The sequence below is a fragment of the Musca domestica genome, unplaced genomic scaffold (genome assembly GCF_030504385.1).
Source record: "Musca domestica strain aabys unplaced genomic scaffold, Musca_domestica.polishedcontigs.V.1.1 17, whole genome shotgun sequence".
In the NCBI taxonomy this organism is placed as follows: domain Eukaryota; kingdom Metazoa; phylum Arthropoda; class Insecta; order Diptera; family Muscidae; genus Musca; species Musca domestica.
Window position 1 is genome coordinate 9,805,355 of NW_026712230.1, and position 60,948 is coordinate 9,866,302.

General features: G+C 34.6%; 1 protein-coding gene across 1 annotated transcript; it reads left to right on the top strand.

Annotated features, from left to right (window-relative positions):
• The first annotated feature begins 7,705 nt into the window (after positions 1-7,705).
• Positions 7,706-58,257, top strand: LOC101901751 (putative phosphatidate phosphatase). The gene is made up of 7 exons (XM_005183295.4): positions 7,706-8,544; positions 23,794-24,944; positions 42,097-42,248; positions 53,836-54,054; positions 54,148-54,327; positions 54,804-54,980; positions 57,488-58,257. Exons 2-7 carry the CDS (start codon positions 24,344-24,346, stop codon positions 57,503-57,505), a joined length of 1,347 nt encoding a protein of 448 aa, XP_005183352.2. The 5' UTR covers positions 7,706-8,544; positions 23,794-24,343; the 3' UTR covers positions 57,506-58,257.
• The last annotated feature ends 2,691 nt before the right edge of the window (positions 58,258-60,948 follow it).

Below are 60,948 nucleotides of genomic sequence, written 5' to 3' on the forward strand. Positions count from 1 at the left end.
AATATTGGGAGGTATCGTTATATGGGGGCTATACCAAATCGTGGACCTACTCATGCAATGTTTCGCCAACGGAGCTAGATCCCATTATGACCTACAAATACCAATTTATAGACCAATCCGCGAAAATATGTGGCAAAAATTATCAAAATACCGAATATCGGGAGGTACCGTTATATGGGGCTATACCAAAACGTGGACCTATAATTACAATGACTCGCCACACGAACTGGGAATTCGTGCAAAAATGTGTCAAAAATCATCAAAATACCGAATATTGGGAGGTACTGTTATATGGGGACTATACCAAAACGTGGACCTATACATACAATGTTTCGCACACGAACTAGAACTAGACCCACAAATACCAATTTTTAGACAAATCAGTGCAAAAATGTGGCAAAAACCAGCAAAATACCGAATATCGGGAGGTACCGTTATATGGGAGCAATAACAAATTGTGGACCCATACATGCAATGTTTCGCTACCCGAGCTGGAACCCATTATGACCACTAAATACCAATTTTTAGACAAATCCCTGAAAAAATGTGGCAAAAATAATCAAAATACCGAATATCGGGAGGTACCGTTATATGGGAGCTATAACAAATCGTGGACCCATACATGCAATGTTTCGCTACCGGAGCTGTAACCCATTATGACCACTAAATACCAATTTTTAGACAAATCCCTGAAAAAATGTGGCAAAAATAATCAAAATACCGAATATCGGGAGGTACCTTTATATGGGAGCTAAACCAAAACGTGGACCGATATATCTCATTTTCAATACCAACCATCCACAATACAAATTGCTCTGCTAAATTTTGGCGCTCTACGTCAAATAATGTGGGCTGTATTGTGATTTCAACAGACAGACAGACGGACAGACAGACGGACACCGTTAAATCGACTTAGAATTTTATGCTGATTATGAATATATATAATTTATGGGGTCTACGACGAATATTTAAGGATGTTACAAACGGAATGACAAAGTTAATATACCCTGCTTTCCAAGGTGGAGGGTATAAAAATATCCCGTCTCTTATTCTACTTTTTTTCGAAATCTGCTAAAATTTTTTTCTGGAAATTATTTTTTGTGTTGTTGTTTTTATGTTTGTATTAACGAACATTCGAGTTTTTAACTAACAATTTATCCCGCTTTGGCCCACTGTACTTGACATTTTTGTTTTGCATTATTTTAACAAAGAGGTGTTACATTTAGTCACATCTAATGAAGCGTAAAATGCTATCAGTTTTTCTTGCGGAGTTAGCCATAACTCTACATTGGCGATATTGAAGGCTGTAATGCAAGAACAACAACAATGCATCATAGAAAAAAAATCTCTTGCAACCATAAACGTGACCATGATCAAAAGTCCATCAGCATTAAAGATTAATATGGATATGGACATGGACATGTGTTTGGTATAATGTTGGCTAGCTGGATGACCGACGGGTGGGTTGGTTGCTTGGTTGTTTGAAGCTGATAGCAAAGACAGCAAAGCGATGTTGCAGAGCTGATAGTAAAGCGTGATATGCGATATTAATGCGACAAGCGGCATTTGTGAGATTTTAGCCATAAATCTCAGAAAGGATACAAGGATCGTAAAGTTTTCTTTGCCAATACGAAGTGGTTGGTTGTGTTCTTTTTCTTCCTCTGGATTTGGAATTTTGTTTACAACACCTCAATGCCATGTAGTGTTTAAGTGCGACATTAAAACTTGTTTTGTCAAACGATTTTTTATTCCTTTCAACATTTTGTCTTAAGGGCTGACAAGAGATTTATATGGTTATTAAGTGTGGGCTCACGGGAGGGTAGATAGGACTAGGGATATCTTTGCAATGTCAAGGCAACGCCTCTTTTTTTCTCATTTTTTTTTACATTGAGATTTAACACAGATAAAGGCTCGTTGTAAGCAAATTCAATAAAACCCACCACAGCCAACATTGCTCATCACTTGGTGATATTGACATCCTGGGAAAGGTTCTATGAGGGTTGATGTTGTAATTCGTAGAACATCGTTTAGTGCCGTTAACTGTCATTCTATTTTGGCTGTCATAAATTATAGGCGATCATCATGTCAAACATGTTCGCATTAATTTGCAATAATTAAGATTTGATGTAGTTTCGGAATTGTTTTTTAGAGGAATATTTCAAATCCAATGCAAACCTGGGAAAAACCCTGTGATAAATATGCAAGGAATGAGAAAAATCTGTTAAGAACAAATCTACCAAGGGAAAATTTAGCATTACTTGTAATTACAAGAGCATATTCTTTACGTTACCAGTATCTTAATAGCAAGCTTATAAATAACGACAACCAATCTCAAGATCACCAATTAAAACAAACAAACAAAACAATAAGTAAACCGTTAATTTCGGCCGGGCCAATCTTTTAAACATTTGTATATAAAAGTTAAAGTATCTGGATATAGGAAATCGTAGACCAATACAGTCATTGTTCTGCCACCGGAGATAGAACTCATTACGAACTACAAGTACATAATCGATTATTGAAATAAATACGTTAAGAAATGAGGTTAGGTTACGAAGAATCATTGGAGGTAGAACTAGTTACAAAATCTAAATACGGGATTCGGAAAGTAATCGTTACACGGAGTCTATAGAAAAAGTGGGCCGATGTTTTTTTTTTTTCAATGCCAATCATCCTCTACGAAATGCTGTATCTTGACTTCAACGTACACATAGACGGATATCGTTCAATCGACTTGGAATTGCCCTATGGTGGCAGTATTGAAAGTAGTTGCTTCCTATGACAGGTCCATGCTAAAACCAGTAAGGAAAAGTCAAAATTCGGGCGGGAGTCTACTATATGATACCCTACATCGCTCTGCATATTTAGAAGAGCTCCCGTAATAAAATAATTTATTTGAAGTAGATCATACCACCTATCAACATTTGGCTTTAGAGCAGTTATAATTTGCTTTCAGAGGGAACTAATATATGGAAGGCATATCCAATTCTGAATCGATTTTAATCTTTTATACCAAATAACATTGCTATAGAGTGCATAACATCACTTCGAAAAGGATCTTATTAAAAAACAAGTAAGCAAAGGCTATAGATGTACGGGGCCGACCATGTGATACCCTACAACACTACAATTTGTTCGAAGTCCCCTTATGTCCAAATCCATTTTGGAAGATTTCGTTTTTGAAATAATGTCAAAGAGCCCTGCCCAGAGGTTACCCTTAGGTTTTTGACCCGGAAAATTTGGCCAATATATACGCAATCCGTAGTGTTGTTAAGTATTCAAAACAATTGCACACGAAAGTTGTGGTCCATTTTACAGCTAAATATAATCCAATGGTCATCCAAATTCCTAGACTTGTTCTCTGTCCTCAACTCTCTTTCGATGCAAAATTCCGTGTCGATTAGAAAAATTTAAATTTTTTTAGCAATTTAAACCCCTTAATGTACATCCTTAGAACAATAAGCTTCAATTCCCACCCTATCCCCATGCAAAATTTCGCGAGGATTAGACGATAATTGCGACATGCATATAATACCCTCAAAACGTAGTGTTGGCGGGTGTAAAAATGTATAAAATGTACAATTCAAAATTGTAAGTCAAATTGAAAAAAATAGCATGCGATAAAAAAATATGACAGAAATGAAAAATAATTAAACCAATGATATAATTTTTTATTGTTATTTTTATAGATTTTATCCTTTTCGGGCAAGAGACCATTCCGAATTGATGGGAATTGTGAAAATCGGCCCAGCGGTTCTTGATTTATAAGCAGAATAAATAAGATCAATTCTTTTACATATGTATTGTACCTATTTTGCTATATATCAGATTTCTTGGCTATTAGCATCACTGTAATGGTCAGAAGTGATCTTTTAATGTATTTGTGATTTGGCTGAGATTAAAAATATTCGCAGTTTAGTGGAAATTTTCCTATTTTCTAACATAAAAGTTAGGGCCTATTTTACCCACTAATTATTGTCCGATGGCCGCTTAAATTGGTAGGTTTCTGCCCAGCCCCAAACTCTAACTCCATGTAAATTTTGGTTCATAATTGTGGCCTATAGAGCAACTGCAAAATCAGGAAAATTTTCAAATTTTTTTTTGGTCCATTTCAACCCCTAAATATTGTGCGATCATCTCCAAAAACAATAGGGTTCTATTCTGACCCTAACCCCACCTCCATTTTCAATTTCGTGAGGATCGGTTCATAATTGCGACCTGTAACTTGATTACAAATTAACATGGACAGACGGATAGACGGACGGACGGACATATATAGCTGGATCGACTCAGCTCGGCGAGTTAGGAAGACCCATATATACTTTCTTATATGGGAAACCAATATTTCGAGGTGTTACATAATTTTTGGTCCAATCACACTTATAATACCCCCAACACATAGTGTTGTAGGGTATAAAAACAGAATTTAAAAAAATCGGTGTAATGGATTTAAAAATGCAAATATCGAGAGCTGAGTTGTGCTCTCCTAGTGCAATTCTTCTACTACCTTTACTCGTTATTCGTAAAAAATGGAAAAATCGACCATAACTCAGCGCAACTTTTATTTGGTGTAGAGTACCACAAGGTGGTCAGGGCATTATGTCTTTGTGCGTATGTTTTTTATAGGCAACTAGCTGAACCCGGTGCGCTTCGCTACCCCTTTTGATTTTATATGCATTCAAAATTTTATTTACGAATATATGTTGGATAAAGAAAAACAAATTTAAAAATTAAAAAAAATATTGCACTAATTTAATGCGTTAATAAACAAAATCATTACAAAAGCAGTAACATGACATGCATACACGAAGGGTTTGTCCTTTGGATTTATTTATTTCATAGCAAATACCAAGCGTGCAGGAAACTGCAATTTTTTTAAGTAGAGTGGCATTTCTATTGCAAGCAGTGAATTCGAGATAGCAACATACTTCGCCGTAATAAGCGTATTTCAAATAAATTGTTGTGTTGTTTTTTAGTGTTAGCCTAAGGCGTTGTGGGTCAATGGTTCTTATTAAAATCATATCCCAATCTGATCCGATTTAAATATAATTTAAAAAAAAATTACTTTTACACCAAACTCCGCTACACCTTTCATATTTAATTGAAATTGGTGCGTCAAATATGTGAAATCGGCCGAGAATATATATATGGGAGCTATATCCAAATCTTAACTAATTTCCATTTAATTTATCACATTTATTATTATAACAGAATTCCGCCACACATTCTGAATTTCATTGGAATCGGTCATATATATCGTATTTGGTGATTTCAATATAATTGTGCAATTTTTGCTGGTGCCAGATTTTGTCTCTCTCGCTTTGGGTGCATCAAATATGTGAAATCGGCTGAGTATATATATGGAGCTATAATCACATCTGAGCGTATTTGAATATAATTTGTCAAATGTGCATCAAATATGTGAAATCGGCGGATAATATATATGGGAGCTATATCCAAATCTGAACCGATTTTAATATAATTTGACTAATTTATTTTCTAATCAAAATCCCGTTACATATTCCAAAATTCTTGGAAATCGAACATACATATCGTGTATGGTGCATAAAATACTTGAAATCGGTCGAAAATATATATAAGAGCTATATCCAAATCTGAACCGATTTTAATATAATTTGACAAATGTATATTTGTTTTAATTTCCGCTACACATTTCAAATTTCATTGAAATTAGAGATACATAGCGTGTTTGGTGCATCAAATACATGAAATCGGTCGAAAATATATATGGGAGCTATATCCAAATCTGAACCGATTTCAATATAATTTGAAAAATTCATTTTTGCTCCCGATTCCGTTACTTATTTTAAATTTCATTAAATTTGGACATACATATCTTGTTTGGTCCACCAATCACATGAAATCGGCCGAAAATGTATATGGGAGCTATATCCAAATCTGAACCGATTTCAATATAATTTGGGAAATAAATTTTTTTAGATAAAATCTATCACACGTTTCAAATTTCATTGAAATTGGGGATACATAGCGTGTTTGGTGCATCAAATGCTTGAAATCGGCCGAAAATATATATGGGAGCTATATCCAAATCTGAACCGATTTCAATATAATTTGACAAATTTATTTTCGGATCAAATCCCGTCACATATTCCAAATTTCATTTGAATCGAACATTCATATTGTGTTTGAGGCATCAAATGAACGAAATCGGTCGAAAATATATATGGGAGCTATATCCAAATCTGAACCGATTACAATATAATTTAGCAAACTTATTTTTGTTCCAAATTCCGTTACACATTCCAAATTTGGAGACTGTATCTTTAACCGATCAATAGATATGTGCATATAAAATCTAAATTTTTGGGAGGTACCTCCGATTCTGATGCTATATCTCCAGTTCCAAGTGGAAATTCAAAAATTTATATAGCCTATGTTACTTTCAGGCGATGTTGCAGTATATATGAAAATTTTCAGAAAAATCTATTCAGCAGTTTTCGAGTCCATAAATTACAAACAAACAAACAAACAAACAAACAAACGTACAAACATTTTCCTCTTTTATAGATATAGATAGGATGAATATCTGCATAGAATCACATTCTGTGTCAAATAATGCATGTCCGTCTGTCCATGTACATGTCACATTTATTGCCCGATCAAGATGAAATTGTGCATAAGCCATTTGTTTGACCCAAGGACGAACCCTATTGAAATTGGAGATAATCGGTCAAAATTTAGATATAGCTATCATATATCTTCGTTCAATTTGGTTTGTATTGTGTGCAATATTGATCCAAATTGGATAGAATTTGGTACATACGACCAACTTAAGCCTGGAAATAGGTATGTCCAATTTGATAGAAATCGGTTCTGATATAACTATAGCTCCCATATAAATTGTTCATCTGATTTGACATTTTTGTCTTCTGCAGCCGTAATATGCACACTGTAACAACGATATTTGGGGAAATATATCAAATACAGCTCAGAAATACCTTTTCCAAATTTTAGCGAGATCGGTTCAGATTTGGATATAACTTCCACATATATCTTCGTCCGATTTGCCTTTTATTGTGCACCAAAAGTATAATATTAGCCCAAATGGAATGAAATTTTGGAATTTGCCACTTACGACAACTTGAGCCTAGAAACAAGTATTTTAATTTTGGTGAAATTAGGTTCAGATATGGCTGTGGCTCCCATATATATTGTTCATCCGATTTGTTAAATTTTTAATTTTTTTATTTGTTATATGAAGCTCTGCTAAATATGCAAAGGGATGTAGGGTATCATAAAGTCGCCCCTGCCCGACTTTTAGATATTCTTTACTGGTTTCGAAATTATAAAATTGCAATTTCAGCGGACACCAAATGTTGTTTTATACATATTTAATGTATTCTCAACAATGTATATAAACATGCTGCAGTGGTTTCAACAAAGCATTCAACAATGTTGCAATACTTGTGAACCACAATTCACTCAAGCCGAGTAGCAACCAAATGTTGTGTGCTGTTGTAACATCACCAATCAAAACAAACAACACTTTCAACAATGAGGGAGGAAAACAAGAAATTCAAAACAAAACAATACAACACCCAACCAACCAACCAGCCAACCGAACGAGCAACCATACAACATAAACAACACGATCGTTGTCGTTGTTGGATTGCTTGTGCCTGACTGCCACCCATGCGAGCAGAAATCCAATGTAAACAAAACTTCAGAAATTAGTTGTTTGGATACATTTGTTTGGAATGCATGGCGGTTTGCGCAGTACCGGCAGATACGAACGAACGACATGACACCTTGACGCATGAATCTGGTGGATTATTTTCGAAAGAAAGCAAAAGAAAAAATTACGGCGGAAAATTGAAAAATTCAAAATAATAAACAAAACGAAAAGAAACTTGTATTTTTGTTGTCTTCAAAACAGACAAGTAGTGATCACAACAAAAGGATTACCACTGTGACCACATTGTGGAGAAGAGAAAAACCCTGGATTAAAGTAACCATCGACTTATCAAACGGGCCTCCAAGTGAAAAAGTGTGGCATTAAGTCGTGTAAACAAAACACCAAGTGGAAAAGTGTGCAAAAAATAATGTGGAAAATGAAAAATGTTGATTGAGCTACTCTGCTCCAAAGAGTCTTGCTATGAAGTCGTGGTGTAAATTTCATTTTTTGTGTTTATGACGACACTTATGACGATGATACCGTTGCAATATTAAGCGCAAAAATTAAAATATTAAAGTTTTTTTTTGTTCGGAATTCTCATAAAAAAGTTATTAAATTTTTTCTCAAAGCACACACATTTTCAATTAAACCGCAAACGATTTAGTGGATTTTAAGTGAAAAACAAACACCTTGTGAAAATCTAAAAATTTTTTATTGCTACAAAAATAATAATTGTTACTAAGGAGAAGCGGAGGATTGGTGAAAATATTTTGTTAATTAAAGAAACGATTTGGAATTTTATTGGTGTCGTTTGCATAAAAAGCAATATTTATTTTGGCTATGATCATCAATTGGATTGGATATTATTTTTTGTTCGCTAAGCGTGGGTAAGTGAAGTTGGAAAAGCACCAATGTGGGGAGGGGGTGTCCAAATAAAGTTAGTCACTTCGTCTACAACTATTTGAATTTTTTGCCTGGGATTCCATAAAGTGAGTGCATTAATGATCAGAGTCCCTTTTCCAATATGAATTAGAAAGAACTTGTATTATTTAAGATATTAGAATTTTCAGTTACGAGAGACTATCCGTGCAGGAAATGTCGGATGTAAGGTCATCTTTTGATATATTGATTAAAAATACATAATATTTTAAACCAGTTAAAACAAAATCAATGGAATTTGTCGATAGATTTATACCCTCAGCTGTTGTACTGGAACATTACATTTTCATACTTACACGATGTTGGAGAAAATGAACTTCAACTCATTTTAAATTCAATAATGAGGCTCATAAATATTTCAAATGTTGGATGTTTTTGGGAGAGAAGTTAGAAAAAGTGGACCGATGAGTCCATATTCACACCAGATGTAATGTAGGTAAAGGTATTCTATTAAAAAAAATATATATATATATATATATATATATATATATATATATATATATATATATATATATATATATATATATATATATATATATATATATATATATATATATATATATATATATATATATATATATATATATATATATATATATATATATATATATATATATATATATATATATATATATATCTATATATATAAAAATCATTTGTTGTTTGTTGGTAACGGAATCAGTTGAAAACGGCTGGACCGATTTGCATAATTTTTTTGTACGAACCTTCGTCATACCCCGAGTTAGGTTTTTAAAGAAAAAAATATTGACCACGCCTACTTTTACGCCCACTATATTGATTTATCTAAAATCTTTATATTTGCCAGATAATGAAGATATCGGTTTGAAAATTATTACACGAGATACTGTTGAATTTCCCTCCAAACTCAGGAATTTATTTGGGCGCTAGGAAGCTGACCACGCATACTTCTAATCTATATATATAAATGAAAGTTGTGTTAGTTACTACGCTTATAACTTAAGAACCGCTGAACTGATTTTAATGATTCATACAAATTCGGAATTGTCTCCTATCCGAAAAGGATAATATACAAAAAAAATCACGTAAAAATGTGATATATTAACATTTTCATTTTGACTTTTGAAATGTACAATAGTAATGTTTTATTTTGCATGATTTTTTTCCATTTTGACTTACTTTTTTCTAATGTACATTTGTAGTGTTTTTTATATTTTATTTTTGAATTCGAATATTAATATTAATTTATTTAATTGACTTGATTTCTTGGGAACTGAAATTGATGACGGGTTACATGGAAGTATAGTACCGAATTATGTGGTGGCGAAACGGAATAGATGATACCGAAATAATTTAACGCGGTCACACCAAAGTTAAAAGATAATTACTTTTTCAAAATCGCTAGAAAAAATCATGAAAAAGAATTCTCAAAAATTCTCAAGTCGGGAAAAGATCGAAAAAAATTACAATGGAATCGAATTACAAAATAATAGTACATTCTATTGACAAACTTTGTAAGGATCTTTAAAATGAAATAAGTGTTAAATAGGATGTTAACTGACATCTACCCTTCAACTCGAGGGCCTACATCGTGGTTCAGCTGGAAAATGCGCAGACATTTAAACAAACAAAAATGACCGAAAAAGACTAATGGGGCTCATTTCAAAGCATGGACCTTCTTCTTTCATGTGACAATAATCCGTCCAATGAGAGCTCAAAATACAAAATTCTTTGAGAGTACAATCAGTAAAATACCAAATTTAAAGTGTGCAAAATAGTAGAGCGAATGGGACTTTTAGTATGAAAAGGATTTATATCCTTCCAGAAATTCTTTCAAAACATTCAAGATAACTTAAATCGCTTTTGCAGGTCTTGATATCGATCATAACTCACGGATAAGGGTACAACCCGATTTCATATTTATATAACCATCTATGATTTAAGCTATTTTTGGGGTCTTGGCCACTTTTTCATTTTTTTGGCCCTTATTTGAAATTTTCAAAGTTGGTCTTGACCACCTTCATCAATTGATTTGGCTAAAAATTTTTATTTATACTACCCTGTGGTAGGTCACCATCATACAGATAATTATCACACAGGAAAGTTTGGAGTATCCCCAAGTCCACTTTCACATCTAATGTGTGGTCAGAAAAGAAAATTTTGTATTCTATTGAATTTTTAACCCCCAAGAGAATATTGGTTGGGTATAACCCTCATATGAATGTATCCCTGATTCCAGTTATGACTGTGGCAACGTTTTTCAACTGATTTGGCTATTATTTGGCATCTTGGCTTTTCTGTTTCGAGGGTCTTGACCACATTTTCCAATCGATTTTGCTGTATTTAGGCTACTTTGTGAGTAGAGAACCATTGTACAGAAAAATGTCAACATACGTAAATATTTGGTACAGTCCCCAGGGCCGCCGATCTATTGTGATTTTTACCGATTGGCGGACGACAACACGGGAATTGTTTAATCGACATTGAATTTTACTATGAACAAGAACATAGACTTTTTGGGGACGCTAATGCGCAATTTGAGGTGCTATGGTAATGGGTGTAAAAGCGTTATTAACTTTGACTATTCAGAAATTATTTTGCCCTCCTTCCATAGGTATTTATTTCTTTTTAGTCGGATCAATATTTATATTAAAATTTGTTCACCTTTAAAATTTGCATTACAGACTAGAACTTCGGGCCGGCAACGCGGACCGGGCCAGCTAGTATATATATATATATATATATATATATATATATATATATATATATATATATATATATATATATATTTATATATATATATATCTATATCTATAAAAGAGGAAAATGTTTGTATGTTTGTTTGTTTGTTTGTTGGTTTGTTTGTTTGTTTGTAAATTATGGACTCGAAAACCGCTGAATAGATTTTCCTGAAAATTTCCATATATACTGCAACATCGCCTGAAAGTAACATAGGCTATATACATTTTTGAATTTCCACTTGGAACTGGAGATATAGCATCAGAATCGGAGGTACCTCCCAAAAATTTTGATTTTATATGCACATATCTATTGATTGGTTGAAGATACAGTTTCCAAATTTGGAATACGTAACGGAATTTGGAACAAAAATAAGTTTGCCAAATTATATTGTAATCGGTTCAGATTTGGATATAGCTCCCATATATATTTTCGACCGATTTCGTTCATTTGATGCCTCAAATACAATATGAATGTTCGATTCCAATGAAATTTGGAATGTGTGACGGGATTTAATCCGAAAATAAATTTGTCAAATTATATTGAAATCGGTTCAGATTTGGATATAGCTCCCATATATATTATCGGCCGATTTCAAGCATTTGATGCACCAAACACGCTATGTATCCCCAATTTCAATGACATTTGAAACGTGTGATAGATTTTATCTAAAAAATTGATTTCCCAAATTATATTGAAATCGGTTCAGATTTGGATATAGCTCCCATATACATTTTCGGCCGATTTCATGTATTTCGTAGACCAAACACGATATGTATTTCCAATTGTAATGAAATTTAAAATAAGTAACGGAATTGGGAGCCAAAATGAATTTGTCAAATTAAATTGAAATCGGTTCAGATTTGGATATAGCTCCCATATATATATTTTCGACCGATTTCATGTATTTGATGCACCAAACACGCTATGTATCTCTATTTTCAATGAAATTTGGAATGTGTAGCGGAAATTAAAACAAATATTCATTCGTCAAATTATATTAAAATCGGTTCAGATTTGAATATAGGTCTCATATATATTTTCGACCGATTTCATGTATTTTATGCACCATACACGATATGTATGTTCGATTCCAAAGAAATTTGGAATATGTAACGGGATTTTGATTAGAAAATAAATTAGTCAAATTATATTAAAATCGGTTCAGATTTCGATATAGCTCCCATATATATTTTCCGCCGATTTCACATATTTGATGCACAAAACACGATACGTATTTTTGATTCCAACGAAATTCGGCATGAGTGGCTAAATTTGGTATAAAAATAAATTTGACAAATTATATTCAAATACGCTCAGATTTGATTATAGCTCCCATATATATACTTAGCCGATTTCAAATATTTGATGCACCCAGAGAGAGAGACAAAATCTGGCACCAGCAAAAATTTGCCAAATTATATTGAAATCAGTTGAGGTTTGGATATAGCTAACATATATATTTCGGCCGATTTCATACATATTATGCACCAAACACTATATATATGACCGATTCCAATGAAATTCAGAATGTGTGGCGGAATTTGGTTATAATAATAAATGTGATAAATTAATTGGAAATTAGTTAAGATTTAAATTTGGCTCCCATATATATATTCTCGGCCGATTTCACATATTTGACGCACCAATTTCAATGAAATATGAAAGGTGTAGCGGAGTTTGGTGTAAAAGTAATTTTTTTTAAATTATATTTAAATGGGATCAGATTGGGATATGATTTTAATAAGAACCATTGACCCACAACGCCTTAGGCTAACACTGAAAGACAACACAACAACTTATTTGAAATTCGCTTATTACGGCGAAGTATGTTACTATCCCGAATTCACTAATTGCAATAGAAATGCCACTCAACTTGAAAAAATTGCAGTTTACTGCACGCTTGGTATTTGCTATGAAATAAATAAATCCGAAGAACAAACACTTCGTGTATGTATGTCATGTTACTGCTTTTCTAATGGTTTTGGTTATTTACGCATTAAAGTAGTGCAATAGTTTTTTTTTTAAATTTTTAAATTTGTTTTTTTTTTTTAACCAACATATATTCGTAAATAAAATTTTGAATGCATATAAAATCAAAAGGGGTAGCGAAGCGCACCGGGTTCAGCTAGTATATATATATATACACCCAAAGTATATATATTCTTAATCAGCATAAAATTCTATGTCGATTAAGCGATGTCCGTCTAGCTTCCCAACGAAATGAAATGTGTATTATGTTTGCAGGACTTCTGGTATTGAACATGGACCATCTACGTCCACGTTTTGATATTGCCCCCATATAATGGTACCTCTCTTTTTTCGGTATTTTGCTGATTTAAACGACATTATTCGCCGGAGATGTTTCAAATTTGGTATTTGAAGTTCGTAATGGGTATTACAGCCTTTGACGGAAAATTGTCTGTGCAGGTTCACGTCTTCGTATAGCCCCCGATATTCGGTAATTTGTTGATTTTAGCGACAATATTCACCGGAATTGTTTAAAATTTGGTATTTGAAGTTCGCAATGGATACTTCAGGATATGACAGACTATTGTGTGTGCAGTTCCACGTCCCATATAACGGTACCTCCCGATATTCGGTATTTTTATGATTTTAGCGGCATTATACGCAAATTTTTTTTTTCAAGTTTTGCATTTGATTATTGTAATGGCTTTTGACAAAAGTGGCCTATACTGATCCACGTCGTCGTGTAGACCCTAATATAACGGCTACATTCGTTATTTTTATTATTCTAACAGAATTTTAACGGATTTCCCCTCTCAATTTTTATGAAGCACATTTTGACCTATCCAATTGAAAAATTAAGGTTGAAGTTTTAGAAAAATATTTTTTTTTTTATCATTAGGTGGCTTCGAAATAATATTTCTTACTAAAAGTACGAAATATGGCCTTAAGGCACCTTGAAAAACTAATCTTTAAAAAATCTATATTATAGCTCTGATAGTCTTCAAAAAAATATTCTTTGAAAAATCCACGATTAAAATCAAAAAACAAAAATATTTTTTAAAAAATATGACAATATTCTTTGAAAAATATATCCAACATTTCAAAAATTACAGCACCACGAGTCTTTCAAAAATATTCCCAAAAAAAGTCCACCTAAATATTTTTCTAATAATCCACGAAAATGCTACCCAAAAAATTTCTCGAAATACCTGAGAGACTTTGTAAACATTTCTTTAAAAATCCACCATTATAGCTCTGAAAGTTTTTAAATATTTTTTTTTTACAATATTCAAAATTTAAGCCCGGAGAGTCTTAATATATTTTTAAAAGAATAGCCGAATTTAGCCATGTCAGGCGTAGAAATATATTAATTAAGCTCTGTTTTTTATTCGCGATTTGAAAATATCCTTCAAAAAATTCTCCATCATAGCTCCAGGAGTCTTTCAAAAAATAATCTTTTAAGATTTCACGAAAATATTCTTCAAAAAATCCGCCATTGTAGCTCAGAGTGTGTTTAAAAATATTGATTAAAATTAGTCTTTAAAAATCCACGAATTTAGCTCTGATTGACTTTGAAAAATAATCTTTCAAAAGCCCAAGATTACAGCTCTGAGAGCCATTAAAAATATTCTTTAAAAATCCAACCGAATTTTTCTTAAAAAAATCCAGGAATATAGCTGTAATAGCCTTTGAAAAAACTTTTAAAAATACACGAACTTAGCTCTGACAGTCTTGGGAAAATAATCTTCAAATATCAACGAGAATTTTCTTGAAATCTGGTAGTATTTACTTTTTTTTTTAAATAAAAAAAAAAAATAGAAAATTCAAGAATACTTGAAAAATCCACAATTACAGCTCCAAGAGTTTTTCAAAAATATTCTTTAAAAAAAAAAACACCCGAATTATTTTTTAAAAATTCACGGACCTAGCTCAGATAGTAATTGATAAATATTTTGAGTGTTTATGAAAAATATTCTTTGAAAATTGATACAAATGTTCATTAAAAATTAATAGATTACTGCACTGAAAATTTTTAAAAATTACTAGCTGGCCCGGTCCGCGTTGCCGGCCCGAAGTTCTAGTCTGTAATGCAAATTTTAAAGGTGAACAAATTTTAATATAAATATTGATCCGACTAAAAAGAAATAAATACCTATGGAAGGAGGGCAAAATAATTTCTGAATAGTCAAAGTTAATAACGCTTTTACACCCATTACCATAGCACCTCAAATTGCGCATTAGCGTCCCCAAAAAGTCTATGTTCTTGTTCATAGTAAAATTCAATGTCGATTAAACAATTCCCGTGTTGTCGTCCGCCAATCGGTAAAAATCACAATAGATCGGCGGCCCTGGGGACTGTACCAAAATATTTACGTATGTTGACATTTTTCTGTACAATGGTTCTCTACTCACAAAGTAGCCTAAATACAGCAAAATCGATTGGAAAATGTGGTCAAGACCCTCGAAACAGAAAAGCCAAGATGCCAAATAATAGCCAAATCAGTTGAAAAACGTTGCCACAGTCATAACTGGAATCAGGGATACATTCATATGAGGGTTATACCCAACCAATATTCTCTTGGGGGTTAAAAATTCAATAGAATACAAAATTTTCTTTTCTGACCACACATTAGATGTGAAAGTGGACTTGGGGATACTCCAAACTTTCCTGTGTGATAATTATCTGTATGATGGTGACCTACCACAGGGTAGTATAAATAAAAATTTTTAGCCAAATCAATTGATGAAGGTGGTCAAGACCAACTTTGAAAATTTCAAATAAGGGCCAAAAAAATGAAAAAGTGGCCAAGACCCCAAAAATAGCTTAAATCATAGATGGTTATATAAATATGAAATCGGGTTGTACCCTTATCCGTGAGTTATGATCGATATCAAGACCTGCAAAAGCGATTTAAGTTATCTTGAATGTTTTGAAAGAATTTCTGGAAGGATATAAATCCTTTTCATACTAAAAGTCCCATTCGCTCTACTATTTTGCACACTTTAAATTTGGTATTTTACTGATTGTACTCTCAAAGAATTTTGTATTTTGAGCTCTCATTGGACGGATTATTGTCACATGAAAGAAGAAGGTCCATGCTTTGAAATGAGCCCCATTAGTCTTTTCGGTCATTTTGTTTGTTTAAATGTCTGCGCATTTTCCAGCTGAACCACGATGTAGGCCCTCGAGTTGAAGGGTAGATGTCAGTTAACATCCTATTTAACACTTATTTCATTTTAAAGATCCTTACAAAGTTTGTCAATAGAATGTACTATTATTTTGTAATTCGATTCCATTGTAATTTTTTTCGATCTTTTCCCGACTTGAGAATTTTTGAGAATTCTTTTTCATGATTTTTTCTAGCGATTTTGAAAAAGTAATTATCTTTTAACTTTGGTGTGACCGCGTTAAATTATTTCGGTATCATCTATTCCGTTTCGCCACCACATAATTCGGTACTATACTTCCATGTAACCCGTCATCAATTTCAGTTCCCAAGAAATCAAGTCAATTAAATAAATTAATATTAATATTCGAATTCAAAAATAAAATATAAAAAACACTACAAATGTACATTAGAAAAAAGTAAGTCAAAATGGAAAAAAATCATGCAAAATAAAACATTACTATTGTACATTTCAAAAGTCAAAATGAAAATGTTAATATATCACATTTTTACGTGATTTTTTTTGTATATTATCCTTTTCGGATAGGAGACAATTCCGAATTTGTATGAATCATTAAAATCAGTTCAGCGGTTCTTAAGTTATAAGCGTAGTAACTAACACAACTTTCATTTATATATATAGATTAGAAGTATGCGTGGTCAGCTTCCTAGCGCCCAAATAAATTCCTGAGTTTGGAGGGAAATTCAACAGTATCTCGTGTAATAATTTTCAAACCGATATCTTCATTATCTGGCAAATATAAAGATTTTAGATAAATCAATATAGTGGGCGTAAAAGTAGGCGTGGTCAATATTTTTTTCTTTAAAAACCTAACTCGGGGTATGACGAAGGTTCGTACAAAAAAATTATGCAAATCGGTCCAGCCGTTTTCAACTGATTCCGTTACCAACAAACAACAAATGATTTTTATATATATAGATTTTAAAAAGTCATCTATAATTTCTTTATAAAAAAGTTAAGTTCAAAACTCTTGAAGTCTTGAAAAAATTTAAAAATACGCCACTTAAAAAATAATATTTTAAAAAAGTCCTCTTTTTTGATTCATTTAACCTTTGGAAAATGTTCGGCAAAAAATCCACGATTGTAACACTGAATATTTTCTGAAAAAAATATTATTAGGAACACCACGATCCTTTTACATATTTTTTCTTTGAAAAAGGAAAAATCCTCATCCTCCGTTTTTGAAATGCATTTAAAAATAATACAAATATAGCTGTGAAAAAAACATTTTTATCTCTTCTCTTTCGGGGGAGAAAGTACTTAGAGGGAACTCCTTGTGTGGATTTTAAGCCAATTCCATTGAAAAATGTGGCTAAAATCGTGAAAATACCTTTGTTGGGTCTGACATGAGTGTTTCCTGGGGTTACAAACGGAATGGCAAAGTTAATATACCCCCCATATTATGTATGGTGGAGGGAATAAAAACAGGGTAGGATAAAAAACTGCTAAAAAGTCAAACGCCTTAATTTTTACATTTTTTTAAATTTTATTGAATGAAAGCAAAAAATGTCGGAAATAGCATCAAATTTTAGAATAAGTTTAGATTTTTTCGAATTTGCCACCTTTAACACGAATTACGGCCAATGAAACTGTCACATGCTGCCCGAATGTTGCTCTGCGGTATTTTGGCCCATTGCCGGCGAAGTGCTTGCTTGAGCTGATCGAACTTTGGTATTTTTTAGTGCCAACCTTGCTTTCCAAAATATTCTAGATACAATAGTCCAACGGATTGGTATCCGGAGATTTTGGTGGCCATTGTGCGCTGGGTGGCGCGTGGTGAGTCTTGTTGGAATGTCCGAGGTCTGTGGCCAAAATGTTTGCGTGCGCAAGGCATTAATACACCTTCCAGAATATTTTCGCGATAATATTCGGCATTTATTCTGATGCTTCGGTCGATTAATACGAGCGACCATTGGCAGTTATGGCGGCCCATACCATTACCATGGCCGGCGCCATGGCTGACCTCTTTGGCAAGTAAACACGACCATTTTGTTTGTTTACAAACTGCTGGACAACGAATGTTTTCTCACCGGAGAAAATCAAATCCGGCAGTTCACCAAATCCGGCAGTTCGGCCACCGCGACGCATGTTTCCATCAAGACGCTTCTTTACTTTTCGAACCATTACTGCTGCTGTTGCTGTTTTCTTCCGTCCACTTCCTTGACGTCGGGCTACTCTACCAGTATCATGTTAACGAACGTTGGTAGGAGACACAAAAGATTTATTTTATTTAAATGCTGGAGTGCTCTAGCGATAGTCACTTGTGGTTTTCTAGCCAAATATAAAGAAATCATACTATCACGCTTGAATTCCATCACGAATAACCTTTTTTCTAAAAAATTCTTACCGAAGTGCTTTTATACGCTTGTAAGAAATATAATGAGCTGTCACTGAAATAATTTTAACAGCTATCGAATGAGTGGCTTAGAAAAGACAGCAGTCTGAAGTTTGGTTGCAGTTTTTTCATCTCACCCTGTATATCTGAAAATACTATTTGAAAGCGCCTTCTTTCGACATTCTTAGGGTCTTCACCTTAACTGGTCATCTTTCAATTGAAATGTTCTCTTAGAGTATTTTATCACTTTATTGGAGTCTTTTCCAATTCCTTAATAAATTTCAACATATTGACATTTTTTATATCTTTCTTTTTGACTGGAAAACATCTGGCATTCCTCAATCAATCAAATGCCCCTGAACTTCAACTAGCATTACAACAATAACAACAAAATATCATAAAAACACAAAAAAATCAATTTCAAAATTTATAAGATTTTTGAACTTTTCAAGTAGTGGGTGGGTGGTTAAGGTGAGTAACAACAGAGAATAGAAGTACAGCTACTTAGACGTCAAATCTTTATCTTAAGATATCTCACAAAACTAACAATTTACGATCTTTTCTATTCACTGGCCATAATATTGGATTAGCTGAGAGGGCGGGTAGTGCCCTCCGAAAAGGTAATAAAAACCTAAACAAAATAAAAGCCACAAACAAAGAGACCAATGAATGGAGGAATACGCAATTGAACAAATGAATGAATGACTGAGAGAAAGAAATTTTCTAAATATTTACACAAAAATTTTCCCGATCATTTCGTTTAAACACACTCCAGGTCGGTCTATGCAAACAGTATTGAGGTCCATTTGTTTGTCGATTTGAAATTTCCTTTAGACGATATGAAAAAAAAAATCCAAAATAAACGTATGTACGTTCCACCTTCAACAAATATTGAAATATATTTCTTTCATTTTCGTACAAATAAACAATTGCCATGGAAATAGAAATTATTTAGTAGTGGCCTGCCTCTCTTCCATTGTTGTTTTTTCTTTTTTCCCATATTTGAAATATTTTCATTTTTTGTTTTTCAAATCATATCTAAATTCACACACACACAAACTTCTCTAAAACATATTTGTATATTTTCAATATTAAGTGTGTAGGTGATTTCTTGTTTCAAAATAGAAATTTGAATAGAAATTTATTGCGGTTTTAGTTCTTACTCTTCTGGAGTGGTTCTACTTTAAAGGTAGGCAGACCACAATTCATGAAGTGCTAATGGATGATTTGTTTATTTTCCGATTACCGTTTGAGGGAAATTAGTTTTCTACTTTTCTTTGTTTGGAGAGAATTTTCGAAAAATGTTTTTTTCGAAAGGCTCTGAGAGATGTACTTTAGATTATTTTCGAAAAATAATATTGTGGAAAATCCTGATTTTTAAAGAATATTTATTAAGGACTCAGTGATATATTTTTAATGGTCGAGCAAAGTAGATTTCTTTGCAGGACAATTAACTCAATAAACGAGATTTTATCAGGTATCAAAGGCCATCTTGCCAGTAATGTCAAGAAGAAGAACAAGTCGGTTTCTATCATTTAGTAGGTTTGATCTAAGAAACGTCGTAGCCATACTGACTGGTCACATCAGTAACAGATGTCTACCCTAAACGTTCTCAGACACAGATCCCATCGTCATTTTTCAAATTTGCCAAAGGCATTCTTCGACTAGGCGGACCACCCACCTAACTACACTTCTCTCTATAAATATTCTCTTTTTCCTTCTCGCTTCTATATTTCTCCTATAGCCAATTTTTTTTTTCCTATGATGAACTTTTTTATACTGGGTCTTTAAAGATTGGCTTTCAAAGACTCATATAGCTTTAATGGAGGATTATTTAATGAATATTTTTTTAAAGTCCAATATAGAGAGCTTTTATCGTGTACAAGTCCTGGATTTTTCGTAAAGAATAATTTTCAATGTCATATAAAGCTTCGACCGTGGATCTTTGTTAAGGGATATTTTAAAGGGCATGGATTTAAGAAAATCCAAATCAAAATGAGCTTTAATTATGGAATTAATTTGTTTTTTCATAAAACCTTTTGATCGTGGGTTTCTTTTTAGTACCAATCGTGGATTTTTTAAAGAATTTTTTTAAAGGATCAATTGTGGATCTTCAGATTACCAATCGTGGATTTTTTACAAATTTTTTTAAAGGATCAATTGTGGATCTTCAGATTACCAATCGTGGATTTTTTACAAATTTTTTTAAAGGACGAATCGTGGATCTTTATATTACCAATCGTGGATTTTTTAAAGGACGAATCGAGGATCTTTTGCGAACCTATCGTGGTTTTTTTAAAGATTTTTTTAACGGAAGAATCGTGTATCTTTTGATTACCAATCGTGGATTTTTTACAGATTTGTTTTAAAGGACCAATCGTGGATCTTTTTTGGACCAATCGTGGATTTTTTTTAAAAAAATTTTAAAGGATCTTTAGAGTACCAATCGTCTTTTTTTTAAATTAAACGACCAATCGTTGATCTTTAGAGGACCAATAGTGGATTAAAAAAAAAAAATTAAACGACTAATCGTGGATCTTTAGATGACCAATCGTGGACTTTTTTAATGGACCAATCGTGAATTTTAAAGGGCCTATCGTGGATTTTTCAATGATTTTATAAAGGACCAATCCAGGATTTTTTAAAGATCCTTTAAAGGACCTATCGTGGATATTTTGAAGATCTTCTTAAGGACCTTCGTAGATGTATTACAGATCTAAAGCCAATCGTGGATCTTTAGAGGACTAATCGTGGACTTTTTTAAAATTTTTTTTAAAGGACCAATCGTGGGTTTTTAATGGACCAATCGTGAATTTTAAAAGGGCCTATCGTGGATTTTTGAAAGTTTTTTAAAGGACCAATCGAGGATTTTTTAAAGATCCTTTAAAGGACCAATCGAGGATTTTTTAAAGATCCTTTAAAGGACCTATCGTGGATATTTTGAAGATCTTCTAAAGGACCTTCGTAGATGTATTACAGATCTAAATCCAATCGTGGATCTTTAGAGGACCAATCGTGGACTTTAAAAAAAAAATTAAAGGACCAATCCTGGGTTTTTATGGACCAATGGTGAATTTTTAAAGGGTCTATCGTGGATTTTTCAATGATTTTTTAAAGGACCAATCGAGGATTTTTTAAAGATCCTTTAAAGGACCTATCGTGGATGTTTTGAATATCTTTTAAAGGACCTATCGTAGATGTTTAAAGATCTTTTAAAGAACTTTTTGCGTATGCTTTAAAGATCTTTTAAAGCATCAACCTTGTTTTTTTTCGTTCGTGAATTTTTAAAGGAGCTATAGTGGATTTTTTGAAGAACAGTTTTAAAGGAGCAACCGTGGATTATATAAGGATATTCTTAAGGGACGGATTGTGTAAAGAATGTTTTTAAAGTATCAAACGGTTGTTTTAAAGCTCCAACAGCGGAATTTTATACCCTACACCTTTGAAAGGAGGGTATATTAACAGTGTCATTCCGTTTGTAACATCCTTAAATATTCCTCGTAGACCCCATAAAGTATATATATTCATAATTAGCATAAAAATTTAAGTCGATCTAATCGTGTCCGTCCGTCTGTCTATATGTTGAAATCACGATACAGTCCACATTATTTGACGTGGAGCAAAATTTTAGCAGGACAATTTTTATTGTGTGTAGGATGGTTGTTATTGAAAATGAGATGTATCGGTCTATTTACTTTTTATTATTTTGATAAGTATTTTGATGATTTTTGCCACACTTTTCCACGTATTTGCCTAAAAATTGGTATTTGTGGGTCACAATTGGTTCTAGCTCGTGTGTCGAAACATTGTATGTATAGGTCCACGTTTTGGTATAGCCCCCATATAACGGTACCACACCTTATTTGGTATTTTGATAATATTTGTCGCATTTGTTAACGGATTAGTCCAGAAATTGGTATTTGTAGGTCATAATAGGTTCTAGAACGTGTGGCGAGACATTGTATATATTGGCCCACATTTTGGTATAGCCTCCATATAACGGTACCACCCCTTATTTGGCATTTTGAGGATATTTGCCACATTTGTTAACGGATTAGTCTAGAAATTGGTATTTGTACTTCGTAATTGGTTTTAGCTCGTGTGACGAAACATTGTATGTATAGGTCCACGTTTTGGAATAGCCCCCATATAACGGAACCTGTCGATATGTTGATAAAAATTGGTATTTGTAGTTCATAATGGGTTCTAGCCCGGTGGCAGAACATTGAATATTTAGTTCCACGTTTTCCTATAGTGCACATATAACGATACCCACCGATATTCCGTATTTGGTAGTGCCGACTAAGACTTTTTCCTTTAGTAATTTTCTAAGGAAAAAAATTGATCCTTTGTGGCATCACTTGAGGTATTTTTACAGAAAGAAATAGACACTGAGTGGCGTCCGCTGAAGAATATTTTTTAGGCCACTATAGTGTGTTTTTTAAGATTTTCTTTTTAATTGTCTTAAAGGAAAAACAAATATTTTGTTTAATTTAAAAAACAAAAATTGTTAAGAACGTTTTTGAAAGGACCACTGGGGTACTTTATGGAGTGAATCATTTTTAGAAGATATTTTTGCCTTGTACTTTACTATAATCATGATTTTTTTGGAGAATATTCCCCTAATGATTTTCTAATAAACTCTAATTAAATTTTATTTAGTGTTTAGAGATATTCAAACCAGGATCGTTTAAACACAAATATCCTGTCTTAAATGAATTTTCCCAAAATCCCATTACCATAATCTCAGCAAGTGCAATGATGATTTTCAAGTGTCATCTTCGAAACAATTAATGTTTCGCAGAAAGCAATTTTCAATACAACGAACTTCTACTACCTGCTGATCTGAAAATTTGACACCCTAAAGTTAGACATACAAGACAAAACAACACACAAACAATACTGGCACCCAAAAACAACAAAACTATTGTTGTTAGTTAATCTTAACTTAATTATGGTTGTTTTTCTCTTCTCTAATCCCCAGGTATTGATGATCTAAACAAAAACAAAGGAGTCAACAACCCTAAAGGTAATGAACACTCCAACGCCCAACAGCCAGCCATCCAGCCAGCTCGAATTCAATGTCTTGGGAAGTGAATTTCACATGTCATCAGTAGAGATAAACATAACAAAGGAAGAGGTAGCTGCAACAGCAACAGTAACAACAACAATAGCAGAAGGCTATTGATTTTGAATAGGAAAGATTGGGTATTGAGTTTTTCACAGAATCGAATTTGGTATTGGCATCATCAGCATCACCACATCATCCATTCAATTACCGTTAAGAGCATTAGATCAGCATCACCAGCAGAGATCATCATCATCGTCCTACGCTCCAAATGTTATGGTTTTGGATTGATTGAAAAGTAATTGATTAGCATGGAGGAGTTTTGAAAAGAAGAGATCCATAATAAATTCCCCAAAAGAAAATTTTATTAAATTGAATACGATATTGAAGTGATAAGTAACCCCCACCCCTCCCCCCTTTGGAGCAGCTCTTAATCGCTTTTACACAGAACTCTCAAAACGTCACCATGAACAGCTTACGACCGACCAGCGTCTGTGACACAACACCTCTGCAGCGTCTTGAGAGCCAAAGTAGCTGCAGTGAACCATCTTCGCCGACACTGAATGGAGCCACACTGGCATCAGCCTCCATATCTGTAGGTCTCTGCGGTGCAGCAGCAATGGCTGCAGTAACCAGCCACCATGCGCCAACAGACCCAGCTAGCTCCGCAACCACCACAACAGCCCTACTTGCGGCGAACGGTAATGCCAACTGTGACAGTGGCACGGCCAATTATCTGGGGGCCAGCAGCACGGGTTGCGTCAGCGCTATGGGACACAGTTCTGGCAGTGGCATCTCAGCCTCACCATCGTCAACAACAACGGCTAGCACAGCCAGTACAACATTGTCATCGCTATCGAATCACCATAATAACAATAATAACAACAACAATATTAATCATAGCAATAAGAACGAGAAAAGTTTAAACATATTCATCGATTCGGTTGGAGGTGGTCGAAACGTAACAGCGACTGGAAGCAGCATTGCCCAAAAACATAAAATGGAACTGCATGGAACGAAGAAGATATTCTGTCGAATTTTATTGGATTTTGTGTTGCTGGCTTGTGGTAAGTTTGATAGTGAATTAATTGTAGATTAATTGTAGAAGATGTACAGGGCGGGAGAGGTGTAATAATTTGAGAAAAAAAGCCAAGAATGAATTCGTATTGAAACAAATTAATCCATTTTTCTAAACAATAATTATTTTTTTGTAGCAAAATATCGACCCTCAATCGGTCGATATTTGCTTTCACTGAAGCATTTTTATACCCTCAACCATACTATGGAGGGTATATTAACTTTGTCATTCCGTTTGTAACTCTTCGAAATACTCATGTCAGACCCAACAAAGTAAATATATTCTTGATCAGCGTAAAATTCTAAGTCGTAAATGGGCCAATGGGCCATGTAGGTCCACGTTTTCGTATAGCCTCCATATAAAGGCAACTCCCAATATTCGGTATTTTGACGATTTTAGCGACATTATTCACCGGAATTGTTTCAAATTTGGTATTTGAGGTTCGTAATGGATACTACAGCCTATGACAGAAAATTGTCTGTGCAGATCCACGTCTTTGTATAGCCCCCATATAACGGTACCTCCCAATATTCGGTATTTTGATGATTTTAGCGTCTTTATTCACCGGAGTAGTTTCAAATTACGTATTTAGAGTTCGAAATGGGATCTACAGTCTGTGACAGAAAATTGTCTATGCAGGTCCAGGTCTTCGTATAGGCCCATATATCAGTACCTCCCTATATTCGGTATTTTGTCGATTTTAGGTGCAATACTCATCGATAATGTTTGAGAAGTCGTATTTGAAGTTCGTAATGGATGCTACAGCCTGTGACAGAAAATTGTCTATACAGATCCCGGTCTTAGTATAGCTCCGATGTAACGGTACCTCACTATATACGGTATTTTGATGATTTTAGGTGCATTATTAATTTTTTTTTCAAATTTAGAATTTGAATATGGTAATGACTTATGGCAAACAATGCCTACGTAGGCCCACGTCGTATAGACCCCAAAATGTTTTTTTAAAATTTTAACAGAATTGTTAACGGATTTTATTTTTGGAAAATTTCCAAATTCGTTCCAAATGGTGGAGGGTATTCAAAGTTCGGCCTGGCCGAACTTACTGCTTTTTAACTTGTTTCATAAAAAAAATCGATCTTCATTGGTCTAACTGAGGGGTTTCGATCTTTTTTTTTGTAGAGGACTAAAGGTGAATTTTGTAAAGGATCAATTTTTTTTTTAATTTGAATTCTTTTATAATCAATCGTAGGTTGTAAAATCGAGGACTTTTCAAAGAACGCGTCGAAGACTTTTCGAAGGATCAAACGTGAATTTAGCAAACATGTTTTTTAAGAATCAATCGTGGATTTTTGAAAGGACTAATCGAGGATTTATTAGAATATTTTTAAAGGATCAATTCAGGAAGGTGTAAAGGATTTTTAAGAAAAAATTTAAAGGACCAATCGTGAATTTTTTAAGGACCAATCGTGAAATTTTTAAAGAATGTTTTTAAAAGGCCAATCCAGGAATTTTTTAAGGACCAGTCGTCGATTTTGTAAAAATATTTTCAAAGGACCAATTGTGGAATATTTAAGAACATTTTTAAAGAACTAATCGTGAATTTTTTAAGGACCAATCTTGGAATATTTAACGAACCAATCGTGGATTTTTTAAGGACCAATCGTGAACTTTTTAAGGAATGTTTTTAAAGGACCAATCCAGAACTTTTTACGGACCATTCGTCGATTTTGTTAAAATGTTTTCAAATTACCAATCGTCGAATTTTTAAGAATATTTTTAAAGAACTAATAGTGAATTTTTTAAGGACCAATCGTGAATTTTTTAAAGTCCAATCGTGGATTCTTTAAGAATATTTTCAAAGGACCAATCGAAGATTTTTAAGGATTTTTTAGAGAATATTTTCAAAGGACCAATCGTAGATTTTTAAGGATTTTTTAGAGAATATTTTTTAAGGACCAATTTTCTCGATTGGACCAATCGTGGACTTTTGAAAGGAACAATCGTGGTGCCCTGTTGTCTCCACTGGGACATTTTTTCTATAGAAACAAAAAAATCGATCCTTAGTGGAGATATTTTTGCTTATAAAAAATCGATTCTCAGTGGTCTCAAGAGAATAAATTATATTTTTTTTTCAACAGAAAAAATCGGTCCTCTATTTCCCCACAGAGGCATTTTCTCAAAGTTAGGAGTTTCTCTATAGAAATTATCAGGAATCTTTCCATCCATGGAAAAAAATAGATTTTTCCCTCTGAGGAAGGGATGAGGAATTTCCCCCCTATTGAAAAATAAAAGTGAGGAATGTTTCCTCCTATGTAAAAAAATTATCCCTCTACAGAAATAATAATGCATTTTTAGCTGAGAATTTATTCCCCTATGGAAATAATGAGGAATTTTCAACCCTAAGGGGGAAAAATACAGAATTATTTCCTCTATAGGAAAACTCAGGCATTATTTCTTCGTAGGAAAAATAAGAAAAATGAAAGATTAGCATGTTCCGTTTAAAGAAAAAATATAATTTTTTTCCTATAAAATTGTTTTAGCACTATAGAAAAACGAGGAAATAGGCTCTTTTTCCTTAAAGCAGTTTTTTCTATAGAAAAAAATATTATTTTCTCTATAGAAAAAATAGAAAAATTCAATAAAATGTTGTTTCTATGGGAAAGATGAACTCAGTGTCAAAATAAAAAAAATATAAATAAATAAAAATCGCTTCTCTATTGCAATGTGGGGAAAAATGAGGAATTTTGAATTTTTCATTCAAAGGATCAGATTTACCTATGGTTGCTATCCTACATTTTTATCGAATTGGATTGGGCTTGAGACGTAAAGGTTCTCGTTTGTTTAGTGTCAACTTTTTAACCGTTTTAGGAATCAGATCAGTTTTCATGGATAATTAAGTTTGATGCTGCAAGCCTCACAAAGCCTCGTAACAATTCAATGTACCTTGATGTTTTCAAAAGTTCAGTTAAAACTGTGGGAGGTCATGGTGGTTTTCGACAAGTAATTCCTCAGTTGGAGTACTGAAGATAACATTAGTTTTCTAAATACTTTGGTGATTTGTTTTTATTCATTTATATATTTATTTATATTTTTTTAATTATCCTCAATGCCATCATTTTGTAAAAAACTCCATCGTCACTTCTCAGAAAAACTCAGCAAACCCCCATAAATTATGCATCGTTTTTTGAACTGGTTTACCCTCTCTCGTTTTTTTATTTATGATTAATATTACAGTATAACTCCGGCACCCAGCTCTTTCTTTGGAACCCATCTGTTTTATCACATCACAACAAAATTCTCATGATGACTGAATCATTTTTTTCTTTTCGCTTAAATGTTTGCAATGATGTTGACTCAATCAAATCATAACTGACCCCTGACCATGCCGAAAATAAAAGGGAAATTGAAAATAATAAATTTAGAACAAAAAATAAGCGCACTATCAATTAATTCGATCATTCATTCATTCATTAGCCGAAATACCATTCACTTATGTTTCTCCACGTTTTTCTTTGCCTCGGCCATTCTGTTGGCGAAATTGACGTGGCGCGCACTACGGCTTTGTCACATCACATCATTTTCATGTTATTAATGGGCTTATCATCCGCCTGAATGGTTGTCTTTTTCATTGCGCTATTGTTCGCAATTGAACTTTTTGCACTTTGTTCGTGATCTTTTGTAGAAGTTGATGTTGTTGTTTTTTTATTGCTTGTAGTAATTTGTTGTTTTGCTCCTTTCACATTGAAATCGAAAAGATGTTGCTGCGTATTTTGCGGCAGTATGTGGAATGCTTTCAACAGTCGGACTGTTCTCTTTAGATAAAAAATAGAGCGTGCGAAATTTGAAGAATTCCCAGTTTTGAAATTCTGTAATGATCTCTCTCATAACATTTGTGTATGTGAGACACTATTATAAACGAATTGAAATCCATCCCAAATCGAAGCTAAGATTCTTCCACATATCTGAAGAGTCTTTTGATTCCTTACATCAATCGACATCTTAATAAAAGTGACCATATTCTCAGTTTGGTTCAGTTTATGGGCTGCGAATCGTAACCTAACTGTGAATGGCCCAAAATGCAAGAGCTGGATTTGACTTATAACAACCACTTGCCAGACAGCACGCGTTGCAGTGGACTTATTGTGAGATGAGTTCGGTGAACATTTTATTTCTCGTTCGGGACCGGACAATTGGTCGCCTGGATCGTGTGATTTACCACCTTAGGACTATTTTATTTTTGGACTCATGTATATACAAAGAAACATGTCTTGGAAGACACTAAAGAATTTTCTTAGTGATATACCGGGTGAAGTTTCAGAAAGAACTTCTTAAAATTGGACTAAGCGGATGGACCATTTGAGGCGTAGTTGCGGACAATATTTACATGATTTAAACATTTAATTATATGGACCGCACAACCGAAGAAAAAAACTGTTCTGCTTTTAAAAATTACCCTTTTAATATCGTCAAGGTCAAGTTCGAAGACGGTCCACGATATTATACAGCCCCCATATACGGTACCTCTCTATATTCGGTATTTTGATGTTTTTCGCTACATTTTTCAATGAAATTGTCTGAAAATCCACACACATTGTCTGAAAATCCGCATTTTATCCCCTGAAAGAGAATCTATATAGGTCCACGACATCGTATAGGCCCCATACCACGATACCCCCGGATAATGGGTATTTTGATGATTTTAAGGACAGTATTCACCAGAGTTGTTTCAAATTTCTTATTTAGAGTTCGTAATGGGAACTATTCATGACAGAAAATTGTCTATGCAGGCCCACGTTCTCGTATATCCTCCATATATCGGTATCTCCCTATATTCGGTATTTTTATGATTTTGGCGGATTTTTTCAAGTTTCGTATTTGAATATTGTAATGGCATATGACAAAAGTTGTCTATGCAGGTCCACGTCTTCGTATAGACCCCATTCTAACGCCCAATAAATTTTTAAGATTTTAACAGATTCTTATTAATTTTATTTTGGCTTAAGGTCAATTGAAAAACATCAGTGTTTTATTTTTTTAATTTTGATTTTTATTTTCCGATATTTCGACTGTCTTCGACAGTCATCTTCAGGGAGAAAAATGATGTTTTTCAATTGACCTTAAGCCAAAATAAAGTTTATAAGAATCAATATACAGGTCAACAATAAAAAACAACAACATTTTAACAGATTTTTTTTTTTTTTGAAAATTTCCAAATTGTTTCTAAGTGGAGGGTGGAGGTGGAGGGTTTTTCAAGTTCGGCCCGGCCGAACTTACTGCTTTTTTACTTGTTTGTATTGGGTAGTTAAAACCATTAACTTGCTCGCGAGTGGGAGTGATCGTGGAGTGGGAATTTTTAATGTCACTCTTTGAAAAATTAGAATGGGAGTCGACACGCTCAAAGAGAGCAAAAGAGATAGAAGGAGAGAGAGAGAGAGAGCTGAAACGTGTTTGGCTTTGTTTCATTTGTAGTTGAGGTTTGAGAAAATACACATACATACAAAATTGTACGACAACAACTCGAATTGTGCTCCCACTCTAAAACGAGAAAAAACATATTCAACCCTGTTTGAACGGCATCGAGTATACAAAAGAGTACGTTCGATTTTTACTTTACTTCCAGGATTATTTGATCTTTACTTCAAATCTTAAACCTAAAGTCGGTAATTTTGACGGAATTAGCACGGCGTAATTGGACTCTATCTCTTAAGATAAAAGATAAGCACCATTAGGTAAGCAGAGCGAAAATACCACACAATGAGAGAACTACTCATAAGGCGGATGCAGTGTTAAAGTGAACTCTGATTCAAAGCAAGCTTCGGTGATACATACCCAACATCTTATACATCTTGCGATGTGATTGAGAATTATTTCCTCATTTTTGAATATACTGCTCCGTTTTATGCCAAAGGGGGGTACCTATAAGCTGAAATCATCAAAATATCGTATATAGGGAGGTAACGCTATATCGGAGCTGTGCGAACACCTGGAACAGCATAGACAATTTTCTGTCACAGGCTGTAGCATCCATTACGAACTTCAAATACGACATCTAAAACAATTTCGGTGGGTTTTGTACCTAAACTCGTCAAAATAGGGATATAGGGAGGTACTGATATATGGGACCTATACGAAGACCTGGACCAAAACAGACATCCTCCTGTCATAGGCTATAGAATCCATTACGAACATCAAATACCAAATTTTGAACAATTCCGGTGAATTATGTCGCTAAAATAATCAAAATACCGAATACCGGGAGGTACCCTTATATGGGGGCTATATGAAAACGTGGACCTACATGACCCATTTACGAACTTAACCTGCCTACTGACAAAATGAACATGTGTGCAAAATTTTAGACTTCTGTCTCAATTCGTTCGAAAGATAGCATGATTACAATAGACATTCAGACTGGCAGACAGACGGACATCGCTAAATCGACTTAGAATTTTACGCAGATCAAGAATATATATCCTAACTCATCAAGTTGCCGCAAAAAGAACTCGTTGATCATTGATTTGTTGCGCTCACCATTCACCGTAACCATTTGGCCCACGACGTCTTCGAAGAAAAAAGGTCCGATGACTCCTCTATTTAAAACAGCACACCATATAGTGACTTTGAGCGGGTATAATGGTTCTTCGTGAGTTACACGCAGATATTTAGTGTCCCGGATGCGTAAATTTTGCTTATGATGGAAATGGGCTTCATCACTCATGATTATTTTATATGAAAAATCATCTTCTTCCTGAGGGTGATTAAGGATGGCTTGAGCGTATGTTAGACACAATTGGCGGTCAGCAGCTATCAGCTGATGCACCATCTGGACTTTGTACGGAAACATCCTCAAATTTTGTACCAAAATTTGTTTACTACAAAAATGTCAAAACAGAACTGACATTAGGCGCCAATCGTAAAATGTATAGCATATTCTGATTGGAGGATTACTTTTGCGTCACCTTGCGTAGATGTAGTACCATATAGTACTTCTCGTACACTAGATAGTACGCATTTTCCAATTCATCTCCATGGTTAAACGCTTCACACTCATAGTGATTCTAGTACCAAAATGAATAATTTCAGGTCTTCTTCTGCAATATATACCAAATTTAGTGTTTTTCGTACAAGATATAGGGTACCCGTTTCCCAATCCACCTCCTTATCTATAGGCTAAACACTCATAGTAATTCCCTATCAATATTCAAAAGTTTAGCCTTTTACTAAATTTAGTACCATATAGTACTTTTCGTTCACTAGATAGTACGCATTTTCCAATGCATCGGCGTGTCTAAATGCTACACACTCACGGTGATTCTAGTAGCAAAATACATAATTCCAGGTCTTTTCCTAAGCCATACACTAAGTTTAGTACCATTTAGTACTTTTCGTGCACTGTAGACCATGCATTTCGAAACCCACAACTCTAGCTCTTATTCTTTAATCTATGCTAAATGGTATACCATTTAGTACCTTTTTATACCCTCCACCATAGTATGGAGGGTATATTAAGTTTGTCATTCCGTTTGTAAAACCTCGAAATATACATTTTAGACCCCACAAAGTATATATATTTTTGATCAGCAATTTAGGTAAAGAAAATGAGTATAGCCCCCATATTACGGTACCTCCAGATATTCGGTATTTTTATGATTTTTGCAATATTTTTCACCGGAATTGTTTCAAATTTGGTATTTGAAGTTCGTAATGGATCCTACAGCCTAAGACGGAAAATTGCCTGTGCAGGTCCACGTCTTCGTATAGCCCCCATATAACTGTACCTCGCGATATTCGGCATTTTGTTGATTTTAGCGACATTATTCACCGAAATTCTTTCAAATTTGGTATTTGATGGTCGTAGTGGATACTACAGCCTATGACTGAAAATTGTCTGTGCAGGTCCACGTCTTCGTATAGCCCCCATATAACGTTACCTGCCGATATTCGGTATTTTGATGATTATAGCGACATTATTCACCGGAATTGTTTCAAATTTGGTATTTGATTGGATACTACAGCCTATGACAGAAAACTGTCTGTGCAGGTCCACGTCTTCATATAGCCCCCGTATATCAGTACCTCCCAACATTCGGTATTTTGATGATTTTAGCGTCATTATTCACCGGAGTAGTTTCAAATTACGTACTTAGAGTTCGTAATTTCGTAATGGGAACTACAGTCTGTTACAGAAAATTGTCTATGCATGTGCAGGTCTTCGTATGGGCCCCATATATCAGTACCTCCCTATATTTGGTATTTTGACGATTGTAGGTACAATACTCATCGAAATTGTTTGAGATTTATTTGAAATTTGTAATAGATGCTACAGCCTATGACACAAAATTGTCTGTGCAGGTTCATGTCTGCGTATAGCCCCCATATAACGGTACCTGCCGATATTCGGTATTTTGTTGATTTTAGCGACATTATTCACCGAAATTCTTTCAAATTTGGTATTTGATGGTCGTAGTGGACACTACAGCCTATGACTGAAAATTGTCTGTGTAGGTCCACTTCATCGTATAGCGCTACATCCAGATATTCGGTATTTTTAAGATTTTAACAGATTTGATTGGTTTTGAGAATTGCTAAATTCGTTCCAAATGGTGGAGGGTATTTAAAGTTGGGCCCGGCCGAACTTACAACTTTTTTACTTGTTTACTGTAGTTCGTATGAGCCCGTAGCGTTTTTTGGAAAATATTAACTAAAGGCATATCTGACTAATTTGAGTGTTGTAAATAATATATTTTAAACAGCTTCAACCATAGATTTTTACAAAAAATGTTGTCAAAGGAATATCGCACCTACACTAATTGGTTCTTAAATCCCCTCCCCTACATAGACCCACCATCATTAGCTGCTTGCATTTGCTGCATCAATGGCACAGTGCACTTTGGAACTAGTTGTTAGATTATTTGGTTTTGGGTTATTTATTTATTTTAATAAATTTATTTATTATTTTAGATGCAGCAACTGTTGTTGCTGGTATTGTTTACATGAAAAAAATTAATATCAAAAAAAAACAAAAAATTATTCCATCACGGGAGAAAGATTTAAAGCAAAATTTCCATTGTTTATGGATTGGAAAGGGGGTTGGGGCGGTTGTTTAGATGATAAATTTTGTTTAAAATGGAAAAAGATGAGGAGAACTACGCAAAAGGTGAACAAAGTGTGAAATTGCAGACCGAACACCATTTGGAATGATCTCAATGAAATGAAAACAAAGTAGCAGAACCCATTGCGGCTACTAGCTGTCACTCAGCCACCCTCTGCTCATTTAATTCCCACTCGAGGCCAAAGTAATGACAAGCCCCACAAGCAGTGTCACAAAAAAGAGGGGGCCCAGTTTTGGCTTCTTTGAATATATTGGTTGCATTTAAAATTAAATAGCTCCCCATCGCAACTTTTTACCCTTTTTGTGGGGTGCTGTAGCAAAATGATACATGTATGTTTAAATGTGTGTTGTGGCTTCCCCCTCTGTTAAATTATGTTTTCATATTGTGTTTTGTAGTTTTAATAGTTTGGTTGTTGATTTTGATTTATTATAATTTCTTTGTTTTTGGCGGCATCATTGAGCGACCTGAATTTAAACATGGTGCTTTTTTGTTTTAAACAAATAAATAAAACAGTTTTTTTTTATATTTGTTTAAATTGCAAATCTGTGTTAGTTGATTTTTTAAATTTACAGACATACGGACTGTGTACTTCGACCCAACAGCAGGGTGTCTCGAACATAAAATATTTATAAATCTCACGGTATTCCATAGCACACATAGGCTTTTTCAAAACTATTTGTATAATGGGCTTCAATGTATTTAGCGAGGACACTGTAAGTCTAAAATATAACGTCAACAATTTTTAGTTTTAAAAAAATCGAATCCATGAACTAAAAGTCCTTTGAAAATATTTTTAAAGAATTCGACATCTAAAATATCTTGATTTTTTTTTAATACATTTTTTTAATATTTCTCCAATTTCGAAACCTTATAAGGTTTAAAAATATTTTTTAGTTGAAAATAGTTCTAAGAACTCAACTTTTTTTTTATAGATATTAAATAAATATTAAAAACAATAACAAATTGCATTAAAAAAGCAAATATTAAAAAAAACAAATTTACCAAATTTTTAATATTTTACACAATTTGGGAAATAGCATTTTTTAAGAGATATTTATTAGTGATCAGATCTAGTATTCGAGGAGTCTATATTATTTATATGCTCAGCCATATGGCTAGAGAGGCTATATATCATTTGATATGGCCAAAACGTGCCTCATCGAAAAAATTGGCCTCTTTGGACCAAATCCGTTTCTTTACATTTGGAGTCGATCTGGCGATTTCCGCCCATCCGCCTGTCTGTCTGTCCGGCTGACGCGCACTATAACTCACGAAGAGAGCATCCGATTTGGTCCAAACTTGGTACATCGTAATATTATTATCAAACTTAGATCAAGTTCGGAGATGGGTAATATCGGTCCACTTCTTCTTGTACCTCCTCCACAAAAGGTCGAAATTTTCAAAGAAAGAGAAAGGATAATCCGATTTTGCTACAACTTTGAAAATCGTACGATTTGTATTAGCGCTAGGTCAGGGGAGAAAATGCACAATATCGGTCAATTCCATCAAATACCTCCCCAACAAAGGTTCAAAATGTTCAATAATTATAACTCTTATAAGTCCGATTGTCTTCAAATTCCACACATCTCAATATTTTTTTTTTTTTTAACCCATGGTCTGGTGTGAGGATAGGTCCACTTCGTCTGGTATCTACCCCACAGGAGGTCAAAATTTTTAATATCCATGAAGCTCATAAAACGCGAAATGAACATCCTATTCCATTCAGATTTGGCAAATCTCAATATAATAGAGTAACTTCCGCAGACGGATAGGCTGACTGACGGACATTGCAAAATTGAAATAGAATATTAGGATGATCATGTATATCGCTTCATACTCTCCAGTGGGGCGTGGCTCGCTGTGTCCAATGCCGTTCTTTGGTACAGCCTGTTGTGGTTGAGAACCCGACTTACATTTAAGGTTATGGCGCCCAACGCTTTGTCCTTTTGCTTGAACATTCGCTATTGCATGTATTCATTGTTATGTAGAGACAATTGGGGGTTGTCAAGTTGCATCGTTATAAGAGCTTTTTTACTATTCTCCACAATTTACTCACATCGGTTTGAATGTTGCAACACCTTAGTTAATCCGACCAACTTTGAGGCTTATACCCATCTGCAATATTACAATTCTGATATAAGGATTGGACAGGCAAAGCTCATAGTCCCGCTTATTTTTGGTTTACACCATCCAAATATTCCGTGAAATATAAAAATCTATGAGATGTAGAATTTTATACAATAAAATCTGTCGAGAGGCGTAAATATTAAATCTTTTAAGTGTATACCTTTATTTTCTATGTGCAAAAATCAAAATATTTGAGGAGAACTGAGCAATGGACTACGGAAAGGTGTCTATTAAACTAGTGTGTACTCCTGTTTGAGTGGGAGCCGAAATATTCTTGAGAAGTGGTAGTCAAGATAGAGAAAAACTATATTCTAAGTGTGAAATCGAGGAGAAACAAGTAAAAAAGCAGTAAGTTCGGCCGGGCCGAACTTTGAATACTCTCCACCATTCGGAAAGAATTAGAAAATTTTCAAAATTAATGAAATCCATTAAAAATTCTTTTAAAATCTATATCAATAAAAGAGGAAAATGTTTGTATGTTTGTTTGTTTGTTTGTAATTTATGGACTCGAAAACCGATGAATAGATTTCCCTGAAAATTTCCATATATATTGCAACATCGCCTGAAAGTAACATAGGCTATATACATTTTTGAATTTCCACTTGGAACTGGAGATATAGCATCAGAATCGGAGGTACCTCCCAAAAATTTAGATTTTATATGCACATATATATTGATTGGTTGAAGATACAGGCTCCAAATTTGGAATACGTAACGGAATTTGGAACAAAAATAAGTTTGTCAAATTATATTGTAATCGGTTCAGATTTGGATATAGCTTCCATATATATTTTCGACCGATATCGTTTATTTGATGCCTCAAACACAATATGAACGTTCGATTCCAATGAAATTTGGAATGTGTGACGGGATTTAATCCGAAAATAAATTTTTCAAATTATATTGAAATCGGTTTAGATTTGGATATAGCTCCCATATATATTTTCGGCCGATTTCAAGCATTTGTTGCACCAAACACGCTATGTATCCCCAATTTCAATGAAATTTGAAACGTGTGATAGATTTTATAGAACAGTGTGGCTTTTTTGTTCGGGATACCGTTGTATTTTGTTGTTGCAAAATGGTCAGGCTTATCCCTTTATTGTTGTTTTTATAAAAACAACGTTTATTTATTAGTGGAGAACGATGGTAATGTTTACCAGGGGGTAAGGCAGGGAATACCTAGGTTTCGGAAAGAGCCACCAATCCTCATCAGTTCCCTTGTTTTTGTCTGGGATATTCTCCTTCTATGACAAAAAACATTTTTTTTTTTTTACCCAAGTGACGAGATCGTAAGCTCAACAGAAGAGGAACCAAAGAATTATATAAAACTAAAATTCTTTTGGAAAGTCTTCTAAATCTTACAACCGCACTTATAAACATTTTCATCTTTCTCCACTTGTTATGCTTTCGTTCAACCTGAACGAAGTAGCATAACCATGTAAGTTGGTTTTGTCTGTTACAACAAAAACCCCTTCGTCGACCGTGCGTTGTCTATAAATAGAACAGTGTGGCTTTTTTGTTCGGGATACCGTAGTATTTTGTTGTTGCAAAATGGTCAGGCTTATCCCTTTATTGTTGTTTTTATAAAAACAACGTTTGTTTATTATGATGAGGATTGGTGGCTCTGAGGATTGGTGGCTCTTTCCGAAACCTAGGTATTCCCTGCCTTACCCCCTGGTAAACATTACCATCGTTCTCCACTAATAAACAAACGTTGTTTTTATAAAAACAACAATAAAGGGATAAGCCTGACCATTTTGATAGATTTTATCTAAAAAATTGATTTCACAAATTATATTGAAATCGGTTCAGATTTGGATATAGCTCCCATATACATTTTCGGCCGATTTCATGTATGGTGGACCAAACACGATATGTATTTCCAATTGTAATGAAATTTAAAATAAGTAACGGAATTGGGAGCCAAAATGAATTGGTCAAACTAAATTGAAATCGGTTCAGATTTGGATATAGCTCCCATATATATTTTCAACCGATTTCATTTTTTTGATGCACCAAACACGCTATGTATCTCTAATTTCAATGAAATTTGGAATGTGTAGCGGAAATTAAAACAAATATATATTTGTCAAATTATATTAAAATCGGTTCCGATTTGGATATAGCTCTCATATATATTTTCGACCGATTTCATGTATTTTATGCACCATACACGATATGTATGTTCGGTTCCAAAGAAATTTGGAATATGTAACGGGATTTTGATTAGAAAATAAATTAGTCAAATTATATAAAAATCGGTTCAGATTTGGATATTGCTCCCATATATATTTTCCGCCGATTTCACATATTTGATGCACAAAACACGATACGTATTTCCGACTCCAATGAAATTCGGCATGAGTGGCTAAATTTGGTACAAAAATAAATTTGACAAATCATATTCAAATACGCTCAGATTTGTTTATAGCTCCCATATATATACTCAGCCGATTTCACATATTTGATGCACCCAAAGCGAGAGAGATAAAATCTGGCACCAGAAAAAATTGCCAAATTATATTGAAATCAGTTGAGGTTTGGGTATATGCACCAAACGTGATATATATGACCGATACCAATGAAATTCAGAATGTGTGGCGGAATTTGGTTACAATAATAAATGTGACAAATTAATTGGAAATTAGTTAAGATTTGGATATAGCTCCCATATATATTCTCGGCCGATTTCACATATTTGATGCACCAATTTCAATGAAATATGAAAGGTGTGGCGGAATTTGGTGTAAAAATATTTTTTTTTAAATTATATTTAAATCGGATCAGATTGGGATATGATTTTAATAAGAACCATTGACCCACAACGCCTTAGGCTAACACTAAAAAACAACACAACAATTAATTTGAAATACGCTTATTACGGCGAAGTATGTTGCTATCTCGAATTCACTAATGCAATAGAAATGCCACTCAACTTTAAGAGATTGCAGTTTACTGCACTCCTTGGTATTTGCTATGAAATAAATAAATCCGAAGGACAAACCCTTCGTGTATGTATGTCATGTTACTGCTTTTCTAATAGTTTTGGTTATTTACGCATTAAAGTAGTGCAACAATTTTTTTTTAATTTTTAAATTTGTTTTTTTTAACCAACATGTATTCGTAAATAAAATTTTTGAATGCATGTAAAATCAAAAGGGGTAGCGAAGCGCACCGGGTTCAGCTAGTATCTAATATAGGAAGGTGCCGATATGGGGGGATATACGATATTGTGGACCTATAAAGACAAATCTATGTCTGCGTGTAAAGTACTCACAAGGAATCCCTTGTGTGGATTTTCAAAATACCGAATATCGAGGGGTATCGTTATATGGGAGCTATACGTTATCGTTAACCTATATAGAGAATTCTCTTTCGGGTTGTAAAGTACTCACAAAGAACCCCTTGTGTACAAAGAACCTCTTGTGGACATTCCGTTGAAAAATATGGCTAAAAACATCAAAATATCGAATATCGGGGGTACCGTTATATGAGGGCTATACGATACTGTGGACCTATATAGATAATTCTCTGCCGAGGTATAAAGTACCCACAAGGAACTCCTTGTGTGGATTTTCAGACAATTCCGATGAAAAATTTGGCTAACATCATCAAAATACCGAATATCGGGGGGTACCGTTATATGGGGGATATACGATATCGTGGACCTGTATAGACAATTCTCTCTCAGGGGGTGAAGTACTCACAAGGAACTCCTTGTGTGGATTTTAAGACAATTCCATTGAAAAGTGTGGCTAACATCATCAAAATACCGAATATCGGGGGGTACAGTTATATGGGTATATCCCCCATGTCGTATATGGGTATATCCCCCCATCGTGGACATATATACGCAATTCTTTTTGAGGGGGTAAAATGTCCACAGGGGACTCCTTTTGTGGAATTTCAGACAATTCCATTGAAAAATGTGGCTAAAATCATCAAAATACCGAATACCGTGGGGGTACCGTTATATGGGGGCTATACGATATTGTGGACCTATATAGATAATTCTCTGCCGAGGTATAAAGTACTATACGATATTGTGGACCTATATAGATAATTCTCTGCCGAGGTATAAAGTACCCACAAGGAACTACTTGTGTGGATTTTCAGACAATTCCATTGAAAAATGTGGCTAAAATCATCAAAATACCGAATATCGGGGGTACCGTTATATGGGGGCTATACGATATCGTGGACCGATATAGCCCATCTTCGAACTTGACCTGCCTGCAGACAAAAGAGAGATGGGTGCAAAATTTTAACTTCCTATCTTAATTCGTTTATACTGTAGCGTGATTACAACAGACGGTCAAACGGACAGACAGGGCTAAATCGTCTTAGAATTTTACGCTTATCAAGAATATATATACTTTGTTGGGTCTAAAATGATTATTTCGATGAGTTACAAACGGAATTACGAACTTAATATACCCTCCATACTTTTTTTGGTGGAGGGTATAAAAAGAACAAGTTAAAAGGGATTTAAGTTCGGCAAGCCGACACTTTTAATGAAATTATGAAATCATCAAAATGCCGGAAATAGGGAGGTACCGTTATATGAGGGCTATACGAAGGCGTGGACCTGCACAGTCAATTTTCTGTAATAGGCTGTAATATCCATTACGAACTTCAAATACCAATTCCGGTGAAGAATGTCGCTAAAATCATGGGATGTGCCGTTATATGGGGGCTGTTCGAAGGTGGACAATTTTGAAACATTTGCGGTGAATAATGTCGCTTAAATCACCAATATACCGAAAATAGGAAGGTACCGGCTACACCACATTCTTTCTATTTCCACAGACGTACAGACGGACGGACATCGCTAAATTGTATATTTCGAGGTGTTACAAACGGAATGACAAACATAATGTAACCTCCATGCTATGGTGGAGGATATAAAATCGATTAAACTTTCAAAAAACTACCATAAAAATGGTTAAATAACCATATGCCGCTTCAATTGAACACGTTTAAATGTCGGTATATTTTCCCATTGGGAGTATTGGATATTAGAAACTCTATCCTGATGATATCTTTTTTCCTACATCTTCTCTCATGTTTCCATTTGACACTCACAAACTGTCAAATGTGACAATTTATTTCATTTGAAGCTTTTGTTATATTTACAAACACAACATCTTTAACCTGTGCCCTTTCCGTTTCAACATCCATACATACAAGCAGCGTGTATCCACGCTCTACATTTGATCTCGAATTACATATCGCACCAGGATCTTTATTTGCATGTCAAACTCAAGTCGAAACCTCAATGTAATTGGTAAAAAATATTTACCTGTTTACCAATGTTTATGGGCCGATTTACTTAGTATCTTTGTTGTTGTTAGTGGTGTTGGTTGAGATCAGACCATTGGTGTCATTATCAAACTGAAAACCGATACCCATAGCTATGGGTTATGGTGAATGGAAGGAATGGTGTTGGTTGGTGTGTTGTGGTGGCCACATGTGAACGAACACCTGACTGCCACTCACTGGGGCTGGCTGGTTGTCCGACTACCTCATATGTCAGCCATACAATAACGTGTGGCTGCTGTGGCCACCAGTCATCCAAATAGCCAAGCGGCCAAGCGGCCAGCCATTCAGCCACCAGCGACGTGTGAGAAATACTTCATTTAATGACGTCCCAAACATTGGCTTAATCTCCTGGCGGTATTATTGGCTTGGCTTAGTTAAACCATTCAGAAAAATGGCTATGGAAATGAATTGAGATTTGGAAGCAAAGAAAGAAAAAAAGCAACTGTGCGGCATATTATTTATGGGAGTTTTATGTGGCGGTTGTAAATATTCGAAGAGATAAATTTTTATTTCATAAAAGGAATAACTTTGAAGAAAACAAATATCAAAACTTGAGATGTTTTAATGTTTATGTTTTTGATTTTGATTTTTTTTCTTTTTTCTTCTTCTTTTCAGTTGGCTTACCCATTCTCAGTTTCACACTCTGGGGTGAGGCGTATAAGCGCGGCTTCTTTTGCAATGATGATTCGTTAATGCATCCCTATCATGAATCGACGATGCCAAGCTGGTTGCTGTATTTGATGTGCTTTGTCGTACCGATTTCAATGGTAAGTCATGGAGTTGTGTAAAACATAAATAAAACTTTATACACGTAATATTCTGCAGATGATTTATGTTTATTGAAAAATTAAAAAAAAAACAGTAAAGAAAGTCTTAAAGTCGGGCGGGGCCGACTTTATGATACCCTACACCACTTTGCTAATTTAGTAGAGCTCCACATAACAATTAAAAGTTTTTATGGGAGAATTCAATCATACACGCTATGATTATAATTATAATTTAAAGTTCAAAGGACTAAATATGCCGAAGCATTTGTACCTTTTAAATTCGGAATTGTATTGCGCATATGGTGCATAATTAATTTGAAATCGGATAAAGATATATATGGGAGCTATATCCAAATCTGAACCGATCTCGATAAAATTTAACAAATATATTTCTGAGCTGTATTTGATATATTCCCCTGAATATCGCTGTTACGGAGTGCATATTACGGCTGTGGGTAACAAATACAACAAATCGGATGAACAATATATATGGGAGCTATAGCTAAATCTGAACCGATATTCACCAAATTTGGCATACTACCTTCTAGACTTTATTCGGTCGCATGTGCTAAATGTCATCCTAGAAATATGGACAAATATTAGACGCTTGGTACACAATAAAAGGTAAATCGGACGAAGTTATATATGGGAGCTATATCCAAATCTGAACCGATCTCGATAAAATTTTGCAAAGGTATTTCTGAGCTGTATTTGATATATTTCCCCAAATATTGTTGTTACAGAGTGCATATTACGACTGCGGAGGACAAAAATAACACATCGGATGAACAATATATATGGGAGCTATAGCTATATCTGAACCGATTTCGATCAAATTTGGCATACTTATGTTCAGGCGTATTTTGGTTGTATGTGCAAAATTCCATACTATTTGAGCTGATATTACACGTTTGGTGCACAATAAAAGGTATATCGGACGAAGATATATATGGGAGCTATATCTAAATTTTATTATTTCCAATTTCAATAGGGTTCGTCCTTGGGCCAAACAAATGATCTGTGCAAAATTTCATCTCAGTCGGATAATAAATGCGACCTGCATCTTGTTCACAAGAATACATGGAGAGACGGACGGACGGACATGCATAAATCAACTCAGAAAGTGATTCTATGCAGATCATCAAAAGGAACTATGGGTCTATCTCGTTTCCTTTTGCCTGTTACAAACAAATGCACAAATTCATAATACCCTGACCACCTTGTGGTGTAGGGCATAACAAAAACACACACACACCAATATATTTAGTGATAGTACAGTACGACCGTGGTAATACGAACGAGAAAAACAATGTGTTAATTGAGAACGATTGACAAAAAAGCATTCAATACATTTCATAGTCTCTTTCATAGTCTGGCAACATACTATCCGATCGTAATTTATTGGTAGATAGTCGGAAACTTTGGTGTTGAAATTTAAGCGATATACAACATTTAAATAACACTGTGAGGCACGAAAGCTAATTCCCAACAGAACCGAGTAAAATATGAGATTACAATTTGATTTGGAACATTTTTATACCCTACACCACATAGGGTTAAGGGTATTATAACTGGTAACATGGACAAGGAAGCGAGATAGACCCAGACTTTCTGAGTCGATTTATGCATGTCAGTCAGTCTCTCTGTCCGTCCGTCTGTCCATATATTTTTGTGAACAAAATATAGGTCGCATTTATTATCCAATTGAGATGAAATTTTCCAAACAATATTTTTTTGGTCCAAGAACGATATCTATTGAAATTGGTGAGAATCGTTTCATATAGCTCCCATATATGTCTTCAACTGCAATCGGATAAAGATGGATATAGCTCCCATATGTATCTTTATCCGATTGCAGGTTTTTTGTGCACCAAATGGCTAATATCAACCCAAATGGACTGCATTAAGGCAATTCGGACTGAATTCATCCCAGAAGCAAGTACATCAAATTTGGAGAAAATCGGTTCAGATATATCTATAGCTCCCATAGGTATGTTTCATCCGATTTAGTGTTGAAGTCCCTCACATGCGTAATATGTACTCCACAACAATGATATTTGATACCGGGCATCAGATACTGCTCGAAAATGTCTTTGCCACAGTTTATGGATATCGGTTCAGATTTTACGGTTAATGATTACCATATATGTAATATCAGCCCAAATTGAAAAGATTTTTTCATATTCAACCGAATTTTACCATTTGTTGAAATTCGTTCCGGTATATCTACAGGGTGAGATAAAAAACTCCAACCAACTTCAGATTGCTGTCATTTCTAAGCCACTCGTCCGATAGCTGTTAAAACTATTCCAGTGATTGCTAATTAAAGCCAAAGCATTTTGGTGAGAATTTTCCAGAAAAAAAAAAATTTATTCGTGATGGAATTTAAGCGTGATAGTGTGATTTCTTTATATTTGGCTGGAAAACCACAGGTGGCTATCGTTAGAGCACTCCAGCATTTAAATGCGAATAAATCTTTTGTGCCTCGTACCATCGCTTGGTACCGTGATACTGGTTGCGTAGCCCGACGTTAAGGAAGTGGACGGAAGAAAACAGCAACATTAGCATAAATGGTTCGAAAAAACTGCGTCGCAGTGGCCGGAAAATGGCTTGTGAGCGGAACATATCGCAATATTCCATTCGGCAAATATTGAAAAATGAGCTCGGGTAAAGCCATTGAGATTCCAAAAAGTGCAAGAACTTACACCGCAACAGAAAGAAAATAAACTCAAATGAGCTAAAGAGTTGCTTCGCTTGGTCGAAAGTGGTGAACTGCCGAATTTGGTTCTCTCCGATGAGAAAACATTCGTTGTCCGGCAGTTTGTAAACAAACAAAATGATCGTGTTTACTTGCCAAAGAGGTCAGCTGAAAATGGGCACCTTCAGTTGGCCACTAGAACTCAAGCGCCGACCATGGCGATGGTGTGGGCCGCCATAACAGCCGATGGTCCCACTCCGCTCGTATTAATCGACCGTTGCGTCAGAGTAAATGCCGAATATTATCGTGAAAATATTCTGGAGGGTGTATTAAAGCCTTGGACACGCAAACATTTTGGCCGCAGATCTTGGACATTCCAACAGGACTCAGTACCATCGCACTCAGCACGCGCCACTTAAGAATGGTTACAAAATGAGGTTCCTCGTATCATTTCCAGCGCACCAAAAATACCAAAGTGTCGATCACCTCAAACAAGCGCTTCGCCTTGAATAGGCCAAAATACCGCAGAGCAACATTCGGGCAGCGTGTGACGGTTTCATTGCCCGTTTAAAGGTCGTGCCAAAGGTGACCAATTCGAACACATCTAAACTTATTTTAAAATTTGATCCTATTTCCGATTTGTTTTGCTTTCATTCAATAAAATTAAAAAGAAATGTAAAAATTATGGCGTTTGACTTTGTTGCAGTTTTTTTTTTATCTCACCCTGAATTGCTCCAATAAATATTTTTTTAAGTCATATGATGCTTTATATACCAATATTATTTGGTTAATAGTTGGTATTATCTATTTCACATAAATTCTCAATATAAACGTTTTTGTTACGGAGGTACCGATATATGGGTGTATACAATGTATACAATGACATGGACCTGCATAGACAATTTTCTGTCATAGACATTAGTTCCTATTACGAACTCTAACTACGAAATTTGAAACAACTTCGGTGAATAATGTGACTAAACCTCCAAATACCGAATATCGAGGGGTACCGTTGTATGGGGGCTATACGAAATCGTCGACCTATATGGACAATACTCTTCCAGGGAGTAAAGTATTCAGAAGGAACTCTTTGTGTGGATTTTCAGACAATTCCATTGAAAAATGTAGCTAAAATCTTCAGAATACCGAATATAGGGAGGTACCGTTATATGGGGATATACGATATCGTGGACCTATTTAGACAATACTCTTCCAGGGGGTAAAGTTCTTAGAAGAAACTCCTTTGATGGATTTTCAGATAATTTCATTGAAAAATTTGGCTACAATCATTAAAATACCCAATATCGGGGGTACCGTTATATGCGGGAACTTGACCTGGCTGTAGACAAAAGACTTATCTGTGCAAAATTTTAGCCTTCTATCTTAATTAGCTTTGACTCTAGCATTATTGCAACAGACGGACGGACAGACAGGGCTAAATCGTCTCAGAATTTTACGCCGATCAAGAATATATATATACTTTGTTATGTCTAAAATCAGGTAATATTGTCTCTTAAAGTAAAAAGGTCACTAGGAACCGAAGAAGCCCTTCTTACAGCTATAGTGAAAAAAATCTTTGAAGTCATGTATATATGTATGTGTGTTTATATGTGTCCATTTTTAAAGTGTATTTATACCCTACACCACAAGGTGGTCAGGGTATTATGTCTTTGTGCATTTTTGTTTGTAACAGGCAGAAGGAAACGAGATAGACCCATAGTTCCTTTTGATGATCTGCATAGAATGACATTCTGAGTCGATTTATGCATGTCCGTCCGTCCGTCTGTCCATCTGTCCATGTATTTTTGTAAACAAAGTACAGGTCGCATTTATTGCCCGATCCAGATGAAATTTTGCAAAGATTTTTTGTTTGGCCCAAGGACGAACCCTATTGAAATTGGAGATAATCGGTCAAAATTTAGATATAGGTCCCATATATATCTTCGTCCGATTTGCCTTTTATTGTGCACCAAACGTGTAATATCAGCCCGAATAGTATGGAATTTTGCACATACAACCAAATTAGATTTGATCGAAATCGGTTAAGATATAGCTATAGCTCCCATATATATTGTTCATCCGATTTGTTATTTTTGTCCACCGCCGCCGTAATATGCACTACAACAATATTTGGGGAAATATATCAAATACAGCTCAGAAATACATTTGCTAAATTTTATCGAAATCGGTTCAGATTTGGATATAGCTCCCATATATAATTTCGAACGATTTACTTTTGATTGTGCACCAAACGTCTAGTATGTCAAATTTGGTGAAGATCGGTTCAGATATAGCTATAGCTTCCATAAATATTATTCATCCGATTTGTTATATTTGTTATCCACAACCGAAATTTGCACTCCGTAACAACGATATTCAGGGAAATATATCAAATACAGCTCAGTAATATCTTTGCCAAATTTTATCGAGATCGGTTCAGATTTGGATATAGCTCCCATATATATCTTTATCCGATTTCAAATTAATTGTGCACCAAATGGGCAATACAATTCCGAATTTAAAAAATACAAATGCTTCGGCATATTTAGTCCTTTGAACTTTAAATTACAATTATAATCATAGCGTGTATGATTGAATTCTCTCATAAAAACTTTTAATTGTTATGTGGAACTCAACTAAATTAACAAAGTGGTGTAGGGTATCATAAAATCGGCCCCGCCCGACTTTAGGACTTTCTTTACTGGTTTTTCATTCGCTTTTTCCGACTCCTCTTCGGCGAACAAGCTACGTGTTTACTTGGCCATTAGTTAATTGCCATTAAATTAATGTGTCAAATAATTACAGAGAAAGGATAGTTTGTTTTATTTTTCTCCAACACGCCTTTGTGAAAATCAATTTACACCAACAATACCCGATAGTCATCAGAGTTGTGTTAACAATTTGTAACCCAGTTTTAAGATGGGTTTTCTTTCAAACGAGGTTTGTGTGAGTGTGTGTGTGACTTATCTGAAATCTATGAGATTGTTGGTTATTTGTAGTATGTGCTAATGTAAATACGATGTGAAAATAATCAATTAGCCGACTTTCGGAGATGGCGGTTTCTTTAAAAAGTTTCTAATACCGAAACGACACGACACCGGCAACAAAAGAGTTGGCAAACGAACAATAACAAGCAAATAAGATAAAGCGAACGAACCCGGCATGTAAACACTTGAGACGGTCGCTGCATCATAGCCTTCAGATGGCCTTTGTTTTTTTTTTCGTTTTCGATCTTCCATAAATCTACGAAGATTGTTAGATAGGCATAAAGATCAAAAGAGAAACAAAAAACTAAAATGAGTTCAAACAGAAGAACAGTAGCTAACCAGCCACATGCCATTGTTGTATGCTGCGCATGCCTGCATGCTATTTCATGTGAGCAAATATTTGCCATGCAGTAAGTAAATAGAGTGAGGAGCACATATAAATATAAATATGTATGTATAACTCCAACTCCAACTTGGTATGAGAATTGAAGATCAATGGCGGTATTTCTTTTGTAGCTGGATACGATAAACAAAGGGGTTTCTTAAGGTACCGCTGTGCGAGCTTTAGTTGGGGTCATGCTAAACTCCCCTGTTTGCTAAATAAAACATAAAATGGAAAGTGTAGCTAAAGCATTGAAGAAACCGTTATTTTTAAAAATCTAGAAAAGATCATTTCTAAACGAAAAAACCAGTAAAGAAAGTCTTAAAGTCGGGCGGGCCGACTTTATGATACCCTACACCACTTTGCTAATTTAGTAGAGCTCCACATAACAATTAAAAGTTTTTATGGGAGAGTTCAATCATACACTCTACGATTATAATTATAATTTAAAGTTCAAAAGACTCAATATGCCGAAGTATTTGAATCTTTTAAATTCGGACTTGTATTGCCCATTTGCTGCACAATTAATTTGAAATCGGATAAAGATATATATGGGAGCTATATCCGAATCGGAACCGATCTCGATAAAATTTGGTAAACACATTTCTGAGTGGTATTTGATATGTTTCCCTGAAAATCGTTGTTACGGCGTGCATATTACGGCTGTGGGTAACAAATGTAACAAATCGGATGAGCATTATATATGGGAGCTATAGCTATATCTGAACCGATCTTCACCAAATTTGACATACTAGCTTCTAGACTCAATTCGGTCGTAAGTGCCAAATTCCATTCCATTTGGACAAATATTAGACGATTGGTGCACAAAAAAGGGTAAATCGGACGAAGTTATATATGTGAGCCATATCCAAATCTGAACCGATCTCGATAAAATTTAGCAAATGTATTTTTGATCTGTATTTGATATATTTCCCCAAGTATTGTTGTTACATAATGCATATTACGGCTGCGGTGGACAAAAATAACAAATCGGATGAACAATATATATGGGAGCTCTTGCTATATCTGAACCGATTTCGATCAAATTTGGCATACTTATTTTTAGGCCCAATTTGGTTGTATGTGCAAAATTTAATACTATTTGGGCAAATATTAGACGTTTGGTGCATAAAAAAGGGAAAATCGGACGAAGATATATATGGGCGCTATATCTAAATTTTGACCGATTATCTCCAATTTCAATAGGGTTCGTCCTTGGGCCAAACAAATGATATGTGCAAAATTTCATCTGGATAGGGCAATAAATGCGAACTGTACTTTGTTTACAAAAATACATGGACCGACGACGGACGGACGGACATGCATAAATCGACTCAGAATGTGATTCTATGCAGATCATCAAAAGGAACTATGGTTCTATCTCGTTCCCTTTTGCCTGTTACAAACAAATGCACAAAGACATAATACCCTAACCACCTTGTGGTGTAGGGTATAAAAACAGAAAACATCAAATGTGGGTTATTATACCCTCAGCCATATGGCTAGAGAGGGTATATATCATTTGATACGTACAAAACGTGTCTTATCGAAATAACGGTTTTACACCTTTGGTATCTTTGGACCAAATCCGTTTCAGGATATTCGAAGTTGATCTGGCGATGTCCGTCCCTCGGGCTGTCTGTCTGGTTGGTGCGAACGAAGGGAGTTTCCGTTTGGTTCCAAACTTGGTACATCGGTATATTATTATCAAACATAGATCGAGTTCGGAGATGAGGAATATCGACCCACTCCTTCTGGTACCTCCCCCACAACAGGTCAACATTTTCAAAGAAAATATTTTACTGCACAGAAAGATAAAGGATAATCCGATTTTGTTGCACCTTTGCAAATCCTAATATTTACATTGGTACTAGGTAAGGTGCGAAAATGGACAATATCGGTCCACTCCATCAATTACCTCCCCCACAAAGGGTCAAAATATGAGTAATTATAACTCTTATAAAATGTAATGTATTTTATTAATCTCTGGTCTGGTGGAATAAATCGGTCCACTTCTTCTGGAACCTGCCCCAGAAAAAGTCAAAAATTTTGAATAACCATGAAGCTCATAGAACACGAAATTAACATCCGATTCCATTAAGAATTGGCACATCTCAATATTTCCAGCAACACAAGATATGTTATAAAGATGGTAGAGATCCGACCATTTCTTTTGGTACCTCCCCAAAAAGGGTGAAAGTTTTGAATAACCAAAGTGATTATAATATTCGAAATGAGCGTCCGGTTCGCTTCATATTTCACACATTTCATTATTTCAACTAATACAAGTTCTTCTTTGAAGATGGGACATATCGGTTCACTCCTTCTGGCACCTCACCCCCAAAAGTTCAACATTTTGTATATCCATACAGCTCATATAAGGCGAAATTAACACTCGATTCCTTTCATACTTGGTACATCTTAATATTTCCATCAACACAAGATCTTTTATAAAGATGGTAGAGATCGAGTCATTTCTTCTTATGCCTTTCCCACATAGGGTTCAAGATTTTGAAAAACAAAACGCTCAAAGAAAGCGAAATAGGCATCCAACTCTCTTCAAACTTCACACATACAAACATTTTTGTTACCACATGATCTGTGGCGAAGATTATATATATCTGCGAACCCCTTCTGGTACCTCACCCAAAAAGGGACACAATTGGTTCTTTACTACTTGCCATATCTAAATATTTCTTTCAACCAGAAGCCCTAGATGATATCAACGTTAGGCATTCCAGCTCTATATATTCACACAATTAAGTACTTTTCGTATAATTTTTGTATTCATTACTTACATATTTTAATATTTTACATATTTTAACTCTAGACACCAACAGTTATGGCATTATTATATTTTTTAAACAACTATAGTACGTATTTACAAAACCACATCCATATCTTAACCACAGATATCAACAGTGACATCTATATCAAATTTCAGTTTTATTGAATGAAGGTCAAAAAAGTCGAAAATTGCATCAAATTTTAGAATAAGTTTAGATTTGTTGGAATTGGTTACCTTCGGCACGACTTATGGCCTTCAAACAATGGCCTCCTCAATAAAACCGTCACACGCGCCCGAATGTTGCTCTGCGGTATTTTGGCCCATTCCCGCCGAAGTGCTTGCTTGCGTGGTGATCGATACTTTGGTATTTTTAGTGCCAACCTTACTTTCCAAAATACTCGAGACACAATAGTCCAACGGATTGGTATCCGGAAATTTTGGTGCCCATTGTGCGCTGGAATTGAAGCGAGGAAACTCATTTTGTAACGATTCTTGGGTGGCGCGTGCTGAGTGCGATGGTGCTGAGTCCTGTTGGAATGTCCACTGCCAACAGATATATAAATATCAAATTCCTGTATCCCTTTAACCAATACAAAATTTAATACGCATATCCAACACAATCTACATCTCTCCATCCTGGACACCAACAGTGATCCAAAATTAGTACCATTTAGTACTTTTCGAACAGTTATAGCCTACATTTGCAAAATCACCACCAGATACCAACAGATATCTCAAAGAGGCCAAAATGTTTGCATGCCCAAGGCTTTAGTACACCCTCCAGAATATTTTCGCGATAATTTTCGGCATTTATTCTGATGCCACGGTCGATTAATACGAGCGGAGAGCGACCATCGGCTGTTATGGCGGCCCATAACACGATCATTTTGTTTGTTTACAAACTGCTGGACAACGAATGTTTTCTCATCGGAAATAAAAATTCGGCAGTTCGCCACTTTCGCCCAAGCGCAGCAACTCTTTAGCTCTTTTAAATCTATTTTCTTTCTGCTACGGTGCAAGTTCTTGCACTTTTTGGAATTGCAATGGTTTTACCCCGAGCTCATTTTTCAATATTTGCCGAATGGAATATTGCGATATGTTCAGATCACGAGCCATTTTTCGGCCATTGCGACGCGGGTTTCCATCAAGTCGCTTCTTTACTTTTAGAACCATTTCTGCTGATGTGGCTGTTCTCTTCCGTCCACTCCCTTAACGCCGGACTACGCTACCAGTATCACGGTAACGAGCGATGGTACGAGACACAGAAGATTTATTCACATTCAAATGCTGGAATGCTCTAACGATAGCCACTTGTGGTTTTCAGCCAAATATAAAGAAATCACACTATCACGCTTAAATTCCATCACGAATAATTTTTTTTTTATATAAAATTCTCACCAAAATGCTGTTGTATGCTTGTGAATAATATAATGAGGTGTCACGGGAATAATTTTAAAAGCTGTCGGACGAGTGGCTTAGATATAACAGCAGTCTGAAGTTGGTGACAGTTTTTTCATCTCACCCTGTATAGTACCATATAGTACTTATCGTACAATTTAGGTACACATTTTTGAAACCGCCTCCACATATAAAGGTTACACGTGAACAGCGACCCTAATGGCAAATTTTAGATCTTTTGACCCAATTTCAAATTGTACCAAATATAGTACTATTTTAGCTCTATTCGTCAACATAATAGCAAATGGCGACATTTTAAAAGTTAGTACCTTTTGTAACCTTAACGTTACAATTTTCAAAAACCGTTTGGTACATGTATCCTGTAATCTATCTGTGACTTCCAAATTTCTGGCTCAAGTACCCTTTTAGGTTAGAATTTCAGAAAACTCTGTGTTATTAAACTCAAATGCATCAACACTTCAGATTTCTAGCTTCAGCGGTTTTGTCTGGGCATTGATTCTAGGCCAGTCACTTATTTGACAGCTCTTTTATAAGTATAAATAATTTTGTGGAATATTTTGTAGTGTTACGATCCCGTTGATAAGAGGGAATGCTGTAGAGGACATTACATACTAAAATGTAGAAATTTCAAGGAATCTTTATTTGAAAATTTATAAAATTTTTGAAGGGGGGAATTTGACCCCTTCGTATAGGATACTTTGTGAAGTAAGCTTTCAAGATTACGATTCATGTGTATTTTCTTTTTAGATCTGCCTGCATAATCTGCCAAATTTTTCCTGCATTTTATTATATTTCATAAAACGTTTTCGTTTCCCAAGAAGTCAACCTTTAACCCACTAATTTCCATTCATTAGGTCAAACAATTTTAATATCAATCTTTGTAAATTTCCCATGAAATTTAAAATATTTGCGCAATGACAAACTGAACTGTAATTCGTTTCAAACTGCAACAATATCTTATCGCCACCTTAAGGATTTATCTTAAGCGTCTATTGACTTTGGTCTAACCAAAGCAGCTATACTCAACAACATCATCATTCATAGGAACTCCATTCACCTCGCCACACAAGTTAGTTGTTGCTCAGTTCTCTCGGTTACAAGTGTTTGTTGGTATTTGGGAAAATCAACCAAGATCTAGTCGAAGTCATTCCAATATCCCGCTGAGATCCGCAACAAATCACTTTGGTGTACTGTATTTCACTAAACAAATAAATTATTTGGCAGAAAAAAATCCTAACAAATTGAATTGTTAAAATAAATCAATTTGTTTTAGTTCGTTTGAATGATTGTCTATTTCTTTTTTCCTTTTCCAGATAACAATGTTGGAATTTTTCAAAGCAAATTCTCACAAAATGCGCAGCTTTGGTAATCTATCGTCGAGCAATTATTATTTTTGCCATTTGGAAGTGCCGGATTGGGCAATTGAGTGTTACAAGCGAGTTGGCCTATTGATTTTCGGTTCGGGCGTGTGCGAGCTGACCACAGATATTGCCAAATATTCGATTGGTAGGCTGAGACCACATTTCTTTGCGGTAAGTTTCAGGATTTTTTTGTATATTGTATATTTTAAAAGACGAAAAATATTATGGATTGAATTTTAATTTTTTTGTTTTTTTTTTTTCCAGGTCTGTCAACCAATTTTACCCGATGGTACCACCTGTGAGAATCCCATGAACCAAGGCCGCTATATTGAGGACTTCACCTGCCGTGGTTTGGATTATCCCGCCAAAATTATCAAGGAATCGCATTTGTCATTTCCCAGTGGCCATGCCAGTTTTACTTCATTTACGATGATCTATACAGCGGTAAGTTTGCAAAAAAAGTTTATTTGCGTATAAATCTGGCTATAGAAAATAATTTAAAAGATTTAAGGGCTTAGATTTAAGGGCTTTCTTATAGAAGGCCTTTAAAGGCTTCCTTATAGAAGTCCTTTAAGGACTTCCTTGTAGAAGTCCTTTAAGGACTATCTTATAGAAGTCATTTAAGGACTTTCTTAAAGAAGACCTTTAATGGCTGTTTATAGAAGTCCGTTAAACTGTTCGTCTAGAATACCTTTAGTGGCTTCGTCTAGGAGCCTTAATGCTGCCATTAAAAATTGCAATTTCGGAGAAAAATTTTTCTTGGATAACAATGACTTGGTTGTTTCGAAATCACCTTTTTATTTTTATTTTTTTTCAATTTCGAAGAAAAAATTTTCTTGTATAACAATGACTTGATTTTTTCTAATCGCCTTTTTATTTTCATTTCTATTCATTTCATTTCTATTTTTTTTTCTTTCCAGATTTATTTGCACAAACGCCTGACCTGTTCACGCAGTAAAATGTTCAAACATTTACTTCAATTCATATTTTTAATGTTCGCCTGGTATACATCACTGACACGTGTTTCCGATTACAAACATCATTGGACTGATGTTCTGGCCGGAGCATTAATTGGCACAGCCTATGCAATAATTGTGGTAAGTTCAGAGAAAAAATCGAAAGAAAAGAAAACAAACAAAAGTCAAAAAAGTTACAAGTTTGGTGCTATTTATATTTTGAGCCGTGATCCCAGAAAAAATATTTAACAAATAAAAATACATTAAGTTCGGCCGGGGCGAACTTTAAATAAGGTAAAGAAAAAAAATTTTATACAAAAGTATCTGGATTTAAACGTGTTCCACTTTAAATAACGAACTCCAGTAAAATCGGTAGGAGAATGCAGTAAGAGCTTTCTAAAAAGAAACAAGTAAGAAAGCTATAAGTTTTGCCGAATTTTGAATACCCTCCAGCAATTGGAACGAATTTGGCAATTCTCAAAAAAAAAAAAAAAAAAAAAAAAAAAAAAAAAAAAAAATAAATAAATAAATAAAATCCGTTAAAAATTCTGTTAAAATCTTAAAAATGCCGCATGTAGCCGTAATATTAGGACATTAGGACAACATTTGTGATATGCCATTAGAATATTCAAATGCGAAACTTGAAAAAATCGGCGAATAATGTCGCTAAAATTATCAAAATACCGAATATCGGGAGGTCATAGGCTGCAGTATCCATTACGAACTTCTAATACCAAATTTGGAACAATTCCGGTGAATGATATGGCTAAAATAATCAAAATACCGAATATCGGGAGGTGCCATTACATTGGGGCTATACCAAAACGTGGACCTACATGTCCCACTTTCAATACCAAAAGTCCTGCAGATATAATATACATTTGTGCAAAATTTTATCGATCTATTTCAATTGCTTCGAAAGCTAGAGTGACTTCCACAGACGGACAATCGGACAGAAGGACAGACGGATAGACGGACAGACAACGTTAAATCGACATAGAATTTTATGCTGAACAAGAATATATATATTTTGCGGGGTCTTAAATGTATATTTCGAGGTGTTATAAACGGAATGACAAATTTAATATTCCCTCCATACCAACGTGGACCTATATATACAATGTTCCGCCACCGGAGCTATAACCCATAACGAACTACAAATACAAATTTTTGACAAATTTAAGAGAAAATGTAACTAAAACCATCAAAATACCTAATATCCGAAGGTACCGTTATATGTGCGCTATAGGAAAACGTGGACCTAGATATTGAATGTCCTGCTCCGGAGCTATAACCAATCACAAACTACAAATAGCAATTTTTGGATAAATCCGTGGCAATAATCATAAAAATACCGACTATCGAAGGTACCGTTGTGTGGGGGCTATACAAAAACGTGGTATGGTTGAGGGTATACAAAATCCACAACATTCGTAGTTCCTCAAAAGAATTATTGAAAGCCCTGTGGCTCTGTAAGGCTTTATATAATAAAATATTTGACAAATATTTTAAAATCCATGGCGCCGACAGCTTGCGAATTGAAAATCATTACAGAAATTTGGGAATCTGACAGTCCCTTTAAAAAATATTTAGAAAATTGGAAAAAGGGAATTTGATAATCTTTGAAAAAATAAGGAAACGACTTAGAAATACGTTAAATTCGATAAATAGGTTAATCACAATATCCCTAAAATTTCTTAAAATTCAAATTCCGTTATCTATTGAAAGAACCCCTTGTGACCATTTCGTTGAAAAATATGGCTAAAAACATCAAAATACCGAATATCGGGGGTACCGTTATATGAGGGCTATACGATATTTCTGCCGAGGTATAAAGTACCCACAAGGACTCCTTGTGTGGATTTTCAGACAATTCCGTTGAAAAATGTGGCTAAAATAATCAAAATACCGAATACCGTGGGGGTACCGTTATATGGGGGCTATACGATATTGTGGACCTATATAGATAATTCTCTGCCGAGGTATAAAGTACCCACAAGGAACTACTTGTTTGAATTTTCAGACAATTCCATTGAAAAATGTGGCTAACATCATCAAAATACCGAATATCGGGTGTACCGTTGTATGGGGGCTATACGATATCGTGGACCGATATAGCCCATCTTCGAATTTGATCTGCCTGCAGACAAAAGAGAGATCTGTGCAAAATTTTAGCTTCCTATCTTAATTCGTTTAGACTGTAGCGTGATTACAACAGACGGACAGACGGACGGACGGACGGACAGGGCTAAATCGTCTTAGAATTTTACGCTGATCAAGAATATATATATTTTGTTGGTTCTAAAATGATTATTTCGATGAGTTACAAACGGAATGACGAACTTAATATACCCTCCATACTTTTTTTGGTGGAGGGTATAAAAAGCAGACCTACTTCGAATATTTTTTGTCATGCTTGTATGTGACAAATTTATTTTAGAGGTTTTAATTTCGGTCCTAATAATCCGTGACAATTTTTTTAATAATCTACTACTTTGATAATATCAGAAAAAAAATTTAAAATTTTACGTGTTTAATAATTTTTTATCCAAAATATAAATTTATGCATATCTCATTGTTGAATGGAGTAAATTGATTGCAGATTTTATTAAATCTATGTTTTTATTTATCTTTTTTATCTTTTCTAGACATCTTCCATGTGGTAGTAATTAAATGCAAAAGAAAACAGCAGCATATGAAACACAATTATTTGTTGTTGGGATTTTATTATGGAAATACTTTTCTAAATATGGCGTGGACGTATTAATCTTTTTTTCCCCTAACCGGAGATGGGAATGTGTTATGTTTAATTTTGTTTTTAAGTTGGGATTAAATCCTCTTATCATTAAATACTACTTTTTTTAGGTTTTTAAGATTAAATTTTTGGTTTAATTGCTTTAAATGATAAAAAGAAAATTAATTTTTATTTTAGAAATATATTTTGTATCAATATTTGGTGTAACCCAAGGCCTAAGGTTATTTTGTTTAGATGCCTGTTATTGCCATAGTTTTATTTTAACTTTTATCATTTCTGTGATTTTTTTTACATTTTCGTTTATTATTTTTCTTTAAAAACTTGCAATTCTACCTAAAAGCTTTAGTTTTTTATTAAATTTATGTTTTTTTTTTTATTTTTTTCCTTCGGCCTTACACACCTTAACCCATTTTTTTTATCAAATTGTATTTATGGCAATCTCATTAAAAATATTTATATTTATGTGTGTATTGTGGCATGCACAAGTAAAGTTTCTTATATAATTATATATTTTTTTTAATAATTTTTAAGTTTAAATTATTATTCGCACTACAGTAAAGCATCACAAAGTATTTATTCGAAATAAGTGTACAATGTATTATTTTACAGCAACAACAATAAGAACAAAAACTTAATAAATATTTCTAATTATAAGACAAAAGGAATCAAAATGTGTTTTATTCAGTCGGACATAGGCAATGAAGTGGGAATCATTTTCTACGTAAACTTCAAATTTTGCCTTTGGGTAAGTTTTGGTACGACATCAGACATCAAATATGTCAGTGTTTCAAAAATTTGTACTAAACAGGGTATTGCAATAGGCTAAGATCTATAATATCTTTAATACATACTAAGATCTATAATATGTTCTTAAATATACCGATCTTTCTAATTTAGCATGTAGGTTAGATATGTTGTTATTTTGGTTCTAGTGTTCTTAAAGCTTCCACCATTCTATGGAGGGTATATTAGCTTTTTCATTCCGTTTGTAACTCCCGAAATATTCACAATAGACCCTAAAAAGTATATATATTCTGGATCAGGTAGGTATTACTTACCGGAATTATTTCAAATTTCGTATTTCAAGTTCGTACCCCTTACAGCCTATGACAAAAAATTTTGTATGCAGGTTCATGTCTTAGTATAGCCCCCATATAACGGTACCTCCCGATAATCGGTATATCGGTATATTTTCGTATTGGAAGATCTTAATGAGTACTACAACCTATGGAAAAAAAAATCCTATGCAGGTCTTCGTCTTCGTGTATCCTCCATGTAACGGCTTTCAATTAAGTAGTAGTTTTCGGATTTCGGATAGTTACGGAATTTTCTACTACATTTTTGACAATGATAACATTTTCTGCCAAAATCTGTAACAAGGCCTTTTCATACAACCCTTACGTCACATTTTAATAAAACCCCATACCTGTGACAATGTTAGCTTCATTTCAGTCAACGGCTACCCCATCTAATAATAATTCCCAAAATATCTATTTTGTCTTTATCCTCCGTGGTGGTCGATTAATAGCCGACAGAGTACGAGCAGACGTGTCTCGTTACAATTTAGCCACGATTCAATCCAGCTCTTAGAAAGCTCCCAGCGCTTAGCACGCTCTCATCTTCTAACAAGCTCCCAGCATCATAACAAGCTTTCAGCTTCTTAACAAGCTCCCATCTTCTAACAAGCTTCCAGCTTCTTAACAAGCTTCCAGCTTCTTAACTATCTCCCAGCCCTTAGCACGATCCTAGCTCTCAGGGCATTTGGAGTCGACCTAGCGATCTCCGTCCGTCCATCTGTCTGCGGGTTGGTGCGTACGATAACTCCCGAGGGGAATATCCGATTCGGTCCAAACTTGGTAAATCGTAATATTATTACCAACCTTAGATCGATATCGTTCCACTCCATCAAGTACCTCCATTTTGAATAATTATAACTCATATAAAATGTGATGTAAGAGTTCGATTGTCTTCAAATTACACACACCACAATATTTTTATTAACCCAAGGTCTGGTGTAAAAATTGAATATATCGGTCCACTCCTTCCGTTGAGTCCTCCACAAAGGGTAAAAATATTGAATATATATGAAGCTCATAAAACGTGATATTAACATCCGATTACATTCAGACTTAAGACCGCTCAATATTTTAATCAGCATAATATGTGTTATAAAGATGGTAGGGATCGGATCATTTCTTCTGGTACACAATTTTATCTATCATAACTTTCGAAACAAATTTGCGATTCTTTTCGTTGGCCGTATTTCTCAGATCGACCCAATCGAACTATACTTTCTTAACTTATTTTTGTTGCGAAGATTTTTTATAAATTTACTTGCTTGCTGAGTAAATATTTGCATGGAATTTGAATTTGCCTACTATGACAGTTGACTGTACTGTTGCAGCTGCACCTGGCCATAATTGGATAAAATCACAAAAAAAGCGTTATTGTATATTTAAAAATACTTTAATTACCGTTGGTGTTCCAGAAAATAGTAACAGCCAAAGCAATTAAAATAAACACGTTGATCCCCGCATTTTTGCCACCAAAACCAAGCATAAATTAATTTTAAAATTGGTAATTGCTGATGGATGGGTGATTGGTGACAAATACTTATTGAGAAAAATTTTACATATTAAAAGTTTAGAAAGTCAACTTACAACTAGTTCGGTAAGAAGGTGTATCGGAAGCCCTAATTAACCTAAAACGAAAGGACATATCAGTGGTTATGTCGATTTTACGAAACCAATATGCATTTATGTGGGCCTGTATATACTTATTCAAGGTTTATAAAAGATTAAACTAAAATGGCTAATTAATCATATTGTCCTATTTCAATTCATTACGACAACATATTTTGAAGTTAACGACAATTCTTTTGGAAATAGGAAAATAGGGAAATAGGGAAAATTAAAAATGGGGTTAATCGGTTGTTTTCAAATTTGAGTGTTTTGGATTGAGTTAAATACCAGCAGTTGTAAAAAAATTGTAAATATATTTCTCAGATAGGATTTTAACGATTATGAATCCAAAATACTATATTGTATTTAAAAACGAGGCCTTCAAACTTGAGGACCTTCATTATATAGGGACATCTGTAAAGTCTAAAAAATGCCAAAACATAAACTCTTGCCACATTAGCTGCATGGTATGAAGAGACATTTAAAACATCTAAAATTTGTGCTAAATCTTCATTAAATTTCTTCAATTGTGAATTGGTGCTGATACTTTCGAAATGCCGAATATGGAAAGTTCTAAAGGCTGTCCCAACTCAAATCCAATTTTAATACCCTCCACCATTCTATATTGATTTTGTCATTCAGTTTGTAACTCCTCGAAATATTCATGAAAGAC

Coding starts and splice junctions, on each gene's coding strand:
- LOC101901751 (XM_005183295.4), top strand. CDS start 24,344: ATGAACAGCTTACGACCGACCAGCGTCTGTGACACAACACCTCTGCAG. Junction 24,945..42,096: donor TTTTGTGTTGCTGGCTTGTG/GTAAGTTTGATA, acceptor TCTTCTTTTCAG/TTGGCTTACCCATTCTCAGT. Junction 42,249..53,835: donor TTGTCGTACCGATTTCAATG/GTAAGTCATGGA, acceptor TTCCTTTTCCAG/ATAACAATGTTGGAATTTTT.